The following is a 72089-nucleotide window of genomic DNA, read 5'->3' as shown; positions in this document are numbered from 1 at the left end:
TGTATGTGTACATTTCTGAAACTGGACACAGTCACCTCGGATAACAGATCACTCTAAACGGTAATGATTTTTAAAAAGTAAGGGGGAAATTTCAATATAATAAAATATATCCTGACACAATCTGTTCTCAGAGGAGGGTTTCTGACAGGAAAATGTGTTTTTTTGAAGTGATTTTACCCTCAAATCACGGTACATTCATGATTTTTAAAAAGTAAGGGGGACATTTCAATATTATAAAATATATCCTGACACAATCTGTTCACAGAGGAGGGTTTCTGACAGGAAAATGTATTTTCTGAAGTGATTTTACCCTCAAATCACGGTACATTCATGATTTTTTAAAAGTAAGGGGAACATTTCAATATAATAAAATATATCCTGACACAATCTGTTCTCAGAGGAGGGTTTCTGACAGGAAAATGTATTTTCTGAAGTGATTTTGACCTCAAATCAAGGTACATATATGCATTTGGCAGACGCTTTTATCCAAAGTGACTTACAGGGACCTTATTACAGGGACAATCCCCCTGGAGCAACATGGAGTAAAGTGCCTTGCTCAAGGACACACTGGTGGTGACCGCTGGGATCAAACCAGCAACCTTCTGCATATCAGTTCAGTGGTTTAACCCACTGGACCACCATCTCATCAATCAAGGTACATTCAGGATTTTTAAAAGGTAAGGGGGACATTTCAATATTATAAAATATATCCTGACACAATCTGTTCTCAGAGGAGGGTTTCTGACAGGAAAATGTAATTTCTGAAGTGATTTTAACCTCAAATCAAGGTATATTCATGATTTTTTAAAAGTAAGGGGGATATTTCAATATAATAAAATATATCCTGACACAATCTGTTCTCAGAGGAGGGTTTCTGACAGGAAAATGTATTTTCTGAAGTGATTTTGACCTCAAATCAAAGTACATTTATGCATTTGGCAGACGCTTTTATCCAAAGTGACTTACAGGGACCTTATTACAGGGACAATCCCCCTGGAGCAACATGGAGTAAAGTGCCTTGCTCAAGGACACACTGGTGGTGACCGCTGGGATCAAACCAGCAACCTTCTGCATATCAGTGCCATGGTTTAACCCACTGGACCACCATCTCACCAATCAAGGTACATTCATGATTTTTAAAAGGTAAGGGGGACATTTCAATATTATAAAATATATCCTGACACAATCTGTTCTCAGAGGAGGGTTTCTGACAGGAAAATGTATTTTCTGAAGCGATTTTACCCTCAAATCACGGTACATTCATGATTTTTTAAAAGTAAGGGGGACATTTCAATATAATAAAATATATCCTGACACAATCTGTTCACAGAGGAGGGTTTCTGACAGGAAAATGTATTTTCTGAAGTGATTTTGACCTCAAATCATTTACATTTATGCATTTGGCAGACGCTTTTATCTAAAGTGACTTACAGGGACCTTATTACAGGGACAATCCCCCTGGAGATTTTCTAGACATAAATTTATTTTTTTGTCTATAAATCCCCAATTTAATATTTTCTGTAAAGACTTTTATCTGGATATGTAGGCTACCTTCAGCAACTCCAAAGCTTTAAAATCCATAACACATGCATTATATATATCTTTGTGGTTTTTATATACGGCCTATATATATTATATATTAAAACCCGCAGACACTTAAATTATATTTGTAGATTGGAGATACACGTATGTCTATTATTTTATATGTAATTTCTATCTATGAGGTCACGCTATCCCATGCCATTCGACTGGAGAGATTAGTGAATGCACAAGTGAGGAAGTGGCTGGGACTGCCGAGATGCCTTACCAGCATTGGCCTGTATGGCAATGGAGCCCTCTCTCTGCCAATCTCGAGCCTGGTGGAGGAGTACAAATGTGCCAAATCAAGGCTGGAAATGACTCTCACAGAATCCCGGGATCCAGTCGTTAGAGGTGCTGCTCCTACCCTAGTAATGGGGAGGAAATGGAAGCCGTCGGCAGCGGTTGCGGCGGCAAAGGCTGCCCTCAAACACCGGGATATAGTGGGGCAGGTCCAACATGGCAGAGGGGGCCTTGGATTGGAAGCAGCAACACCAACATGGCAAAAGGCTACTCCAACCGAACGGCGGCACATGGGGGTGGAGGAGGTGCGCCACCAGGAGGAAGCAGCCAGGTGTGCCAAGGCTGTCTCCCAAGCCCAGCAAGGTCGCTGGATGAAGTGGGATGGCGTGGAGAGGAGGAAAATCACATGGAGTGAGATGTGGGGTATGGAGGCTAATAGACTAAGGTTCATCATCAGGGCCACATACGCAGAGCCGATCAGCCCTATACGTTCACTACGCAAGCTGCATAGGGCCCCGCAAATTACTCAAGGCCCCGCCTCCTCCCGTGTCATAGCGCGTCACGTCACCGTCAATTAATGTTTACAACATCCATGACAAAATGAAGCGAAACTATCCTTCTGGTCATGAAAAGAGGAAAAAAAAAAAAAACATGAAAGTGAACTGCGGGAACAACAATCAGGTAAACTTGTCTTCTCTCTAAGTTTGATGTCAGCAAAGTAAAGTTTATGTGCATTTCTGTTGTGTTTTTTCGGTCTTGCTAACCTAGCTGTACAGGCAGGCAGTGCATCTCTTGCATCACTTTGTGCCTGACAAAAGTGAGAGTAAAATACAATTATTTATTACGTTTGTTTTTGATAAACGACAAAGTGCAACGGTGTTTGTTTACTGCAGCTCGGAAAAGATAACCGCGTCGCGTGTGTTATCATGCGTTCATTCATATGCACGAAATGAAATGCACATTTTTCAAGCAGAAATATATGTGGAGACCAGACAGACTGTACAATATATGGGCGTGAATGATGGCACTCCTCATCAAAAGTGCACATTATACATACATACTTTTAAAACAAGACACTGATTATCTAGTCTCAGTCAATGTGTAGTTAAAAACTCTTTACAACTGCACTGCACTAATTATGCAAGATGGAAAGCAATGTATTGATAATTTGACAGTGATTGACTTGATTTATAGGCTATATTGAATTTAAAATGTTGATTAGCTGGACATACTGGTCAATGTGTGGATGCACATCCCTCAGTTAATAATAACCATAAATCAAGAATTGCTTCACCATATGTATTACAAAAATAAAAAAAAACTTTAACATGCTATGGCAAGCCATTTTAGCTTTTATTCATTCACAGTTTATGCATTTTTGATATCAAGCATTAAATTTTTTTACTATTTGCAATGTGAATTCTTGATTATTTTTTACTAATAGTTAGTCAATAATAGCTAATACTAATAATATTAAATAAAATAGACTGGTGTTGCCCATACTGATGCCGAAAATGCCCAGGCTGTAGAGAGAACCTAAGTTAATCCCAAAAGCCAAAGCTTAGAGTTATAATTTATTATTTTCTTCTTATTTATGTTTACGTTAATATTCACTTACTTAATATTCACTTGTTATCTTAATATTCTATAGGAAATACTCTATTCAATAAATATTGTTTGTTTGAACCTCATTCTGTATTGCGACTGTTTTGTTTAAAGGAGGGAGGATTGTATTGGGATCACTGAAGTGTCAGGTGTGACTGTGTGGCAATGGCAAATGGTTTACATAGCTCACAGCGTCACGGGTCAGTTAGAGGGCCCCTTAGCAGAATTTTGCTTAGGGCCCCAGGGAGGTCAGGATCGGCACTGCACATACGACGTCCTGCCCTCCCCAACCAACCTACATCTTTGGTATGGAGGGGACCCAGCCTGTCCCCTGTGTGCAGGTGCATCCCCAGCAACCCTCAAACACATTCTGGTGGGTTGTAAGACAAGCCTAACTCAAGGAAGGTACACCTGGCGCCACAACCAAGTGCTGAGGTGTTTGGCTGCCGAAATTGAGAACAAGAGGATAACCACGAACGCCGCGCCTCTAAATGCCCAAAGTATCATCCCGCGGAGAACAACCTTCATGCGGGAAGGGGAAAAACAGAGGACTAAGCCATCACTCCCAGAATCTGGCCCAATGAACGCAGCCCGGGATTGGGAAATGCGGGTAGACCTTTACCAGAGGCTCACCTTCCCACCCGAAATTGCAGCAACCAACCTGCGCCCAGACCTTGTCCTTTGGTCCAAGTCCTGCCGGCGTGTCTTCATCGTTGAAATTACTGTCCCATGGGAGGATGCCATTGACGAGGCATTTGAGCGGAAGAGGCTGCGATATGCCAATTTAGCAGCTGAAGCAGAGGGGCGGGGCTGGAACGTGAAGGTGTGGCCAGTGGAGGTGGGATGCAGAGGTTTTGTAGCCAGTTCTACCACAAGGCTCTTGAAGGAAGTAGGGATCAGAGGGCAGTCCCAACGGAGGGCAATCAAAGAACTTGCCACTGCAGCGGAACGGAGCAGTCACTGGCTGTGGCTGAAACGTATGGACGCAACATGGGCTGCCAAATGATTGCATGGTGCCACTACCGTGCGACACACACCAGGGTCTGATCAACTTGTGGTGGGCCAATCCCGGCAGAGGGTGTCTTGTGATAAGTGGCCGAAACACCCAATGAGGTCGGGCACACAACTGAAGATGTGTCGCACGGGTGGCACCACGAGATCTGTGCAAATTTCACCCCACACAAGATTACATCCCCGTTCAATTGTTGTGCTGAAAGTTAGGGATCTTTAACAACTAGTCATATTAAAAATCCTATGCTTAATGTATTTTTATTTATTTTTGACTGCTATTTGCACTTTAGGCTATTTTTGCCAGGATCATTAATAAATTAATTATCAGCTCGCTATTAATGTTATCTGTAGAATATGATCACGTGTATTAACAATATTACTTTTTACTTTTATACACAGCTTTTACTGCTGTGGTTCTTACAGGGAGTGCAGAATTATTAGGCAAATGAGTATTTTGACCACATCATCCTCGTTATGCATGTTGTCTTACTCCAAGCTGTATAGGCTGGAAAGCCTACTACCAATTAAGCATATTAGGTGATGTGCATCTCTGTAATGAGAAGGGGTGTGGTCTAATGACATCAACACCCTATATCAGGTGTGCATAATTATTAGGCAACTTCCTTTCCTTTGGCAAAATGGGTCAAAAGAAGGACTTGACAGGCTCAGAAAAGTCAAAAATAGTGAGATATATTGCAGAGGGATGCAGCAGTCTTAAAATAGCCAAGCTTCTGAAGCGTGATCATCGAACAATCAAGCGTTTCATTCAAAATAGTCAACAGGGTCGCAAGAGGCGTGTGGAAAAACCAAGGCGCAAAATAACTGCCCGTGAACTGAGAAAAGTCAAGCGTGCAGCTAACAAGATGCCACTTGCCACCAGTTTGGCCATATTTCAGAGCTGCAACATCACTGGAGTGCCCAAAAGCACAAGGTGTGCAATACTCAGAGACATGGCCAAGGTAAGAAAGGCAGAAAGTCGACCACCACTGAACAAGACACACAAGCTGAAACGTCAAGACTGGGCCAAGAAATATCTCAAGACTGATTTTTCTAAGGTTTTATGGACTGATGAAATGAGAGTGAGTCTTGATGGGCCAGATGGATGGGCCCGTGGCTGGATTGGTAAAGGGCAGAGAGCTCCAGTCCGACTCAGACGCCAGCAAGGTGGAGGTGGAGTACTGGTTTGGGCTGGTATCATCAAAGATGAGCTTGTGGGGCCTTTTCGGGTTGAGGATGGAGTCAAGCTCAACTCCCAGTCCTACTGCCAGTTTCTGGAAGACACCTTCTTCAAGCAGTGGTACAGGAAGAAGTCTGCATCCTTCAAGAAAAACATGATTTTCATGCAGGACAATGCTCCATCACACGCGTCCAAGTACTCCACAGCGTGGCTGGCAAGAATGGGTATAAAAGAAGAAAATCTAATGATATGGCCTCCTTGTTCACCTGATCTGAACCCCATTGAGAACCTGTGGTCCATCATCAAATGTGCGATTTACAAGGAGGGAAAACCTCTCTGAACAGTGTCTGGGAGGCTGTGGTTGCTGCTGCACGCAATGTTGATGGTGAACAGATCAAAACACTGACAGAATCCATGGATGGCAGGCTTTTGAGTGTCCTTGCAAAGAAAGGTGGCTATATTGGTCACTGATTTGTTTTTGTTTGGTTTTTGAATGTCAGAAATGTATATTTGTGAATGTTGAGATGTTATATTGGTCACTGGTAAAAATAAATAATTGAAATGGGTATAAATTTGTTTTTTGTTAAGTTGCCTACTAATTATGCACAGTAATAGTCACCTGCACACACAGATATCCCCCTAAAATAGCTAAAACTAAAAACTACTTCCAAAAATATTCAGCTTTGATATTAATGAGTTTGTGTTCATTGACAACATGGTTGTTTAATTATTAATGTTGTAAAATTAATCCTCAAAAATACAACTTGCCTAATAATTCTGCACTCCCTGTATGTTAAGAGCTCGCTCAAGTATTGGGGAGCTAAACCATTTAGTGCTTTGTAAGTAATAAGCAAGATTTTAAAATGTATGCAATGTTTTATAGGTAGCCAGTGCAATGTTGACAGAACTGGGCTAATATGGTCATACTTCCTGGTTCTAGTAAGTACTCGAGCTGCTGCGTTTTGGACCAGCTGGAGTTTATTTATTAAGCGAGCAGGGCAACCACCCAGTAGAGCATTACAATAATCTAGCCTTGAGCTCATGAACGCATGAACTAACTGTTCAGCATTCAGTGTTTCCCCTAGGTTTACAGCTTTGGGGGGGGGGCCTCCCGAAACTACTAGTGTCACGGAGCGGGAGTGTTACGGATACGTGGTGTTGCCATAGACAATTAATTAATTTGGTAAATAAATATAAACAACATTTATTTATACATCACACAACTATTTACAACACAACAGAGGTTGGCTTTGCTTGAGTTGTTGCTCTGGATTTTGTTGCTTTTAAGAAAAAAAACCCTAATTTTTGCCTGTTTAGGTTCGTCACCTTCTCCATTGCATTTTTACATTTTTACCATTAAAGTTCTACACGCAAATCCGTGTTTTTGTGTTTGTTGTTTTTTTGGGGGGAATATATTTCAGGGCTCAGAATTTTCACTGACCCCACCACAAAAAAAAACGACAGATAAAATAAAATAGGCCTAGTATTGTTTTTGAGCCATATAAGCTTAATAAATAAGGTTATGACTCTAAAAACTAATATCCTAACTCATTATATATATATTTTTATATTGTTAAAGACCGTCAGTAATAAAATAAGAACAAATAATCAAATTATGAGCAAAAGCACATATAAATACAGCAGAACAAACATATACAAATGATATAAACAGTTATTTTCATGTAGGTCTAAACTAGATTGTCAGGTACAAAAATAGTAATCAAATGTAAAATATCACTGCATAGTCTGCATAAAAGTATATGCCACTGCATATAAATACAGATTAACCCTTATTAAAAGTTATTCAGTCAAGAGCAGTGAGTGATTTTTTTTTTGTCTTTTGTTATCTCAATATTTAGATAGCCAATGACGATATTTTCCGGCTTTCCATGTTTTCACTGTTATACGGTAGGGGGCGCTGTAGCGCATTTCCTGCACGAGAACAGAATCTCCTGATCAAAACACAGCCGAAGAAGCAGGAACGTGCGCTATCATAAGCAGATGCATTATGTAAAATAACGCGATCATCACCATTAAACAGCATATAAATCACAACTGTCTAATGCTATTGAATGAAATGTCAACCCAGGACGAGTTATAGGACTGTGAGGCTTCGGAGTGTTGATGGACTCCATCTACAACATCTGTGTTTTGTTCATCGTTCGGACGTAACGTTAGTCTTTTACAAAAACGTGATTTCTTCAGCTTTATGCTCAAAATGTTGTTTTTTCATGAAACTTGCAACATTCAAGTGTTGATTAAAAAAATAATGTATGAAGCTGGAATAAAACAGTGGGTCTGTTCTTTCTTTTGATATATTGCATGTTTAGATTCTGTGGACCATTAAAACTTGTGAAAATGACCATAAATGCTGGCGGTGACTGGCAAATTTCATGTTTACGTTCATTTAAAAGACCTAACCGACTATGTTTATGATGATACTCAACAAGACAGTCATTTTGATATAATTTTGTGTGATTATTCGCGTGCTGTGAGACGCGTGGCCGTGCGTGTGTGTGTGTGCGTGCGTGTGTGTGTGTTGTTGCTGCCCTTCGCGAGTGAGCGCTTGAATATTTAAATTGGCAAGGCTTAAAAATGCGCAAATGATCAGTTTCCGTGAAGATGCAGCTTTGGCCCGAGTGTCTTTCACGCTGGCACTGAACCATCAGGCAATTTTTATTGTCGCCCGTAATGACAAATATTTTTTGTCATTCATTCAGGGGGGGCGGGGGTCGTTTTGGGAGGGCGGGGCGCCCCCCCAAAACAATGGTAGGGGAAACACTGGCATTTTGCATTGAGAGCATGTGCCGTAATTTAGATATATTTTTAAGATGGTAGAATGCAGTTTTACAGATGCTAGAAACGTGGCTTTCAAACGAAAGATTGGTATCAAAGAGCACACCCAGGTTCCTCACTGACGACGAAGACTTGACAGAGCAGCCATCAAGTGTTAGACGGTATTCTAGGTTACTACTTGTGGAGCTTTTTTGTCCAATAATTAAAAATTAAAAATTCAGTTTTTTCTGAATTGAGTTGCAGGAAATTACTGGTCATCCAATGTTTTATGTCAGCTATGCATTCCGTTAATCTTGTGAATTGGTAAGTTTCTTCAGGGCGTGAAGAAATATAGAGCTGAGTATCGTCAGCATAACAATGAAAACTAACGCCATGCTTCCTAATAATATCTCCCAGTGGTAGCATGTACAGGGTGAAGAGTAGCGGTGCTACAAACTGATAACGGTCGCATAGGTATGATTTAAACCATGATAAAGCAATTCCACTAATACCTACATAATTTTCGAGTCTATTCAAAAGAATGTTGTGGTCGATGGTATCAAATGCAGCGCTAAGATCGAGTAACACTAATAGAGAGATACAGCCACGATCGGATGATAAGAGTAAATCATTTGTAACTCTGATGAGAGCAGTCTCAGTACTGTGATACGGTCTAAATCCTGACTGGAAATCGTCACAGATACCATTTCTTTCTAAAAAGGAACATCATTGTGAAGACACTGCCTTTTCAAGTATTTTTGACAGAAAGGGTAGATTTGAGATTGGTCTATAAGTGGTTTATAGCCAACTTAAAAGTTTTCGGTACATATCCTAATGACAAAGATGAATTAATGATATTAAGAAGAGGATCTATGACCTCTGGTAGCATCTCTTTTAATAGCCTAGTCGGTACAGGGTCAAGCATACATGTTGTTGATTTTGATGATTTAACGAGTTTAGCCAATTTCTTCTTCTCCTATAGCAGTGAATGATTGTAATTTTTCCTCAGTGACACTACAATGCTCTGTCTGATGTGATACTGTAGTAGACGGCTGCATGGTTAAAATTTTCTTCCTAATATTATCAATTTTACATGTGAAGAAGTTCATAAAGTCATTACTGCTGTGCTGTTTACAATCATCAGAAGTTGAAGCTTTATTTTTGGTTAATTTAGCCACTGTATCGAATAAATACCTAGGGTTGTGTTTGTTTTCTTCCAAGAGAGTTGAGAAATAAGCAGATCTAGCAGTTCTTAAGGCCTTTCTGTATGTGATCATGTACTCTTTCCATGAATTACGAAATACCTCTAGTTTTGTTTTCTTCCAGCTGCGCTCCATTTTTCTGGCTGCTGTTTTAAGGGCCCGGGTGTGCTCGTTGTACCACGGCGTTGGACTATTTTCTTTTATCTTCTTTAAGCGCAGAGGAGCAACTATGTCTAAAGTACTGGAAAAGAGAGAGTCAATAGTTTCTGTTGCAACATCGAGTTCTTCTATGCTATCTGGGATGCTGAGGAGATGATACTGATAAGGAAGATTATTTATAAAGCAATCTTTAGTAGCGGCAGTGATTGTCCTGCCATTTTTTAAGCGAGGGGGCGGCTTTGCAACCTTAGCTAAATTAAGTATACAAGATACTAAGTAATGATCTGAGATGTTATCGCTCTGCTGCAGAATTTCAACGGTATCAACATTTATTCCATGTGACAATATTAGGTCTAAAGGATGATTATGGCAATGAGTGGATCCTGACACGTGTTGCCTAACTCCAATAGAGTTTAGTGTATCTTTAAATGCTAATCCCAATACGTCTTTTTCGTTGTCTACATGGATATTAAAATCACCAACAATTAGTACTTTATCTACGGCCAGTACTAACTCTGATGGAAAGTCAGCAAATGTTTTGATAAAATCGGTATTATGCCCTGGTGGCCTGTATACAGTAGCTGACACCAATGTTGAACAGGTTTTGTCATGTACACTACATAGCGCTACATAAAGCACCAAAACTTCGAAGGAATTATATTTGAAACTAGACTTCTGAGTAATACTGAAGATTTTATTATAAATTACAGCAACCCCTCCCCCTTTACCTTTCAGACGCATGTTTATAACAATAATCTTGGGGGGGTGGACTCATTTAAGGTAATGTAGTCGTCAGGTTTTTGCCAGGTTTCTGTCAAACAGAGCACATCTAGATTATTATCTTTAATAATATCATTAACAATAAGCGCTTTTGGGGAAAGGGATCTAATATTCAGCAACCCAAGCTTTATCAATTGTTCATCTGTATTATATCTTTTGTTTATTTGTTGGACATCAATTAAATTTTTACTGTTGAATGGTTTTGATGTTTTTTTGTATTTACTAATTCGGGGAACAGACACAGTCTCTATATGATAATATCTAGGTGAAAGAGTCTCTATGTGCTGGGATTTATCTGACTCCGGTGACGTGAGACAGCTAGCAGATGGTCGGTTTAGCCAGTTTGTCTGCTTCCTGACCTGGGCCCTAGTGAGTCAAGGTTTAGCTCTAAGACTATGTGCCAAATTACTAATTACTAGAGAGAAGAGCGGCACCACCCCAGGAGGGATGGATGCCATCCTTCTTCAACAGGTCAGGTCTGCCCCAAAAACTTTTCCAATTGTCTATGAACCCTATGTTATCACTCCTTCTAACGGGGAGCGGTCCAGAACAATAAACAGCCTCTGACATCGTATTAGCGAGTTCACACACCTCTTTAATGTTAATTTTGGTGATCTCCGACTGGCGAAGTCGAACATCATTAGTGCCGACGTGAATAATAATCTTGGAGAATTTACGATTAGCTTTAGCCAGCACTTTTAAATTAGCTTTGATGTCAGGCGCTCTGGCTCCCGGTAAACAAGTGAAAATATATAATTTTACAATATTCTGCATAATTATAAAAGTTTGAATAGCATTGCATTATAAATATAATATATTATGAAAACACAACAGATTGAAATAATAACACTTCTCTGTATAGAAATTTGACACAGACATATGAGAATCTATCAATATTTCTCCTCATCTGCACACTTTTGAACTAAAAGCCCTGAGGGATGTTGTTTTGTTTTGAGTGTTTTATGAATGAGATCAGCTGACGCTCAAATTACAATCAAAGGTACCAACGCGGTTTTCATATTCATAACTCCTGACACATATTAACAAATTACGGTCACTATATGACTAAACAGAGAATATATATGAGAATAAAACAGAGGTCAAAAATGGAAGCTTGAGTCTTAGATCTTTTAAATGATGTATAGTTTGTCAAGGTAATTACTTACATCTGACAGTAATTTTGAGCTGATTTAAACAAAGAAAGCTTCAGTTGCGTCCTCGCGCAAGTTTTTGCGTTTGATATTCACAGATGCTTACAGAGTAAACTTAGCCTACTTACACACAGCGGTGGAATCTGTTTCTTTCAGAAATGAACAGCTTTTCATGGATAATTATTCCAGGATTATTAAACGTGTCTCAAAACGATGTAGTTGAAGTAGGAATGCAGTACTTGATGTGTTTTTTTGAGATGATGTGATGTGTGAGCGTTGCCTCCGGAGCTTCAGTATTTGAATCTCAATTCATAGTTTTCAGTCACATGACTGCTGCGGAGCCTTGGAGAGCAAAACCGCCATAGAACTCCATAGAACTACAGCACAAGCCTGTCAAATTTCCATCTTAAAACAATAATATCTGACCAAGATGCACGTTTTGGGCACTTATGATCCATGTACAGCACCTGCTGCGGTATTTCAATCACTGAAAACAGCGGGACGTTTTTAAAACGCTTAACGTGAAAAACACTATAGGGTGAGCTTCACCAATAAGGATTAAATTAAGCAAAGTTTAAAGGATTTGTTGATATGGGTTTTATTTTAAATCGAGTTGCTGCACCACTTAATTTTAAACACAGATTAATTACGCAGTAAAACCGTTATAGAGCTGATCAAGCAGCAGGCGGAGGGTGAACTGAAGACAGGCTAAAGAATCCTTAGTACAACCCACCCTTAAAGTGCCGTAATGTACTAAAACAGTGATATTAAAAGATTAAAATCAGTTTACACCTTTTTGATGATGCATACTATATACAGGCAAGTAGATGAGGCAAGAATATGAACGCAACGTGTTTTCTTTATAATGGGTTTCGATGGGGAAAACACCTAACGAGAAACCTTGTGTTGCACTAATATTCTGTGTTCGTCTGCTTTCCTGTACAAAGTATACAACATCAATAAGGTGTATATTGAATTTGGTATTTTAATATCACTGTCTTACCGCATTAATACTGACTACAAACCTGGTAAAAATGACTGGCGGGCAATGGAGGAGAGCCTTGTTTTGCCCTCCAGGTGGGCGTTCCTATAAGCATGTTAGGACACGTGAAAACAATGAATAGAACGTGCTCTCCGTGGGCGTGGTCGCATTAGTTTATAATGAGCAGCTCAGGAACGACTAACATCTCTCTGCTTTCAACCAGATTACATAAACACAGAATATTTGTTTTTGATTTGGTTTACAGTGTTTAAAACCTGACATTTCAGCGTTTCTTTAGACATATGTCTCATGTTTGTGAGACAAGTATTCACTAAGCTAGAGGTCATTTTCTGAAGACTATCTGAACGAACGTCTTTGAGAGAGAGGCTGCAGATCACGCATTAAGTTTGTTTTCTTTATTTTGCAAAAAGCACTAAAATTTGTTTTTATTGTGACTGTACACGAAAAAAAGAAACTTAACAGATTATAATGATATATAACACTTGCCTGAATGATGAAAAAGTTATTTGAGTCTCTTTGGTAGTGATAAGAAAAAAAGTGAGCTGATCGCACCAGATGGTTAAGCAAAAACTCAATACATTTAGATTTTTTCCCACTTAAATTTTTACTTATCTAGTAAATGAATCTTGATTGGAAACAAGAAAAAATACTAAAAAAGAAGAGCATTTTTTGCAGTGTAGTCAAATCTTTTGATAATTTAAAATATAATAGGCCTTTGTTGAATATATTTCCTTTGTCCTGTTGCTCTCTCAGTCACATACCTTAAGCTCATTCATTATGCAGGTCATTATGCGTTCTTTTGTTATCTCAGGTGATTCACAGCATTATTTATGAGTCGTTCACGCCTCCTCGCATACTGTCTCCGTAAAGGAAAAGTATTTTACCAAATGTAAATGAATATATTGTTGTATGTGTCGGCTAAATGATTCTCACATCAGTTTGACTCTAGGCAAATACACCCATTAGTCTAAGGTCTTGTGAACACATATCTATTGTTTGTTTTGTGGCCTTAATTTTAAAACAAAAAAATGTTTTTTTCAGAAAACATCCATAAACATTATTCTCTCAAAATACAAGCATGTACATGTTGCTCACATATTATTGCAGCCCAGTTTGTGCCGAATACAGAGTAATTACACTTTTGCCATTAATGTGTTTATAAGCAACTGAAAAAAACACAAATGTCAGAGCATGTCAAAACTTCTAAAGGGGCCCAAAACAGCTCAGACTCCTAGGGGTTAATCAGATTCACATGTTCATATATCACTTGTTGACGCTTTCACCCCGGAATCAGGCACGTCGTGACCTTCCAGGTCTGGAGCAGGTGCCAGCTTGCCCAGAACAACAAGTCAACCCATCTCTTAGGATGCCCGTAATCCACCTCCAATACTGATCTGTAACATGGAATACTGTGCACATACACAGATACACAGTCTCTCCAAGGTTGGAGTAGGTGAGCTCTGGTACTGACAAGAAAAAGTTTCCCAAAACATACAGATAGCATGTGCTTTCTCTCAGTGAGAAGTACAGACAATAGTACAGGCAATATTCATACAATTATTTAGGGTTTTAGTAAAAGGAAATATAAAGTGAAATAACATAAAAATGAAATGAAAGACCAAACCATATTTCATCTCTGGAAGCCGGGCTAAGTGAGCAAGCACTGTTACTGCACTCCTATCAGGTTAGGGATGTGTGATGCCTCCAAAATCCAAACACACGACAACATGTTCTGAAATCAAGCGTTTAGCGACACGTCACACATCCCTAGGACAGACCCTCAGTCACCACTCAGAGACCAAATACAAACTTTAGAAAATATAAAGGAAGAAACAAACAATCAGTGGTTCTCTTGATTAAGCAAAATTGCATCGTCCATTGTCCAAATATGTAATAGACTTTTTAATTAACTTGGGGTTTTGTAAAATGTTTTTTTTTACTACATATTTCAGTAAGAGACATAATTTATGTTATATTAAGCCATACAAGTCTTAACACCAGGGAATCCCTTTAAGATTATCGTTAAATCTGAAACCCTTTCCACAATGATAACATATGAATGGCTTCTCTCCAGTGTGAATTCTCATGTGGACTTTGAGATCTCCTTTATTTCTCCTTTATTTCTCATGTGGACGTTAAGGTTTCCTTTATGAGTGAAACCCTTTCCACACTGAGGCCAGGTGTAAGGCTTCTCTCCAGTGTGAATTCTCATGTGGACTTTAATATGTCCTTTATCTCTAAAACTCTTTCCACACTGTTGGCATGTGTAAGGCTTCTCTCCAGTGTGAATTCTCATGTGGACTTCAAGTTTTCCTTTTTCACTGAAGCTCTTTCCACAAGTTTGGCAGGTGAACGGCTTCTCTCCAGTGTGAACTATCATGTGCCTGTTAAGGTTTCCTTTTCTGTTGAAACTCTTTCCACACTGTTGGCAGGTGTAAAGGCTCTCTCCAGTGTGAACAAGCATGTGGACTTTAAGATCTCCTTTACTTCTGGAACTCTTTCCACACTGTTGGCAGGTGTAAGGCTTCTCTCCAGTGTGAACTCTCATGTGGACTTTAAGATCTCCTTTACTCCTGCAACTCTTTCCACACTGTTGGCAGGTGTAAGGCTTCTCTCCAGTGTGAATTCTCATGTGGACGTTAAGGTCTCCTTTATCTCTGTAACTCTTTCCACACTGTTGGCAGGTGTAAGGCTTCTCTCCAGTATGAATTCTCATGTGGATGTTAAGGTTTCCTTTAACTCCGAAACTCTTTCCACACTGTTGGCAGGTGTAAGGCTTCTCTCCAGTGTGAACTCTCATGTGGACTTTAAGGTGTCCTTTATTCCTGCAACTCATTCCACACTGTTGGCAGGTGTGAGGCTTCTCTTCATTGTGAATTCTCATGTGGATGTTAAGGTTTCCTTTATCTCTGTAACTCTTTCCACACTGTTGGCAGGTGTAAGGTTTCTCTCCAGTGTGAATTCTCATGTGGACGTTAAGGTGTCATTTATCTCTGTAACTCTTTCCACACTGTTGGCAGGTGTGAGGCTTCTCTCCAGTGTGAATTCTCATGTGGACGTTAAGGTGTCCTTTACTCCTGCAACTCATTCCACACTGTTGGCAGGTGTACGGCTTCTCTCCAGTGTGAATTCTCATGTGGACTTTAAGGTTTTCTTTATCGCTGCAACTCATTCCACACTGTTGGCAGGTGAAATAACTTTTAGCGCCTGTCTTTTTAGCCTGTGTTGATCTTTCTCCAGTCATGAAGTCATGATGTTTAAGTTCATGACTTGCCTCTTTCAATGCCATGAGATCTAGGGCAAAAACATACATAAAACAGTTTAGACATTTAAGCATATATGTTTATATATAGCATATATATTTAAGCAATATGATATATAACCCATCCTATCCTAGGGACCAGGGGTGGGCAGCTTTGGTCTTGAAGGGCCACTGTCTTGCAGAGTTAAGCACGTTCTCCCATCTGTCTTCCAATGAAGTCCACTCTGAAATGCCAACTGTCCTGTATTAGCTCCGACGTCCTGTATATTGGGCCTAAATGTCCTGTAGGTGACTTTCCTTGACCCATTTATTGAGTGCTACGCTGATCTAACCACTGACCAAGGGGTCGTTTACTCAAGTTTGTTATTTTAAATGTAGACACTAAATAGAACAAAATAGAGCAATGCTGTTGTGATGCTCATGCGTTTGTGGGTTCATTTAAAGTCCTTAATGCGTTAAAATAATTTAATGCAAATAAATTACGGAAGTATTTGAAGCTCCGTCATTAACGTAATTTCCATCACCCAGTTAGAAGATCCTAACGTCAGGAGTTTATCACAATCACACCGCACCTGAAACCCTGATAGGAAGACATCTCCATTCTAACTAACTCCATTCTAACCCGATTCTGCTTCTCTGTTTGTGATAATGCTATTTTAAGCCGTTAAACACAAGCTCTGTCGTATTCTGTGATTGTTTCTGAATAACACAATTTTTACATAAAAATGTCAAATGAAACAAGAGAATTAAAAAGAACAATCTCGTTATTGTTGCTCTGCACCCATACTATACACTGTGAACTCTGTAGTTTATGTACATTTTTGTTCATAGCTTGAATATGCTTAGGTGTGTATAAATATATTATATAATATAGAAGTATATGGACTCCTTATATTTGGTGTCATTGGTGTCCAATGAACCTTGAACATTGGACATTTGATCATTGGACATTTAGTGTTATATCACAGTTTTTATATAACCTAACAATTTAGAAACTATTATAATGTGCTCTTGTATAATGGCCTTTCAGCATCACGGTCAAACTTCTGCAATTGATCCAGAATGCTGCAGCAAGAGTAGTCTTTACTGAGCCACAGTGCGCATGTCACACCTCTCCACTGCATAGCCAGAAGCTTGCAGTGAACAACGCCTTATGGTGCAATTCCAAAGAGGCACAAAATCATTTTCAGCAATCTTAGCTTGACTGTTCCCTGCTGGTGGAATTTTCAAGAAACTTCTGAAGACATATCTTTTTCTGCAACATGTGACCCATTAATATTAACAAGTCACTTTGTAAGTCACATTTCTAAGTCACTTTGGATAAATTATTAAATGTAAATTTAAAGGACACTTTTACATTTACTTTTACATGGTGTTTGCACATAAATGTGTGTTGGGCCAACACACATTTATGTGCAAACATGCCTGTCTAGCAGCTCTAACCTCAGCATCCTTTTACCGATATATTCACTCTCCCTCCTCTGAACATGTCCAAACCATCTCAACCTGGCCTCTCTTAACTTTGTCTCCAAAACATCTCACATGTACTCTGATGTACTCATTCCTGATCCTGTCCATCCTCGTCACTCCCAAAGAGAACCTCAACATCTTCAGCTCTGCTACCTCTAGCTCTTCCTCCTGTCTTTTCCTCCATACCCACTCTTTTTTTAATCCCCTTAAATCATAAGCAGTGGCCCAGAACAAGCCGTTTGCAGAATCCCGATAATGCCCCACTCATGAGTCCTGTGGCATTGAGTGACATTGCCGTATCAGGAAAGACCCCGCTCTCAGAGAGCTGTACACATTCCGCCATGTTTATCTCCTCCCCAGAGAAATGTGTTCTTAAAACTACTAAAGTTCATTCATTCAAGAGCAGTGAGTGATTTTCTGTTTATCTTTTGTTTGATTCGTATTAACAGCAGATATAGCAGGAGGTACTAGCAGTAAGTACATTACACTGCTTTCACTTTAGTAACGTTACACAGATCTAGAGTTTAGATTCCCTGCCCGAGCGCAAGCCCGAACTTGACCCGAGATTTCCCGGCACTATCCTCGGGCCGGGTCGGGCCGGGCCCTTGATCGTTTGTGTTTTTTTAATCATTACTTTATTAGTCTAATTGGGTGGGCAGAAAGCTATGCCATAATTAGAAATAATATATATTTTTAGCAAAGTAATACTACAACTAAGAAACAAATGTGTACAAAGTTGCACAAGTCAGGATTAGTCTAAAAATGCGTGTTAAACTCACAGCACACGCAGTGATGAAGCGCAGCATTCAGAAACGCTCTGAGACGCCAGTCATGAGCTGCTCGCGTTAACACTGCGCATTGCTTAACTAGTCTATTTCTTTTCTTAACTAGAAGTTAAAGAAAAGTCGACATTTCAATCTTTCTATTCACATATTTCTCATGTCTGTGAGGCAAGTAGCCTTCTGAGTTACGTTTATTTATGAGACGCACTCCAGCTATTACTCTATTTGCTTGTTATTTATTAAATCCAAGCAATTGGCTGACGAAACCTTGATTAAAATTAAGATGCAATTTATACAAAATGAAATCAATTTTAAAGAAGGGCTTCATACAAAATAAAACCTAGTATTAAACAAAATATAATAACCACCGAAATAATTTCTGACCCACTCGCATCTTTGCATTTTTCATTATCAGATGAAATTTAAAAATAACATTATAATATTTAAACTTAAATTTTAAATTTTTTTAAACTTAAAACTTAAATATTAAACAAAATACATTGTTTAATGGCTACAACAAGTAGGCCTTTAGTACAGATGCATCTCATGTCTGAGCGGGATTTGAGCGAGCGTGGTTTTACCAGTGAACGGTTCATGAGCGCGCCTGCATGGAGAGGATTATTGAGCTGAGCGTCACACCCGTCCGCTTCGCTCATTACAGGCTTGTTCTCAGAACGCCCACGTATAAAAAAATGGTCGGGTTTAAATTGGGCTTGCACTCATAATTACAGTTAATGTGTCAGGCCGGGCTCGGACACAACGAACATGGGCTCAGACTTGATTTTTTGAGCCCGATCTAAGCTCTACACAGATCTAATATACACACAGGATTTCTGTACTAGCTGCATTCATGAACAAACATAACCAACTGTTTTCATGTGAACTGTGTTCTGTGTTTCTGACATAACTGTATGTGTACATTTCACAGTTTAATCGCAATAATACTATAATGCGTTACTTTTGTAACGCGTTACTCCCAACACTGCACATGTGCACGTCACAAGCAAGTCTCAAGTCAGTCAATTTTTGTGACAATTAGGCACATTGTGTGAGATATGTTCTCTTTGTATTATTTGAAAGTTCTTTCTCCTGCTTGTCCTGTAGAGTGTGAGCAGGTGATTGATAATATGACAAATTAACTCAGACTGTGTTTGTGGCTCACACCCAAGCTCATTAGCTGCAACACGTAGGTGTGCAGTAATTGTCACCCGTTTTTAAATTATTAAAGCCATGATGAAATAAAGGCTTTTTATATTATTTCAATAATCGAGTGCCTTGGATTCTTGATTTTTTTCAACTCTTAACATGTCTAAACCGGGCATAGCCATCATTTCAAAAGCGAGGGGGACAGAATGTCAAGTGTGATACCAGTTTTGTTTTGAAGTTTGTCTAATTGATGGTTCTATTTTTAATCTTCAATTTCTTCAATTTCAATTTCTTCAATTTCAATTTCTAAAGTAGTACATGTCTATATTAAAAGGCATATTTTCTGTTGCAAACACTTAACGGTCGGTGGCAGGTTTAACAGTTGGATTTAGTCATGTTGCAAATGTGAATAAAGCATTTTAAATCGCTGGGGAAAACAACTGTTGGTACTAGGGGAATGTCCATGCTGCGCCTGCGCAGTGGCGTCCTTTTCCAACCGAAGCTTGGCCAGCCGTCAGAAATGAGCCCTGCGTCGGTCTGCCTAAGGTGAGTTAATTTAATTAAACGTGTAAAATAGTAAATATTTCTCCCCTAACATGTGAATGATTTGTGTTAATTTTCCAGGAAACATAATTTGTTTGTTTTAAACCGCTGTTATGCCGTTTCCATGTTCTGTAGCCGAATGTTTAGTATGTTTAGTGTGTTGTGGTTAAGCATCAATAGGCCAGCGAGCTCTCACATTTTGCAATGGTGTTTAGGAACTAATTGTTTTTAAAGGTCCCATTCCGCATGATCCCATTTTTCAAACTTTAGTTAGTGTGTAATGTTGCTGTTAGAGCATAAATAATACCTGTAAAATTATAAAGCTCAAAGTTCAATGCCAAGCGAGATATTTTATTTAACAGAAGTTCCCTTTCAAAGCCTACAGCGAACGGCCGGCTTGAACTACATCCTGGTACTTCCTTCTATAATTACGTCAGTGTAGAACAGTAGAACAGACTAACCTAGCCCACAAAGAATACGCGAAAAAGGGGGCACGGTCTTGTTGCTGTCCCACGTGGAGAAGCGGACGGTCGCGTGGAGTAGAGGAAGTGTTGCGTTGAGTGTGTTTATCGCCATGTCGTCGAGACGCTGTTATTTTCATCCAGGAGTCAAATCACCTTTGTTTGGCTTTCCCAGGGACGCTGTAGAGATTATTGAACGCATACATCTCTCCGTTAAGAGGCGTGACCTTTCCAACGTGCGCTAAGCTGCTGTCGAATCACAACACAGGAATCGCTGGCCCAATCAGAACTCGTTACGTATTTCTGAAGGAGGGACTTCATAGAACAGGAACTCACCAGCCGTTTTTGGGACAGTGGAAACAGCGGTATACAGATAAGTAAATTGTGTGAAAAATACTGTTTTTTTTACACGCGAAACATGAACACATGTTATATTGCACACTGTAAACACAATCAAAGCTTCAAAAAAACACGAAGAACGGGACCTTTAATAATAAATGAAGGTGCCATGCATATAAGGTTAATATGCATGGCACCTTAAGTTTGAACTCGTAATAGTCCTTTTACCAAATCCTATGCGGTAGGTTAAACCACGTTTGTGCCATCTGGTTTTTTAAAATTGTATTGATCATGGGATGAATACATTTAACATTTAAATTTTCTCATTGTATTAAATTATAACTCTTATGATCACGGCATTATAATATGGTGTTATTATATGGTTTATCTCACGGCTGTCTTCATAGACATGCCAGCCATGGCAATATATTTTTTAACAAAGCTGCTAAGCACTTTACACGAAGGTTGCTTCATAATTTGTTAATATTAATATTTAATTGTTTCTGTTTTATGCACTGCAGGAGGACATTGAATTTTCCAAGATGACAGGTGGGAAAGAAGACATGTTTAACAAGAAATGGGAAGGGAAACAGAGCATGTATATCTGTCCAAAATGCTTTCAAAATATTGTTGTCAAATTTCAAACTATATGAGTGTGATGATTATTTCTTATTTGAAGTTCATTAATAGATTGTTCAGTGTAGATTTGACAGTAGTTTTACAGTACCTAACAGATATGAGTTGTATAATATTTGATACAAGTTGTCATCTAAAGTGTCATTTAAAAAAACAGAAAAAAATGCTAAATCAACAGTATGTGAACAGTATTTAATATTTTGGTGTGATTTCATGATAAGTGTACATATTTTATTCTGATCCAGATTTTTCAATAATCTTATATAGTAAAAAAAATAGAGATTCCGTCACTCACAGTTGAAGAGTATCTATGATAAGAAATGACAGACCTCTACATGCTTTGTAAGGCAAAATCAGCAGTGTATCAAATACTTGTTCTCCTCACTGTAAATAAGCTACCATTGTACACACAGTATGAAATTAACACCCGCCATCTCGCTGTAATTTGAGGGTATTACGCAGTGGCTGAATTATTCAGCTTTTAAGAATAAGCCGAAGATATGCAGATTCTCCGGTAATGGGCGGAATTAATGCACAAACGCCAATGTCATTGGCTGGCACTCTATTCTATTACTGTTCGTTTTGATTTCAGCAAATCAGTTCGAGCGAAATCAGACAACGTGATTAACCCTTGTGCGACCGTATCGTGCATATGTCACATAATTCCACTGGAGGCAAGTTGAAGGACCCATGTGCAGTTCTTTATTTACAAACATAAAACCTTGCCTTGACTTGACTTGACTTGACTTGACTTGACTTGACTTGACTTGACTTGACTTGACTTGACTTGACTTGACTTGACTTGACTTGACTTGACTTGACTTGACTTGACTTGGAACCACTCACCTACAGCGGGTAACAACATCAATAACAGACAAGGACACACGGCAAACATGAGGGCTTAAATACACTGACTAAATGACAAGACAAGTGACACCTGTGAACAGTGATTAAACAATGAACCAATGACAGGACAACACATGAGGGCATGGGAATCACATGACAAAACCAGGAAACTGAAAGGACAAGACAAACTAGAAACATGACAGTAAACTTGATGAACTAAACACATGAAACATGAACCAACACCAAAACACCATGTGACAGCATAAGCTTTGCTTGTTATAATGAAAGGATCAAACGTGTAGACTTGACCAATGCCAAGTTTACTTCAACCAGCAGGATTGAGGACATTCACAAGACATTCTTCAAAAATATCCTTCATTTCTATAGAGCTGGAGATTTTAATAATGATCAAATGAGTGAGTTCAGCTTTGAGAATGAAACCAACCTGTTTGTTCCGCGGTTTCTTCAATCTTCATGTCTTCACTCTCCTCTTTCTCTGTTTGTTCCTCAGTTTCTTCATGTTTCACTCTCAATGTTTCTTCAATCTTCACGTCTTCACTCTCCTCTTTCTCTGTTTGTTCCTCAGTTTCTTCATGTTTCACTCTCAATGTTTCTTCAATCTTCACTCTCCTCTTTCTCTGTTTGTTCCTCAGTTTCTTCATGTTTCACTCTCAATGTTTCTTCAATCTTCACGTCTTCTCTCTCCTCTTTCTCTGTTTGTTCCTCAGTTTCTTCATGTTTCAAACTGAATACACTTTCAATCTTCAGGTCTCCATTCTCCTCTTTAATAAACAGCATTTTTATAGTAGTGTCATGTGGATCTCAATCACTTCTCCAGGGGTTTTTCCTGTGTTTGTCCTGTTTAAGATGAGAATAATTAACAGAAAGAAAAAGAGTGAGTCTCAATCAGCTCTAGTTCAGCATCAGTGCAGTCTCAGTAAACCTAAAAACTAGCACTACAAACTAATAATGACTACAAAACTAGCACTACAAACTAATAACTAATAATGCTTCAAAACGTCCACCATTGTTCCTGTACCGAAGCAGTCAAAAAACACCTGCTTGAACGACTGGCGTCCTGTTGCTCTGTCCCCCATCATCAGCAAATGCTTTGAGAGACTAGTCAAAAACCACATCTGCTCTGTTCTCCCCCCCTCACTGGACCCACTGCAGTTTGCATACCGCAAAAACCGCTCCACTGATGATGCCATTTCATCCACTATACACACTGCTCTCTCCCACCTGGAAAAGAGGAACGCATATGTGAGAATGCTGTTTGAAGACTACAGCTCAGCATTCAACACCATTGTGCCCTCCATACTTGACATTAAACTCCGGGCTCTCGGCTTAAACAGCCTGTTATGCAGCTGGATCCTGGACTTCCTGTCAAACAGACGCCAGGTGGTCAGAATGGGCAGTAACATCTCCTCATCACTGACTCTCAACACTGGAGCCCCTCAGGGCTGTGTTCTCAGCCCACTCCTGTACTCCTTGTACACACATGACTGTTTTTTTTCACCTACTGTTGCACTGGTGTAGGCATGTGCCGGTATCAAATTTTCATGTTGCGATTAATTGCTGAAGCTTTTATCACGGTATCCGGTATTATCACGATATTTTTAAAAAAAAGTTGCAAAAAAAGTGTTGTCATACTATAACAGGTTTAAAAACTTTCTTATAACAAAAGAACCAAACATTTACATACAATAAAGCAATACACAAAAATTTATAAAGTAAACAAATATTTGAAACAGATTAAAGTGCTAAAGAATTATAAAGAACAATAGGTAACACTTTACAATAATGTCTCACCAGTTAATGCATTAACATTAACAAAGAGCAAATAGCTACATTTTTACAGAAGTTATTCTTCTTTGATAATGTTAGTTTAAAAAAGCATCTGTTAGTTAGTTAGCTCAGGTCCATTAAATAATACAGTTACAACTTTTGATTTTAATAATGTGTTATTAAATGCTGAAATGTACATTTAACTAAGATTAATACATGCTTTAGAAGTGTTTTTCATTGTCAGTTTGCTAATGAATGAACTAATGTTAAATAATGGAGCCATATTGTAAAGTGTGTGATTGAACAACAGTCAGAACATATTCAAACAATATCTAGGGCATGTAATTTGAACTTAAAAAAAAAAATTTAAGTTTGAAAATGACTAAGTCTTTAAGTATTAGGTTATGTGATGACGATGACCGGATTGTGGTTACTGGGGAAACGGCTGTATTTCTGCTGTTCCATCAGCGCCCTCTGCTGTCTGAAAGTGAATGTGCACTTCAGTGCGTCTTCCGCCATGTGCTCGGCTCATGAACGGTCTGTTTACATCAGTGCGCGTTCCTCTTTGACGCGTTGTTCATTTTAAACGGTTGATGGGTAAAGTATTCTTAAAATACATTCTAAAAATCTGAATAATTCGTAATAAATAATTATTCACGGTATTTTGAAGTGCCCACGATAACAATATTGTGCATGTTCATTATTGCGGTATATCGTATTACCGTTTACCGGCACATGTCTACACTGGTGTATATGGTAGAGTGACAATAAAAGTGATTTGATTTGATGAACATAAATTAAACAGACACTATATACATACAGGGCTCTAGAGGGATTTGTAAGGGTGCAACTACAAATTTTCTTTGCCCCTAATATCCTCTCATCCGCTGCCTCTCCACGAACGAAGCCGCAGCATTTGTTCTCCTTTGACAGAACTCTCACTTATGGTTGGATCATATCGTGGTCTAAACCAGGGGTTTTCAAACTTTATGATGCCAAGGACCCCAAAATATGATGAAGCTTTATGAGGGACCCCCTTCCTAAAATCTATTTTTATGTACGAAAAAACATTTAAACTGTTAGATAAATAGTAAGTGTGACATTATAAATAAAACATATTGTTTCCCAACTTAAATTGGCTATTAATGTTGGATGTATAAACCCGAAGAAGAATATTTTCAATAAAAAATTATTTGTATAAGCACCTTTCACGATAAATGTATGCAAGCAGCGTACGTACTGTGTTAAGAATATCTTACAACCCCAGTGAGCAGATAAAGGGGACTATAGTGAGAAAAACTTACTAGAAAGATACAAAGCAAACATATACAACATATATTCTGGAATGTATACGGCAAGAAAGGTTAGAAACATTTAGAAATGGAACCGTTAGAATATTCAGTAGACTTTATCCATATTTGCTTTGTATTTTTATTCTCTGATTTTATTTTTATTTTATTTTATTTTATTAATTTTTATTTTATTCACCTGCCTGCATTCTTCTGGGGACCCCTTAGAACCTTCTGGAGGACCCCTGGGGGTCCCCGGTCCCCAGTTTGAAAACCCCTGGTCTAAACCAATCAGAGACAGAGATGGGCGGGTCTATGCCTCGGATTGGCTGTGGTCCAGATATTCCTGTAGACCTACACTGCTCAGTGCTGTGTGAATTGAAATTGAGCCCTGAGCAGCAGATAATCAGTTAAGGCAATCAGCATCAGCACGAAGAACAATGAAAAGAAATAGACCCATAGAGAGTTTTTTCATAAAGAAAAGTAGGCCTGTTCCCCCCCAACACTCTCCTTGGTCAATGCTCCTACAACAGCCCAGACATGGAGCTACTTCAGCCACCATTCTCCCCTAGGGATGGGTACCAAAACCCGGTATTAAAATCTTCTTTTTATAATCCTTGGAAGTAATCCTCAAAAAATTATATTAATATCACAGCTGTATAGTGTAAACTTTTGTTTAGTTCTCTTGGCCATCGTCACTCATTAAACTGTGATTGTTGTGTTGTGCTCGCCGTAGATCTCTCTGTCTCTGTCTCTGTCTCTCTCTCTCTCTCTCTCTCTCTCTCGTGCGCATGTGCGGAGTGATTGTGGGAAGCGTGTGAACGGGGAGTGTGTGGGAAACTGAGTAAGTTTCAAACTTTTCCTTTTCTAATTATATTACATCGGATATTGTTGTGGATTAGGAGTAGAAGTTGTAGTGCTGATTTATCAGCGTAGCTGGTAAAATGTCTTCAAATTCGGACGGTTTCTCTAATTTGTCTGCTCGACATGCGTGTAAGTGCATGCCGGCAGATGACTCGATATCTGTTGAGAGTGTTTTGGTCGTTATTGGCAGGGAAATAGGTGCACAAAACATCATGTCTGCCTCTAGAATGAACAAGGCAATTGTTGTATTTCTCAAAGAAGTGGAAATGGTTAATCATTTAGTGGAGTGTGGTTTGACTGTTCAGAATGTGTTTGTTCCGGTTTTACCGTTGTCGAATCTCTCTAAAAAAGTGATGCTGTCAAATGTGCCTCCGTTTATTTCCGATAAAGCGCTTGAATCTATTTTAGCTCGCTATGGAAAATTGATTGGGTCTATTAAAATGATTCCACTGGGATTGAAAGCTCCAGAGTTGAAGCATGTCATGTCATTCAGACGTCAGGCCCTGATGATATTAAATGCTGAATTCTCAATGCTGGATGTTTCTGTTAAATTGTCAGTGCTTGGTAAAGATTACACGATCTTTATCAGCACTGACACCATGAAATGTTTTGTTTGCGGAAAACACGGGCACATTAAAACAGCTTGTCCTATGGCTAGAGAGGCTCAAAATGCAAACAGTGTTTCAGAATCTAATTCAGTACAAATCTCAAATGCTCCGGAGAATAATGATTCGGTCCGGCTGACTCATGAAAGCACAGCAGGTGTTTTGAACGCTGAGGTTCCCATGAGGACTGAAAATGAAGAGCATTTGAATCAAGGCTGTAGTGTTGAGATTACAGATGCTAAAATACCTGATATCACACATAGTGAAGTGAATAATACTGTAGAGACTGATGGTGAGCTGGAGCCAGTTGGAGAACAAGATGGGTCCAAAGTCAGTGATGTCTCGCAGGCATCAAGCAGTAATGTGAGTTACAACGATATTGATTTGTCCGTTGAAAAAACTATATCTCAGGTTACTGAAAGTGATTTAGAGAGTGAGTGTTCAGACCTAATCACTGATGACTTGGCTGAATTAAATTCTCAAGAAAGCGTAGTTGGGAGATTCACAAAGATTCGGTATTATACTGTAGAACAGTTAAATGAATTTTTGAACGATACAAAAAATCAGAAAAGACCAAAGGTTGAAATGTTCTTTCCTGATTTAAGGCTTTTTATTGAATCCTCACTAGTTGCTATGAAGAAAGCAACAATTGAGGAATTGGATCAGCCTAAGCGTTATCGGTTAAAGAAGTTTGTGAGTGCTGTTAGAAAAAGAGTAAAGAAAAGCTCTTAAAGAATTATCATGTACTGGAAATTACATCAATATTGGATTTTATTCTTTCTCTCTCTATCCATCCTGATGGTGTCTTTTAACATCGGATCTTTAAATATAAATGGATGCAGGGATGTACAAAAGAGAGTCATGTTATTTAAATACTTGCAACTTAAAAAAGCAGATGTAACTTTGTTACAGGAAACTCATACTGACGCCTTCAATCAAGCAGATTGGATAAATGAATGGGAGGGCAGTATTAGTCTTAGCCATGGCACAAATCTCAGTGCTGGTGTTGCTTTTTTGATCTTAAAGCGAGTTAAAGATACGGCTGTTTTTTCAGAAATAATACCTGGACGGCTTCTGCGTGCAGATATAATAATAGATGATGATAAATTTTCTTTTTATAATGTTTATGCTCCTAATATAGGAAGTGAGCGTAGTGATTTTTTTCTAAGGCTTTCTGAAGAACTGTTGAAGTGTCCTGGAGATAGGATGGTTGTGATAGGTGGTGATTTTAATTGTACTGTGGACTATACGTTGGATAGGAATCATAAAGAACCTCATTTTGGTTCAGCAGGTGTTTTTAAATCCTTAATTTGCAGACATAATCTGACAGATTTGTGGAGGGATGCTTATCCTCATGTTAGACAGTATACTTGGTTGAAAGTTAATTCAAACAATGTATCTGCAGCAAGACTAGATCGTTTTTATACTGAGGAATGTAATAAGGGAAGATTTTTTGGTAGTTGTATCTCACCTACAGCTATGTCAGATCATCATTATATTTTTATGTCTATGTCTGTTCTGTCATCTAAACCCTATCAGTCACACTGGCACTTTAATAACAGATTACTTCAAGATCACATTTTTGTGCACTCTTTTGGTGTTTTTTGGAAGTCTTGGAGAGAGGAGAGAGCTAGTTATTCATCCCTAAATCAGTGATGGGATTTGGGAAAAGTGCAGCTAAAGGCTTTTTGTCAACAATATACAGCAAATAATACTGAAAACTTGAAAACTAAGATGAAGATAATAGAACAAGGAATTCTTCAGCAAAGCATCCATAAAGAGGGAGGTGGATTATCATCAGCTGACATCATCAATGAGAACAAATGCCTTTTGAAGGATTTATTGCTGGAACAGGAGAAAGAAACTCTTGTCAGAATGAGATACTTAAAGTGCAATGAAATGGATGCTCCAACTGCCTTTTTTTTTGGACGGGAAAGGAAGTCAAAAGAGCAGAAATTTTTTCACAAATTAAGACTTTCTAATGGCAAAGAAACAACTAATCAAGGAGAAATTATATCTTTTTATGAGGAACTTTATCATTCTGAACTCTGTGATGAAGCACCAGCGGAAGAGTTTCTTCATGAACTTCCACAATTGTCTAAAGAAGAGGCGAAGGAACTGGAAGGATTCTTGACTTTCTCTGAGTTTTCAAGTGCTGTGAAGGGACTGAACAGTGGAAAATCTCCTGGGCTGGATGGTCTCTCTGCAGATTTTTTAAAAAGCTTTTGGGATGTGCTTGGAAATGATCTGTATGATGTTTTTCTAGAGTCATTTAAACAAGGTATTTTACCCCTAAGCTGTCGAAGAGCAGTGCTGACATTAATTCCCAAGAAAGGAGACCTTGGACTTTTAAAGAATTGGCGTCCTGTGTCATTGCTGTGTACTGATTTCAAAATCTTGTCAAAAGCTATAACTAACAGGTTGAAGAGCTATATGGCAACTATAGTTCATGAGGATCAGTCATACTGTGTTCCTAAACGGACGATTTTTAACAACCTGTTTTTGATAAGAGACATTATTGAAGTTGCCAAGAAACATCAAATTGATATTGGACTCTTTTCGCTAGATCAAGAGAAAGCTTTTGACAGAGTGGACCATGTATATTTACTAAAGACTCTGAAGGCTTTTGGCTTTGGTCCGCAATTTGTCTCTTGCATTAAACTGCTGTACAGTGAAACATCTACACTCTAAAAACTCCTGGGTTATTTCTTCAACCCATTTTCTGGGTTATTTGTGTTGGGTTAAAATTATGGGTTATTTTTTCAGACAGTACCCATTTTCTGGGTTATGGGGCTAAAATTTTGACCCAATTCCTGGGTTGTTTGGGTTTCTGGGTTATTTTTCAAAGAGTAACCCATGTTCTGGGTTGCACCCCGCCCCCCGTTGTTCTGGAATTTTCTCACGACAACAGTCAACCGTCACTTCACACTTGATCCGTTTTGGCCAGAGCTTCTTCGGTGCAACTTCGTCGTGTATTCAAGGTAAGCAAGTATTTTTAGTGTCGATGTAACGTAAACTTTTCTGTGTCCATGTCCTCGTTGCTAGTTTAGCACCATTTGCTGAAAAAATGAGCCTTGGTAATTCTGTGGTTGGCATATAGCCGCCCGCGGCTATCGCGACAACATCTTACTAGTTTAAACTGTGCTGTAACGTGCTTATCTCCTTTTTATAATACCAGTAATAATACGATAAGTATTATGAATACAATAATTAGTACAGTGCAGATAGTGGCAACTTCGTGCCGCGTTAAGGTGGTCGAACACCGGACGAGAAGCGCCGCGTCTGGCACAACTCGAGGTATCGGGCACTTTCTCAGTTTATGGCCAGCAATATTGTTATGTTTAAGGACATAATGGAATTAAGATAATGTCAGTACTATGTTATGAATGTACTGTATAATTAATGACAATCGTTACTGAGTCTGCTCTGCAGTCTGAACACTTTAAGTTACCTCAGAGTGTCCGTTAACTGAATGAATTGAGAATATCACCTGAAAATTCATAACATCAGCAATTTTCATTCAAGCAGCTGATTTCTGTAAATTAATGTAATACTAAATGTATATTGCAGCACATTGTGAAGTCAGTATATACATTAACGACGATTTGAGACGAATAAGTGTACATTTAATATAAAACTATGTACATGACGCTCTGTGGCGCTGCAGGATCTTGAAGGTCCCGAGTCATTGCTTGGCGCCGTGTACAGACGCCGAATTTTAAATACGCTTCTTGTCCGGTGTGCAACCCCGCGACGAGGCAACACAATAGCTGAGTTATGTTTACCAGCTGCGCCGTGCTTATCATATTATACAGTGCTCTACTGGCTGAAGAGAGTTAAATAAGTGTTACAAATTGTTGTTAACCTCTTATGTTTTTTTCCAGGTCATTTTAAATGGACAGCTTTGCTGAAAGGCTAACTGAGTGGCGGCTGTCTGAGCTGATAGAGAATTTTAGAGGTGAGCTTTTTACTCTTACTGCCCTCATATCATCCTTCTATACCTAAACATTATTTTAATAGGGCTTATAGTTAAAATATATTTGTGCCTTGTCTATAAGCTGTTATGCATAATTATGTGCCAGATATTCACCTTTGCATTAATGTCATTTGTTAATGAAAGAAAAGATGGACAGTATAGACTGTTATTCACACAAAATGGGTAATGCTGCAAAATAACCACATTAGTTAACTAGCAAATTGGGCCACGTTTTAAAAAAACAAAACAACAGCATTCCCCTAAAAGTGATTATAAGGAGCGAATATCACATTTTTCCTTTTTCTCCTGTGGTGTTTTTAGATTGCGCAGGACTTCCAGGTGTTGCATGGTGAGGCTGCACCTAAATTATTTGAGACCAGGATCTCTGAATATACTGAAAAGGTCCTGTACTTGGCCAAGCAGGACAATAAACTCACTTCACTTAATGTTGAGGACATGACACTGGGTAAGTTAAAACTGACCTTTTGTGTTTTCTATGGCAAGGGTCCTGTTATCCCTTTCCTTTTGGTCACATTTGTTGTTTTTGTACATTTACATATTTCTATACAGTCATATTATTTTCCACACACATACTGATACCTAGAATATTGTTAACCTACAGATGCTAAAGGGGAACTAGCTCTAACACTGCTACCCACCATGGTGCCACAGGCCGTCTACAGGGTTGGGAAGAAGACTATCCGGCACTCCACTGAAGAGTCCTGGACAGCGTTCATACACCAAATGCCTGTACGTACAATGGACTGGTTTCTTAGCACTACTCTGAGATAGAATATTCTTAATTCTAACTATACTGTACAGGTGAAAGAAGGCAATCGAAGTGACATGTTTTATGTGAAAGCAAAAGGGTGAATCCTGATTTTAAAAAACAACAACTCCAAGGTTCCTCGCAGTTGTATTTCAGTTTTGGGCGATGCCATCTAATGCCAAGTTCAGACTGCACGATTTTCAAAGTAGTCAGATCACTGCTCTTTTCACACTGCATGACTATCTGGGCCAGCATTCAGTCACTGCTGTGTTCACACTGACCGGTGGATCGGCGACAAGGTTTCACACTGCATGACTATACAAGAGAAAGAATCAGCGACAGCTCTGTCCCATCCACAAATTACGTTTCACAACAAAACACACGCGAGAAGTGAGAAGGAAACACTGTAAGATCACACGTGTGTCAGACTGGAATTCTCGCGCAGGACTGGAATTGTTATTAAAAATATGCAGTGTAGAAACTTGCGGTCCAAGCTGATTTGTAGCAAAAGGGAGAAAAAGAAAAAAGATTATGTAGAAGGAAATGGTTGGGGAGACACAGGGAGCAATGATTGTGTACTGCAAAGAGAGTTTGAGGTAAATAAATAATTTTGCAGTGTGCTGCTGTTGCTGCTGGTCAAGCAAATGTTTGTGCTTTGTTTCTGTTTGGTAGAATTATAAAAATATCTATTCAAATACTGATATTCTGGTCTATAACTCCTCCCCGAACCTCCCGCTGCCCTGTATCTCGCTTTCTCATTGGCTGTTGGTCATCACGATGTCATTTTCAGTCAGAACACATTTCACACAGCAGGAGTTTGAATCGCGGACAGGTCCAGATATTGGGCATGCCTAATATCTCACGGGCGTCGGCGACTCATCGTGTCTTTGATAATTCACACTGCGTGATTGTCACTCAAGTGCATGAGCACTGATTTGCCTATGATCTCGGGCATTTTGTCTGTGATTTCGCAAAACCTGTCGGCGAGTCAAAATCAGGGCTTAAATCGGGCAGTCTGAACTAGACATAAGGTAGCAATCTGACTAGAAAGTTAAAGATGCTAAGTTTTATTACTCAGTGGTTCTCAACCCACATTTTCTAGTACACATTCATGACCCACTCAAAATGAACACACCAATTAAGAACCACAGCTCATTTGGCTTCCTTGTATCAGTTAGTATCAGCATTACAACACAAACTGGGTCTATTATCTTGCTTACAATTCACCTTCTACACAATATTCATTTTCTTTTGTCTATCTTTCTGTCTCTGTCTGTTTTAGGTTGGAACAAGTATGGTGGAATACCTCCAGCAATTAAAGCCATTCCCCTCTGTCCTGGCGCTGGGAAATCCCCAGCAATGTGCTTCTCAGGCATTAGTGATATTAGCTCCCTCAGAGAAACACTGCTTGGGGCAGTTGACGTGTGCTTCAAGGCATTTTATGTTCTTGATATCAACTACCCCAAGCAGTGTGCTCCCGCATGGGAGTTTCTGCAGCAAGTTGTGTATTAGATTGAGGGACCTGAATCAAATCCTGTCAAATTTCTTAAGACTGCCTTACTTAATTGCAGAACTGTTTAATTGTGTGCAGTAAATGACACAAACAATGTTTGAAGACTTTAAGCCTCAAGTTCAATCCAGTTATTCAATGTTGTCAAATGTTTGAGAGTTGTTTATTTTTCTATTTTTTTCTTTCTAATGCTATTACAATGTGACCTAAAATAAATAGGTCCAGTTGTGTGTTTTTATATAGAAATGAATTGAATGCAATAAAAATGTAAAAGAATTTGAAGTGTGTAAGTGCCTGAAGTTTTATTTTCTGAAATAAGGCATAGTAACCTAAGTTTCATATCAACCCAGATATTGGGGTTGTTCTTTTGACCCAGAAGTTGGGTTATATTAACTACAATGTTGGGTTATTTTAACCCAAAATTTGGGTCAGGTATTTAACCCAGAAATTGGGTCAAAAAGAATAACCCATTTTTCTGGGTTGAAATAACCCAGAAATTAGTTGGTCCCTTTTTAACCCAGGATTTGGGTCAAAAATAACCCATTATGGGTTATTTTTGACCCAGGAGTTTTTAGTGTGTAGTATGCTCAGGATTAATGGTTGTCTAACCAGACCGTTTGCAGTTACAAGAGGCATACGGCAAGGATGCCCTCTTTCTGGACTCTTATATTCAATTTCCATTGAGCCTTTGTTGTGTTACTTAAGGAAACGTTTATGTGGTTTTGGTGTTCCTGGTCCTTCAGAAATCCAACCTGTTAAACTTACAGCTTATGCTGATGACATAACTGTGTTCATTAGAAGCACTGAGGATATGAATGCCTTGACTTCTAGTCTGAAAACATTTCAAAGAGCCACATCTGCTAAAATTAACTGGGAGAAGTGCACATCCCTGCTACTAGGCGAGTGGCGAAACATGGACCCTCCTTGTCTTCCAGAACAATGTGAATGGATTAGAAATGGTTTAAAAGTTCTTGGAATATATTTTGGAACTGATTTTTATATGAAAAAGAATTGGGAAGGCCTAGTTGACAAAGTTGTGGGGAGACTACAGAAATGGAGATGGATCCTCCCAAAGTTATCTTATAGAGGGAGATGTTTAATTGTTAATAATTTAGCAGCTTCAATGTTGTGGCACAGATTTACTGTGTTAGATCCTCCTGAAGAGCTGCTGATTGTGATTCAAAAGGCCTTTGTTAATTTTTTTTGGGATGGCTATCATTGGCTTCCTCCTGGAGTTTTATATATTCCAGTGACAGAAGGAGGACAAGGTTTAATACATTTGGAAGCAAGGGTTAAGACAATGAGGCTTCAAACACTTCAGAAGTTATTGTACTGTTCAGACAAAATACCTTGGATTGCATTCGGGTTGTCTGTTCTACAAAATATTGGGGGAATCGGTTTAAATAAGCAGTTGTTCTTGATTGAGAAATCTTTTGTTTTAAAAGCTAATGTTTCTTTTTTTCCTTTTTATGTATCTGTTTTTAAAGCTTGGCAACTGTTGAAAAAGCTTAGGATGGATGATGAACATTATGGTGTTTTAGAACCATTATTCTTTAATCCTCTTTTTAAAACCAGCTCTCCAATCTCAAGTTCAGTGATTGATCGGTTTTTAAGAACAGGAATAGCTACTGTAAAAGACCTAATTGATTTGACAAAGGGTCAATGGCATGTAGCTAAATCAATAGCTGATAAAGTTGGGTTCAGATCAGAGAGATATGTTGAAGAGTTAATTGAGAATCTTAACCCTCTATGGCATAGTGTTGCCCTCAGGCAACAAACCACCTTTTTGGACGTCACACCGCCCCTTTAACTTTTTTTAATATTTTTTTTTTAATACATAATATCACCTGACATGTCTGTTCAATGAAATGAGGGTCTGAAGTGGGTGTGACTTTCTGTTTGGGGGTGGAGCAGTCCTTTCATGAAGCAAAGCCACATGGGACACAGTGCCATCAATTGGTTGGATAAATATCACTTTTTAACATGTTTAAATTGAAATACATTTATTAAAAAAAATATATGCATGTGCATCAGCATGTAAAAAAGTATGTTTGATTGTTTAAATATTTCTTTTGTTTTTATATATATACTAAAACTGTGTTTTTTTGTTTGTTGCCTCAGGGCAACACTATGCAGTTAGACCACTTTTGTTCAGGCAATATCATAGTATTAGTACCATATGGTGCATTCAAGTCTTCCTGGGAAGTTTGTTTTTACACGTTCAGAAAACTCAAAGAATGTGCATTATGAGTATCATTTATGTTTTTTATTATTATTATTAACACCGATCAGGCATAACATTATGACCTAATATTGTGTTGGTCCCCCTTTTGCTGCCAAAACAGCCCTGAGCCATCGAGGCATGGACTCCACTAGACCCCTGAAGGTGTGCTGTGGTATCTGGCACCAAGATGTTAGCAGCAGATTCTTTAAGTCCTGTAAGTTGTGAGGTGGGGCCTCCATGGATTAGACTTGTTTGTTCAGCTCATCCCACAGATGCTCGATTGGATTGAGATCTGGGGAATTTGGAGGCCAAGTCAACACCTCAAACTCGTTGTGCTCCTCAAACCATTCCTGAATTATTTGTGCTTTGTGGAAGTGTGAAAGAGTTAAAGAGGCTACAGCCACCAGGGAACACTGTTTCCATGAAAGGGTGTACATGTACTGCAACAATGCTTAGGTAGGTGGTGCATATCAAATTTACATCCACATGGATGGAGGACCCAAGGTTCCCCAGCAGAACATTGCCCAAAGCATCACTGCCTCCGCCGCCACACCTTCTTCCCATAGTGCACCTGGTGCCATGTGTTCCCCAGGTTAGCCACACACATGCACCCGGCCATCCACGTGATGTAGAAGAACACGTGATCATCAGACCAGACCACCTTCTTCCATTGCTCCGTGGTCCAGTTCTGATGCTCACGTGCCACTGTTGGTGCTTTGGGCGGGGTCAGGGGTCAGCATGGGCACCCTGATGGGTCTCAATGAGTCTTAGCCGCCCATGACCCTGTTGCTGGTTCACCACTGTTCCTTCCTTGGAGCACTTTTGATAGATACTGACCACTGCAGACCAGGAACACCCCACAAGAGCTGCAATCTTGGAGATGCTCTGACCCAGTCGTCTAGCCATCACATTTTGGCCCTTGTCAAACTCGCTCAAATCCTTACGCTTGCCCATTTTTCCTGCTTCTAACACATCAACTTTGGGGACAAAATGTTCACTTGCTGCCCAATATATCCCACAGGGGCCGTGATGAAGAGATCATCAGTGTTATTCACTTCACCTGTCAATGGTCATAATGTTATGCCTAATTGGTGTATGAATATAATACATGAGGTGTTAGTTGTAATTATTAGTAGTGTTTTTGTATTGTTTTATGTTTTTCAAAATATAATTTTATCTAATGCACATATTGCTTGTTTTCCCTATTGAAAATCTATGTAGAAAACCTTGGAGTTTTAGTACCCTTATGGCACAGTGTTGCCCTGAGGCAACAAACCCATATCTGGTTCAGGGGTGGGGGGGGCGACACTTTTTATGATGGATATATTATCTGAGACCCCCAAGCTCCCAAAAAATGGGGTGAAATATTTTTTTCCCCAAAAAATAAAAAGTCATGCCATAGAGGGTTAAAAAATATTTTCCTCAAAATTTTTTGACTTATGTAAATCATTTTATTGGTAATGGTGAAATGTTTTTGTCATTTCCGGATCTTAGAGTTAACATAAGTTCTGATGTGGATAAAGATCTAAATAATACTTTATTGAAAGTGTTTGAAGATGTTATTTTTCACAATGCTGATAAGAAGATGTTATATTGTATGTGTGTGGAATCCTTGTTTTGCAATCAATTGAAAAAACGAATTGATACCAAATGGAGAGAGTATTTATCAGTTGCTTCAGAAATAGCTCCATCATGGAGATGTTTGTATAAGCCCCCCATTCCTAAGAGGTCTGGAGATCTCCAGTGGAGGGTACTCCATTGTGCTGTGGCAACAAATAGTTTTGTGTCAAAATTTAATGGAATGGTTCAATCTGCATGTCCTTTTTGTGATATTCTTGATACTGTTTTTCATTTGTTTTGTGATTGTTTTAGATTAGCTCCTTTGTTTGATTTGTTGGATAAAATATTTACTACGCTTGGCTTGATATTTACAAAAAATATGTTTATTTTGGGTGTGAAGTATAAAAAAGAATGGAAGGCACAGTGTACACTTGGTAATTTTTTAGTGGGACAGGCAAAGCTGGCCATTTTAAAATCCCACAAATGTAAAAATGATGGACAAAATACTGATTTGCTTGGAATGTTTAAATCCTTGGTAAAGTACAGAGTTGCTGTGGATTATGCATACTGTAAACTAACAAATAATATGTACTTCTTTGATGTGAGGTGGAGTGTGAAAAATGCTCTTGTGGTAAGAGATGAATCTGGAGAGTTATGGTTTAACTGGTAATTATTTATTTTATTTTTTGTTGTGTTCTTTTTATTGCAAACTGTAAAAATATTGCTTTTTTAAGACTAGTTGTTTGATTAAAAGAGTTTTAAAAGTCAAAAAAAGTCTCTCTCTCTCTCTCTCTCTCAATTTAGCACCAGGGCTCATTTAAAACTATTATAAACTAGCCGTGTTCCGTCGAGGGCAACTTCCTTCCCTTCACAGCAGCGACCTGTCATTTCTCCCTAAACTCAATGGCAGAATCAGTGATTGTTGTAAAAGCCAGTGTCTACTGTTGCTAAAATGCAGGACATGTTTGGTGATACAAAGAGCTATTAAATGCACAATAATCCACGGAAGAGACGCTGTTTCCAACTTCAAGGCGGCTTGTGTGTGTGTGTGTGTGTGTGTGTGTGTGTGTGTGTGTGTGTGTGTGTGCGTGCACTGTAAAACAGACCAACTTACAATTAAATACACAACAAGTAGAATATGGATTGTAGAGAGTAGTCAATTAAACACAATTTATGTCTTAAATGGTTGTAAATAGTTTGGAGAAATGGGAGAATATGATATTATTAGAGCTGCATTCGGTCTTAAAGGGGCAGCGTCTAATAAACCTGCTGACGATTGAGCCATTAATGTGAATCAAACAACAAAAGGCAAAGAGAAAATATGCACAGCTCTATCAATTCTACAATGAAAACTATGGAGCGTTATTTTACATTTCATAACTTTATTAGATTTCTTTGTAGGCCATATTATTTAATGTTAGTAGACCTTCCTGAAATTAAAGTACTGTTGTTTTTTTGTTAATTTGTGTCTTTGTTTTATTGTGTGTTTATTTAAAATTTGTTTGGACTTTGTTTCATTGTTCTTATATTGTATTTTGTAGTGTTGTCACGATACTGGAACTTCTAACTTCGATACGATACCTAAAAAAGTATCGATATTCGATACCATTTTCGATACCACGGGGAAAAATGCTGCATATACTGTCAAATAGATATTTTTAAAGGTCCCGTTCTTCGTGTTTTTTTTAAGCTTTGATTGTGTTTACAGTGTGCAATATAACATGTGTTCATGTTTCGCATGTAAAAAAACACAGTATTTTTAACACAATTTACTTATCTGTATACCGCTGTTTTCACTCTCCTAAAAACGGCTGGTGATTTCCTTGTGCTATGAAGTCCCTCCTTCAGAAATACGTAACGAGTTCTGATTGTGCCAGCGGTTCCTGTGTTGTGATTCGACCACAGCTTCGCGCACGTGCCAGCAGTTCCTGTGTTGTGATTTGACAGCAGCTTAGCGCACGTTGGAAAGGTCACACCTCTTAACGGAGAGATGTATGCGTTCCATAATCTCTACAGCGTCCCTGAGAAAGCCAAACAAAGGTGATTTGACTCCTGGATGAAAATAACAGCGTCTCGATGACATGGCGATAAACACACTCAACGCAACAGTTCCTTTTCTCCACGCGACCGTCCGCTTCTCCACGTGGGACAGCAACAAGACCGCGCCCCCTTTTTCGCGTTTCTTTGTGGGCGGAGGTTAGTCTGTTCTACTGTTCTATACTGATGTAATTATAGAAGGAAGTACCAGGATGTAGTCCAAGCCAGCCGTTCGCTGTAGGCTTTGAAAGGGAACTTCTGTTAAATAAAATATCTCGCTTGGCATTGAACTTTGAGCTTTATAATTTTACAGGTATTATTTATGCTCTAACAGCAACATTACACACTAACTAAAGTTTGAACAATGGAATCGCGAAGAAGGGGACCTTTAAAATCATTTATTTTTTTGTCTGTCTATTGAAAGTCTAGGCAATTAATTTTCTTCTGAAGAGATCACGTTATATGATAAAGCTTTTAAGCTTTTTCCTCATATATGAACGTTGATCAATTACCATTACAAGGATCTCACAAAGATTTGCTAACTAATTGTGTTGCAATAGCTTACATACAGCACAATTAAGCTTGATTTCAAATTGAAAGATGAGTAAACAGTAATAAAATAAGAACAAATAAACAAATGACTAACAATAGCACAAATAAATACAATAGAATAAAGATACAAATTAAATAGACTGCTTTTTTTTCAGGTAAGTCTAACAGTATTCAGGTAAATAAACTGAATTAAAAAACAAACAAACAAAGTAATCAAATTTAAAATAACATTGGATAATCTTCATTATAAAAAATTAAATACAGATGAATCCATAAGATGAATCAGTCAAGAGCAGCAGTGAGTGATCGTTTGTCTTTTTGTAGTTTGAATAATAAATAACTGCTGTCCCTTTAAGACCCGACGCACGCATGGATCCCAAACACTGTTCCTCCTACACATTCTTCCTGAACTGTTTACAACTGTGTTTACGTTAATACTCACCCATATGGACATTGAGATATTTTTTGAGTGTATTTGATCATTAATAAGCTGGTAGAATGAGCTAATTTTTGCACTTGTATGTCAGAGGCGGCTTTATTACGGTATGTGTGGGTGCTAGGGATGGGCGATATGGACTTAAAAATGTATCCCGATATTTTCTAGTATTTATTGCGATAACGATATCAATGACGATAAATGTAGTATCATTCCCCATGTTTTTGGATACAAGTGAAAGCTGCATGCATTCAAAAACAAACAATCATCTAAAGTAAAACGTACATGTCATCAAATAGGCTCCTATAATACATACAAAAAAATAAATAAAAAATTATATTTATATATATATATATATATATATATATAATTAATTAATTATTTTTTTATGTAAAATTCCACACCAGCCTTTTCAGAAATGGAAAACTTGCAGATATAATTGTCTTCTGTAAAAGTGCAGGTAATGTTTAAATCAGGGGCGAGGCTACATAAGGGCCAGGGTGGCACTGGCCCACTCAGATTGACGGCTGGCCCACCCAATCAGAACAGACAAAAAAAAACAAAAAAAAAATTGGGATAGCAGAAAAGAATATGCCTATGTCACCACACTAATCACTTAAACACGTACAAACAATTTTAATTAAAAAATAATTACTGTAGAGCGAAAACATTTTCAGAACACTTCGTGGTCACAAAGAGCAGTGTTTCCCCTACAATGTATTCACAGCGCCGCTGCAAAATCTTCACATGATCATTCACTTACACAGTGTAAAAGAGAGCGAGAGATTGATGATTGCCAGAGAACTAAACAAAAATGTAGTCTGCTTACACTTTAGGGCGGTGATATTAATCTTATTTAAGCTTTATTTTTATTTTCCCCAAGGATTATGAAAAGAAGATGAGGTAAAACTATTATAAACTATTCAATTCAATTCAATTCAAATTTATTTGTATAGCGCTTTTCACAATACACATTGTTTCAAAGCAGCTTCACAGAAAGTGCATTTCATAAATGTACATTGAAAAATGTTAGAAAAGAGAATGTTAAAGAAAAAATGTTAGGATAAGTTAATCAATCATGTATTAATTTAGGCCATAACAACGCTGGCGTTGAGTCGTCTCTTCACAGGCGTCGAGTCGTCTCATCACAGGTGTCGGGGCATCTGAAGTCTCCATGAGAGGCTGGATACAAACTGGAGCTGACGAACTAGTTACCTCGGGACTAGTGTCCCGAGATAACAACAGAAAAGCAGATGGGAAATAATTAGCATAGCTGCTGTTCAGAATATTAATGCTGTTGGTGCGATTTAACTGTAGTATAAAACTTAATTATAATGTGAATGCTTGGCTAAAGAGATGCGTCTTTAATCTAGTTTTAAACTGGGACAGCGTGTCTGAACCTCGAACAATATCCGGAAGACTATTCCAGAGTTTAGGAGCTAAATGTGAAAAAGCCCTCCCTCCTTTAGTGGACTTAGATATCCTAGGAATGACCAGAAGCCTCGAGTTTAGTGATCTTAAAGAGCGCGATGGATTGTAGGGCGATAAAAGATCAGTTAAATACACTGGAGCTAACCCATTTAGGGCTTTATAGGTCAGTAGCAATACTTTGTAATTGATACGGAACTTAATAGGTAACCAGTGTAGGGATGATAAAATTGGTGTTATATGATCATATTTTCTTGACCTAGTAAGCACTCTAGCAGCTGCGTTTTGGACTAACTGCAGTTTGTTTATCGATGATGCAGGACAACCAGCTAATAAAGCATTACAGTAATCTAGTCTCGAGGTCATGAATGCATGAACTAACTTTTCTGCATCAGAAATAGATAGCATGTTACTTAGCTTGGCAATGTTTCTAAGGTGGAAAAATGCCGTTTTTGTAACATATGAAATATGACTTTCGAAAGATAAGTTGCGGTCTAATATAACACCCAGGTCTCTTACTGTAGTGGATAAAGCGACAGGACATCCTTCCAAGTTAAAGTTGTATTGTGAGAGGTTTTGTGGGCAATTTTTTGGACCAATAAGTAACGCCTCCGTTTTATCTGAATTTAATAGCAGAAAATTACACGTCATCCAGTGTTTAATATCATCAACACACGCTGTCAGTTTAGATAATTTAGCGTTTTCATCTGGTCGTGATGAAATATATAATTGAGTGTCATCAGCATAACAGTGGAAATTAATTCCATGTTTTCTTATAATATTACCAAGTGGCAGCATATATATTGAGAATAGCAGAGGGCCTAGCACGGATCCTTGCGGCACCCCATAGTCTACTGACGTCATCTTTGATTTTTCCCCATTTAGACAGACAAAATGGTAGCGGTCTGATAAATACGATCTAAACCAGTTTAATGCCTGTCCCTGAACACCAGTGTAATTTTGAAGTCGATCTAATAGTATTTTATGATCTATAGTATCGAACGCAGCACTAAGATCAAGTAGAACTAGTATTGAGATACAGCCTTGGTCAGAAGCTAGAAGTAAATCATTTGTGATTTTAACGAGTGCAGTTTCTGTGCTATGATGCTGCCTGAATCCTGATTGAAATTTTTCATAGATATCATTTTCTTGCAAGAAAGAGCACAATTGAGCGGACACAACTTTTTCTAGTATTTTAGACATGAATGGAAGATTTGATATTGGTCTGTAATTTGCTAGGTTATTATGATCTAATTGTGGCTTCTTAATGAGAGGCTTTATGACTGCCAACTTGAATATTCTTGGAACATGACCTAAAGATAAAGATGAGTTAATAATATTGAGAAGAGGCTCTTCCACTACAGGTAACAACTCTTTCAGTAGTTTAGTGGGTATTGGATCTAATAAACATGTTGTTGGTTTAGATGCAATGATAAGTTTATTTAGCTCTTCCTGTCCTATGGTTGTAAAGCGGTGTAGTAGTTCTTGAGGGGCGATAATTGCGGTTGAATCATAAGACATCATTAATGATTGTACATTTACAATTTTGTTTCTGATGCTTTCTATTTTGTCAGCGAAGAAGTTCATAAAATCATTACTACTAAACTGTAACGGAATATTTTGTTCAGGCGATGCTTGTTTATTTGTTAGTCTAGCCACAGTGTTAAATAAAAACCTTGGGTTATTTTGGTTATTTTCTATTAGTTTGCGGAGATGCTCAGCCCTGGCTGCTTTTAGGGCCTTTTTATAACGTGACATACTTTCTTTCCATGCGATTCTAAAGACCTCTAAATTAGTATGTTTCCATTTACGCTCTAAGTTACGAGTTTCTCTCTTGATAACATGTGTAGCACTGTTGTACCATGGTGCTTTAGTTTTCTCTCTAACCTTTTTTAATCTAATTGGTGCTACAATTTCTAATGTACTAGAGAAAATGGTGCTCATACTGCTAGTCATTTCCTCTAGTTCATCTGTTTGTTTGGGTTCACTTAGCAGCTGAGCCAGATCAGGTAAGGTGTTTGAGAATCTATCTATAGTGGTTGGAAGGATTGTTCTGCCTGGTCGATAACGTGGCGCAACATGACAGATTTCAGCAGTACGCAGTATGCAAGTTACCATGTAATGGTCAGTGACATCATCACTTTGTGGTATAATATCTATATCGGTTGGGTTGGTTCCATGTGATATAATTAAATCTAGTGTGTGATTAAGACGATGAGTGGGACCAGTGACGTTTTGCTTGACCCCAAAGGAATTTAATAGATCTGTAAACGCAGCCCCTAACGCGTCATTTGTGTTATCTACGTGTATGTTAAAATCTCCAACAATTAATGCTTTATCGACGTTGACCAATAGATCTGAAAGAAAGTTTGCAAAATCTTTTAGGAAAGCAGCATAGGGCCCTGGAGGTCTATATACAGTAGCTAAGGCTAGAGATAATACAGATTTCTTTCTTACATCTAATAGCGTGACATTTAGCACTAGTACTTCAAATGAATTAAACCTGTGACCTGTTTTCTGGGTAACATTAAGAATATCTCTATATATTGTTGCAACACCGCCGCCACGACCAATCAGACGGGGCTCATGCTTATAACAGTATCCTGGCGGAGTAGACTCATTTAGACCGAAATAATCATTTGGCTTAAGCCAGGTTTCAGTAAGGCAAAGTACATCGAAACTATTATCTGTGACCATTTCATTTACAATAACCGCCTTAGGTGTGAGCGATCTAATGTTTAGAAGACCTAGTTTTAGAAATTGTTTTTGTTCACTAATATTGAGATTTTCTGGTTTAATCACAATTAGATTTTTCCTAGATCCTACAGTAGATTTAATGTTTGACCTCACTAAACGAGGAATAGACACAGTTTCTATATAATGTTCTACATTGGTACTTATGTCAATTAAGTTAGTACAAAATTGGTTTTGTTCACTAATATTGAGATTTTCTGGTTTAATCACAATTAGATTTTTCCTAGATCTTACAGTAGATGTAATGTTTGACCTCACTAAACGAGGAATAGACACAGTTTCTATATAATGTTCTACACAGTTATGTTCAGACACAGTTTCTATATAATGTTCTACATTGGTACTTATGTCAATTAAGTTAGGACAGCAAATACTGTTATTTGGACTTTGACTTACTAGTCATTTGATGGTGTGCAGCGCTCTGGAGATGTTGTCCGACAGAAGAGCCGCTCCGATTCTGCTGGGGTGAAGGCCATCAGGACGGAAGAGCCTAGGTCGCTCCCAAAACAGATTCCAATTATTTACAAAGAGCAGCTTCTGTTCATTACACCATGACATTAACCATTCATTTAGAGCAAATAATCTACTGAACTTTTCATGTCCTAGTCGGTACGTGGGAAGCGGTCCGGACACGATGATCGCTGCTTCAGGCGATGTTCTGCGCACCGTCTCGATCAGGCTCCTGTAGTCCCTCTTCAGAACCTCCGTCTGCCGCAGCCTGGTGTCGTTCGTCCCCGCGTGCAGCACGACAGCTCCGATGCGCTCGTCACCGTTCAGGATCTCGGGAACCTGCGCAGCGACATCGAGAACTCGAGCACCAGGAAAGCAGTGAGTGATAACCTTGCCTTTACCTGAGGTAGCGTGGACATGCCGGACGATGGAAGTACCGATGACCACAGCGTCGCGTTCCGTCTCGCGAAGAGGGGAGAAGCGGTTCCGGGTGGAGATCTCGAAGACCGGGAGGGGCGGAGAGGTCCTCGCTCTGGTCCTGGCTCGCGTCTTCCGCTGTGGAAACACCCAGGGTCCATGGCGCTGTGTCGGTGCCGGAGTGAACGAAACCAGGGATGATGATCGCGTCCTGGGTGCTTGGGTCCTGTGCAGAGAAACACGCGGAGTAGACGAGGTCGGAGTCAAAATGTTAGTATCCACTGACTTGTGCGCATCGGCGCGTGATGTTTCAAGCGCCGTTCGCCGCTCTCTCAGCACAGCTTGTCTGTCTAGAAGGCCGCGAATCTGACTCGCCAACGACTCCAACTCCAACTGCACCGAATGCAGCTCGAACGTGTCCTCACCTGCACTCAAAGGTAACATTAGACACACATCCGAGTTATTCGCCATTGTAGCAGAAGTGCTACGATGGCGAATTGTAGCTATCAGTGTTTACCGGGTGTAACGTTAAACAAGTTACCACGCGTGCAAGGCTAGCGGGCTACCGGTGTAAACAAGTTACCACGCGTGCAAGGCTAGCGGGCTACCGGTGTAAACAAGTTACCACGCGTGCAAGGCTAGCGGGCTACGGCTAGTAGCGGAAGTTCGGATATAAGTAGCGATATCAAAGCAATCCGATTGTTTTTTATAGAGAATCGTATCGGAGATATGTTCACACGCTGTAAATAATAGAAAGTATTCGTTTGTAAGCGAGTATTAAGAAGAAAATCAAGGATTTATGAATCAATTTGACGGAGCTCAAACACAAACAACGCGCTCACAACCCGCGCATGCGCCGTCCTCTATAAACTATACTACTAAACTAAACTATACCCGCGTTCCGTCTAGCGCAACTTCCTTCCCTTCACAGCGCGCGCTGTCATATCTCCCCAAACATGCATTAAACGTCAGATTCAGCACTCACAATCCGTGATTGGTGTCAAATGCTCTCTCCACTATGGCTAAATTGCAGGACGTGTTTGATAAAATTAAAAGAACAATAAAGCCACGTTTCCACCGCAGGAACTTTACCCCGGAACCAGGAACTTTGGGGGGGAACTCGGTGTGTTTCGACCGCAGGAACCAGGGTCTAAATGAAGTTCCGGGTAAATATTTCCCCCTCCAAACGGCCCTGCTTGCGAGGTGGGACTTTTCAAAAGTTCGCGAACTTTCGGGGGTGGGACTTGGGCGCTGAACATGCTGATTGGTTGAGCTCTCGCAGCTATTTTTTTTTTCCACTGCCATATTTACAAGTCTTTTGCGAGGTGGGTTCCGTGGGTTTTGCGTTCAGTAAATATTTTTTTTGCAACAATGGAGTTCAACAAAAAATTCGACCGATGGACCGACGACGAGGCTCAGGCTTTATTGAGCATATATGCGGAGGAGGACATCCAGCGGGAACTGGAAACGGCGACCCGTAATGAAAAGGGATACCTGAAGATATCGACTCGGTTCCAGTCACACTGGAAAACAGTGCAGAGAGAAGTTGAAGAAATTAAGACAAGATTACAAGAAATTAAAGGATCATAACAACCGGAGCGGTTCCGACCGGCGTATCAACAAGTGGTATGACCGCCTGGACGCGTTGCTGGGACACAGACCGTCCTTTTCTAGGGCAGCGGTAACGAAAGACTCGGCTAGTGTGTTGTTGGAAACCATCCAGGAATCCGAGTGGGTTGAAGGTAAATATCTCATCTTGGTATCATCTATTAAACTCGTTGCAGTGTTTAAACACGTTGCAGTAACTTTTTTCAACGTGCTTTTCCAGACGTAACGAGTGGCCCTGATGAATCGCAGGCAACGGAGACCAGCGTGTTTTCCCCCGCGGTCACCAGTACGTTATAAAGCTGACAAAAATGTGTATATATTTAAAAACTGATGTGTAATCCTTAATGGTTTTGTTGTTTTTAATTGTAAACTTAAATTGCCCATGATAAAAATTGCACACTGGGCATTGTTCAAGCTGGGCAAACAATTGTTCATTATTTGTAGTGAAAACACTTTAAATAATTAATTGATGGTTTCTATTGTTTCATGGTTGCCTTGTGTGTTAATTTCCATGTGTTTCTGTGCAATTTTTCTACTTAGGGAAAAGGAAAAGGGACTGACTTTTCTTGATGCACTGAGGGACATGGAGGATGCTTACCGGGCCGTCCTGCAGCATGGACAAGAACAGCGAGACCAAATATTCAGCTGTTACTGGAGAGCCAGGCCGAGGAGAGATGAGGAGGCAAGAGTTGGCATTCCACCAGTCAGAAGCGGAAGAAAGCAGAGGGACTTTCAGACCGGGTTTCTGTCTGTTCTTGGACAGTTTGTCCAGTCGTTCAAGAAGTAGCCACAATGACCAGCCGCTTGAATGAAGCATTTGCACTACCACATTTGTACTTTATATATTGTACGTGTTGGCACAGCTCTTGGACAGGTTACTGAAAAATACACTTTTTTTATATTGTTGTTTTCACATTTTATATTTTCATTTTATTGTTCTAGTAATTTATTTGTCTTTGCACACTTATTTTAATTTTGTAAGAACTAATCTGTCTAAAATAAAGTCAAATGTGTAAAATGTCACTGTGTCTTTAATTTCCACATTCTAACTATATAACCACATTCTAATTGTATTCATATAGTGTAGGAAGCAAATAAAAGGGCTGCTGCTCGCAAGTCTTTCTGAATATGCACATAAACATATCTAGAAAACCCAAATATTATATTTTTAAATGTATAACTATGTGAATGTAGTATAATAACTTATAACCACAACTTAAGTGAAGCCATAAGTGTGGTCCTGCTTCATTTCAAATTTGAGGAAGAAGTCTCTAAAATTATGCATTTAATGAAGCATATTGTAATACTAGTCATGTGATTTTTTTTTTTTTTGTGAATGTTAAGAGATGTTATTGTGATAAAAAATAAAATACTTGCAGTCTAGTACCTAATCTTTCAACTGCTTAATTCAGTCTATTGTTTTCATTCAATTAACTTTTCACACATCTGTCATGACTGAAACCTCATTATCCTTTTATAGAAAATGTTTTGTTTTGGAATTGAGCTATTACAACACATTCAGATTTTGGATTGCCCATCATCCCATTTTGCATTAAAATGGTCAAACCAGGTGAAAGTGCACGTTTAAATAAACAGTGTTGGTAATGTGTGTACATAATCAGCAAAAGCAGCGCTGCTTGCATCACCTACACTTGTTATTGTTGCAGACAGTAAGTGATTACTGCATTACAAAAGTGATTACTGTCCGTCCGTAACTGGGAGAAGCAGCCGCGCGCATTCCCACGTCACCAGACTAATTTGCCTAATCTCCCCGGTACTTTAGACCGCGGTGGAAACGCAGATTGTAGCAGGTCTGGGGGAGAAAAAGTTCCTGGGAAAAAAGTTCCTGGTACAAATAGTTCCGGGTAATTTCGGTGGAAACGCGGCTTAATCCGCGCAATAAGCCGCGTTTCCACCGCAGGAACTTTACCCCGGAACCAGGAACTTTGGGGGGGAACTCGGTGTGTTTCGACCGCAGGAACCAGGGTCTAAATGAAGTTCCGGGTAAATATTTCCCCCTCCAAACGGCCCTGCTTGCGAGGTGGGACTTTTCAAAAGTTCCCGAACTTTCGGGGGTGGGACTTGGGCGCTGAACATGCTGATTGGTTGAGCTCTCGCAGCTATTTTTTTTTTTCCACCGCCATATTTACAAGTCTTTTGCGAGGTTCGTTCCGTGGGTTTTGCGTTCAGTAAATATTTTTTTTGCAACAATGGAGTTCAACAAAAAATTCGACCGATGGACCGACGACGAGGTTCAGGCTTTATTGAGCATATAAGCGGAGGAGGACATCCAGCGGGAACTGGAAACGGCGACCCGCAATGAAAAGGTATAACTGAAGATATCGACTCGGTTCCAGTCACACTGGAAAACAGTGCAGAGAGAAGTTGAAGAAATTAGACAAGATTACAAGAAATTAAAGGATCATAACAACCGGAGCGGTTCCGACCGGCGTACCAACAAGTGGCATGACCGCCTGGACGCGTTGCTGGGACACAGACCGTCCTTTTCTGGCGCAGCGGTAACGAAAGACTCGGCTAGTGCGTTGTTGGAAACCATCCAGGAATCCGAGTGGGTTGAAGGTAAATATATCATCTTGGTATCATCTATTAAACTCGTTGCAGTGTTTAAACACGTTGCAGTAACTTTTTTCAACGTGCTTTTCCAGACGTAACGAGTGGCCCTGATGAATCGCAGGCAACGGAGACCAGCGTGTTTTCCCCCGCGGTCACCAGTACGTTATAAAGCTGACAAAAATGTGTATATATTTTAAAACTGATGTGTAATCCTTAATGGTTTTGTTGTTTTTAATTGTAAACTTAAATTGCCCATGATAAAAATTGCACACTGGGCATTGTTCAAGCTGGGCAAACAATTGTTCATTATTTGTAGTGAAAACACTTTAAATAATTAATTGATGGTTTCTATTGTTTCATGGTTGCCTTGTGTATTAATTTCCATGTGTTTCTGTGTAATTTTCTACTTAGGGAAAAGGAAAAGGGACTGTGACTTTCTTGATGCACTGAGGGACATGGATCGGATGCTAACCGGGCTGTCCTGCAGCATGGACAAGAACAGCCTGACCAATATATGCAGCTGTTACTGGATAGCCAGGCCGAGGAGAGATGAGGAGGCAAGAGCTGGCATTCCACCAGTCAGAAGCGGAAGAAAGCAGACGGCAGCAGAGGGACAGTTTGTCCAGTTGTTCAAGAAGTAGCCACAATGACCAGCCGCTTGAATGAAGCATTTGCACTACCACATTTGTACTTTATATATTGTACGTGTTGGCACAGCTCTTGGAAAGGTTACTGAAAAATACACTTTTTTTATATTGTTGTTTTCACATTTTATATTTTCATTTTATTGTTCTAGTAATTTATTTGTCTTTGCACACTTTTATTTTAATTTTGTAAGAACTAATCTGTCTAAAATAAAGTCAAATGTGTAAAATGTCACTGTGTCTTTAATTTCCACATTTTAACTATATAACCACATTCTAATTGTATTCATATAGTGTAGGAAGCAAATAAAAGGGCTGCTGCTCGCAAGTCTTTCTGAATATGCACATAAACATATCTAGAAAACCCAAATATTATATTTTTAAATGTATAACTATGTGAATGTAGTATAATAACTTATAACCACAACTTAAGTGAAGCCATAAGTGTGGTCCTGCTTCATTTCAAATTTGAGGAAGAAGTCTCTAAAATTATGCATTTAATGAAGCATATTGTAATACTAGTCATGTGGTTTATTTATTTTTTTGTGAATGTTAAGAGATGTTATTGTGATAAAAAAATAAAATACTTGCAGTCTAGTACCTAATCTTTCAACTGCTTAATTCAGTCTATTGTTTTCATTCAATTAACTTTTCACACATCTGTCATGAATGACTGAAACCTCATTATCCTTTTATAGAAAATGTTTTGTTTTGGAATTGAGCTATTACAACACATTCAGATTTTGGATTGCCCATCATCCCATTTTGCATTAAAATGGTCAAACCAGGTGAAAGTGCACGTTTAAATAAGCAGTGTTGGTAATGTGTGTACATAATCAGCAAAAGCAGCGCTGCTTGCATCACCTACACTTGTTATTGTTGCAGACAGCTTCGCGCAAAAGTGATTACTGTCCGTCGGTGACTGGGAGGAGCAGCCGCGCGCATTCCCACGTCACCGGACTAATTTGCCTAATCTCCCCGGTACTTTAGACCGCGGTGGAAACGCAGATTGTAGCAGATCTGGGGGAGAAAAAGTTCCTGGGAAAAAAGTTCCTGGTACAAATAGTTCCGGGTAATTTCGGTGGAAACGCGGCTATAGACGCCGTTTCCAAGTTCAAGGCGGGGGTATGTGTGTGGAGTAGCATCTGCCTGCACAAACAGAGGCTGCATTTTCAGGAACGCAGTCCTAGGAACGCATTTCTAGGACCCTAGGTTTTTATTGTCAACGCCACCTAGCGAATTAGAGGACCAGCAAAGATGGATGACGATCAGAGTGTGAGTATCACATGTGAATCAGTTTTTATTTTAACATTAAAAACAATCGTGATGCATTTCATTGGAAAGTTAACATAGCCGAAGTGATCGTGATTTGCTAAATAGTCTTGAATGCATAGCTATCATACGTATATTAGATAGTGCTGTAAATGAATTGTTAACATTCGTTTAACTAAACTTGCATGCAAGCTTGTGTTGACTTAGTGACAGCACAATTGTGTCTTAAGACAACTGTATTACGTTCGTTGTGAAAGCTTGTTAGTTACTCGTTGTTTTTTTCTTCATTTTAAGTAAGTTAAAATAATCGTAATATTTTAGCTGTCACGTGCTCACAGTCAGCCTGTTTAACGTTACCACACAATACATGACATGTTATGAGTACGTCTCTTCATTTTGGCATGATTTTTTAATGTTGATTGAGACATATGACGTTTTTATAGTCAGGCATAACAGAGGCCATCATAATAATTGACTGTTAAAATACCACGTGTTAGATTGTGTCATGTATTGTGTATTGTACGCATGGGCGTCAGTTTGGTTTGAAATGTGCTGGGGACAGAGACGCATTCAGAAGTGCATTTTCAGAAGTGCTGGGTACATTTTTTTTTCTCTTTCGCGCAGGTCATGTTTTGAAAGACTATGTCCTGCAGCTTACTAATGTAAATAAATAAAAATGTCAGATGAGACATATTGCGGGTCTTATAGCCTATCTTACTCATGCTGACGAAAGCGCCCCGCGAATTCTTTAATATTTTTCATTTTTGCAATTTTTTTTACCACTTCATTATCAGAGTCCCACTGGAGCCCGTGTTTTTTTTATGCTCCCTATTACACATTAGTTACAGCCATTAAAATAGTTCAGTTTTGTTTTTAATGTCAAAGTAGATATATTTCGTTTTGTTTCTTTATTAAGTTAATTTAGAAAAATGTTTAAAGCATTTAATGTTTGTTAAACTAAAGTTTTTGCTTTTTAAAGTGACGACCAAGCGGCCAGCGGCCGACATGAGTTAACCCAACACTTTAGCCTCTGAAATCAACACTTGACTTGTCTTGCTTATTAAATCCATAAAAAACACTTAAAGCATGGTTTAAACGTTTAGCCTATTATCACCACCATCACAGTAAAAAGGCATTTTTGACAAGATGAGGCAGGCAGATCGCAACGGCGCGCGCAAACAAAACGGGCTACACAATCTAAACAAATAATTAAAAATAAAAAACATGCTGGTTGTCTTACCTTAGGCTACACCTCTCCGCGAAATGAATATATATCCGATCTTCAATTCCCGTGCTATATGCACATTTAACGGAGTTCATGTCAACGAAATCAACCGATATGAGTATTTTATTCATCAGCTCTTTTCAACATCAAAGACCGCATTATGAGAACGAGCGACCTAAACACTGGTAAGAGCCTTTAGTCTCATTAATTTTAATGAAGATGATTGTGCTTTTGAGCATCTAAAACGTAGCTTATTTTCAGTTTCACTTGTGGCAGTTTGCGTGTTGGCTTGCTTTACTCATTTGCGGCGATGCGTGTTGCATAGCGCCGTCCTATAGCCTAAAAAAGCCCGAAGCCCGGCCCGCGTCTGAGGTAGGCTATGACTGGAAAATTGGCCCGAAGCCCGGCCCTAGGGCGTAAAAAAGTCGGGGCCCGTCGGGCTCGGGCAGAAATGTAGGGCTCTACTTTGAGTAAGGCTGAAAGCGTCTTTCTTTTTAATACATTTCTTGAATGTCTCAATTACAGTAGGCCTAGCCTATAGATAATTATGATATTTGTGGCTGCACCGGGGTCCGTCATTACGCTAAATCATGAGCAGTCCATGGCACCTGCTACCCATGGCTGTTAAGAACTGTATAGGCTACATCAATCCATTACAACAATTTCGTGTTATGGGCACTGCCACTGATACAGGCAGCGGAAGAGCCTATTTTACGGAGCTTGCTTCTGCTTTTCAAACGTTTTTACAACAAAAGATGTCGTTAAAACGACATAAGATCTCGTATCATCCACAAAGTAAGTGATTTTTTTTTTACACGATTCTTACCCACAAACTTAAAAAAAAGAGTCTAAAGAGTTTATAACTACACAAAATATTTTGATTTTGGCCGTCAGCGTCCTGATCCATCATTGCACATCACACTCATCTACCTAATCTCCTTGAAGTTTACTTCCCGCTACTTTTTCCCTCTTCCTCCCGCCCGCGTCTTCTTCTTCTTCGATAGTAGCCTAAGCCAGTGTTTCCCAACCTTTTTTCAGTCATTTTATCATACGTTACGCTAGGGGTATAACGGTACAGATTGCTCACGGTTCGGTTTGTATCACGGTTTAAGGTTCACCGTTTCGGTACGGTTCAGTATTTGCTATGTTCAGGGAAAAAAGGACTACAGTCAAATAAAAAAAAAGAAAATAATAAGAACAAATCATTTATATACAAACAGCAGCACAAATAAATACTATCGAGCAAAGATACTAATAAAATAAACTATGCTTTTCAGGTTTTTCAGGTACGTCTAACATTAGTTTTCAGGTAGGCCTACAGAAATTGATCAAATGTAAAATAACATTGATTATTTGACTGTACAAATTAAAGATTAATGCTTTTAAACTTACAAAAGCTATTCAATCAAGAGCAGTGAGTGATGCCCTTGTCTTTTGTTTGACATTAAACAGACAGCAGTAAAGGCTACTGCCCCTTTAAGACCTCGGATATGCGTCGTCTTTTCTGGACTGTATAAAGTTTACTTAAGCCATAAACAGACTATGTCTGCTAGAATACTCATCAATATGGACATGTTGACATACTTTTTGCGTGAGTTTGTCCGTTCAAGAGCAAGACTTGAAAGAGAACTCAATATTTGCGCGCTGAGAGACGTGTGCGCGCTCTAGGATAAGTGCACAGACACATTTTCTCACAGTGCGCGCGACTTCTCATTCGCGTCTTCTGGCACTAAACCAGATAGTTGCGTGTTCTGAGTTAACACAATCAGAACGTAAAAATACGGGATATTTTACGGGAAAATACTAAAACGGTAAGACAGCGGGAAAAGAGCTAAAATACGTGAGAAACCCGGAAAAAACGGTAGGGTTGACAGCTATGAATTGAGTGGAAAAAATAATGTGTGTGTCAGCAATGCTTCACCGCAAAATTGAACTCGAGGTTTAAAAAAAAAAAAAAAAAGTGGTGGGTACAAAAGGACTCATGACGAAATCTGGTGGGTACGCGTCCCCCCCGTCCCCCCCGAAATCGACGCCTATGATTGTACTCTATATGAAGTGCTTTCAAGGACACAGCTCAGGACAGGCAGAAGTATGACAAAAGATGAAGTAATTGGTCAAGTCCTAGACTTAGCCCTAATTTATGTCTATTTATTTATATAAAATTAACTTAAAATTAACTGAAAAGAGGGGAGAGAATTCAGTTGGTAGGTAGAGCTGCTGCATACATCACAATGTGTGCTTTAAATATCTAAAGGACAGGAAAAGTCATATTATTGTAGAAATAACATGTCATTTCTATTCAAATTTCTTGCATCTCTCTCTATTATTATTTTTTTTCTCGGTTCAGATGAGCTTTATTGACATGAATGTTTCAAGTTCACCCAAATCTTTGAACATTATGCAATAACAGTAATATGAACATTATTTGGTATGAAGATTGATATAATTTTGTATTGTATATAATGTGTGTGCTCTGTGGTGACTAAGATTTGAAAAATTAAAATTGAACAAGCTCAACTCAATGTTCCTTATTTCATTCACTTCTCTCTTAGGAGTCAGTGCAGACGTTGTCCATGAAGTTCTTCCGATGTGGTTCACGTCATGAACAAATTGGTTTTTGTGTGTGTTCAAATTCAACTGTTGCAATATATTATTTTATAAAATATACACAATCTTAAATCTTGAGTCATCCTTGTGTATTCCCTCTGTACTTGAACATGTGATTGACTGAAAAGGCTATACCATTCCTTGTTTATTTTACTTGATGAGTTATTCAATTATGCAACTTGGACCCAATAATTACTCAACATTCCTAGAAACCATATTTAATTGCAATAAAGAAAGCATTATTTGGGTGTAATAAACCTTTAAAAACCTAAAAAAAATGGGTTAAAATACTGCCTTGGTGGCACTTGTTTCGTATCTCCAAAACTAGGGTCCTGGAAATGCGTTCCTGGGATTGCGGTTCTCCGATTCGGTAGGTGGCGCTGTCACAAAAAAATAGGGTCCTAGAAATGCGGTCCTAGAAATGCGGTCCTGAAAGTGCAGCCTCCGTTATTGCAGGCGGATAATGTTGTGTGTGTGTGTGTGTGTGTGTGTGTGTGTGTGTGTGTGTGTGTGTGCGCGCGCGCACGCTGCGAACCGGACCGACTTGCGCTACTAAACCATCAAATACACAACAAATAGCCTATATCTCAAAATAACCGGCATGGAGAGTATTCACTTAAACACAAATTTATCTTAAATGGCCGTAAATAGTTGGGAGAAATCAATGGGAGAATGATTAGATCTCCATTTTGGTCTTAAAGGGGAAGCATCTAATAAACCTGCTGACGATTGAGCCATTAATGTGAATCAAACAACAAAAGGCAAAGAGAAAATTACTTGCAGCTCTTGTATGTTATGTGATGCTCTTTTCTTTTTTATATTCTTTGATTAATAAAAAGTTATAAAGAACATTGTGTAATAATATTTCACAATATTTTAGGTTACTGTTTTTTTCTGTATTTTTGATTAAATAAATGCAGGCTTGATAAGCATATGAGACTTTTAGCAAAAACATAAAATAGTATCCAAACTTTACACACACACAAAACTTTTTTTTTTTTTTTTTTTACATTTGAGCCCCTGCCCCTCAGGAACTTCTGCACATCCCTGGAGGTTAGTGAAGTAAAATAGGCTATGTAAGCTATTCACCTTTTAAACTAATGAAAAGTTTCATTTGGATTTTAATGTTCAAAATGTCAATTTCTATCCACAAAACTTGCCAGAAGTCATGGTTTAAGATGTTATTTTAAAAAAAATTATTCCAGAGGTGCATTGTTGTCTTGTTACAGTGGTCATATAGCAGCACAATATCTATATTTGTCTTCCTTGCAATAGGCTTTGTAGCTGCTTGTTATAAATTAATTTTGTACATGAATTTGTTGGCAAAAAATAAATCATATATAGCTTATATTTACTGTCAAGTGATTTTATCCCATATTGTTAAATTTGTGTAATTTGAGAGTATTGAGGTCCACCCTATTCCACCAAGGTCCACTCAGTTAAAAATTTCTGGCCTCGCCACTGGTTTAAATAGTGCAACTGTGCTGAAAAACATCACACAATACAAACAATAATAATTCAAATCAATGACAAGTTTTACATGTAAACCGATTCTGTATTTTTTCATACACTCATGGTGCAAACAGTAGTAAAAATAGCAGAAACAGCAAAAGTAATTATCCCAAAAATGTCTTCAGATTACAAAAAAGTTGAAAATAATGATTTAATGAAAGAACTTCAGTAATTTGAGTTGATAAGATAATACCACGAATTCTTCTACTAATAAAAATAAACTGGACCAAGGAATAATGAGCTTCTGGGTTCATGAATATTAATCATGTTGTCAGCGCTCATTCAAACTGATTTGCTGAAATCAAAACAGGCACAGTAATAGGTGCACGCCAGCCAATGAGATTCCCGTTTGTGCATTCGTTTTTTCCTGTTCATGAAAGGCTGAATAATTCCAAATAAACGCCATTATTTTACAGGAAAATACAACAAAGGATATTGTTTACATGTAGCACGTAAATTCTGTGTGGTATAAGACTCTCTCGTTCTCTCTTTGAGTGTGTGTGAAACACTGAGCGCTCTCAGTCGCGCGCCTCACACTAGTGTTTAATGTGCGTCAAATACACTGTGCATTCATTGAGATGAACTGAAATAGTGTGCTTTACCGATCGATTGAGAAAGAGCGAATCTCTTAAGCGCTCAGTCCAAGTGCTCAGCGAGTGAAAATACATTTGTATGTACAGGTTCAGATTGCCCTCAGGTAGCCCCTCGTTTAGCTATGAACTCTTCCGCAGCTTCCGCCATGGTTGTTTTCGCTCTGCACGTGAGATGCGGATTCAGTGCCGCTGCTCCCATTGCGCGGCTCTTAGGACACCGAGTGCTGCGAGGGCACTACAAGAAAATTCTCTCTCCAACCCCCGTTCAGCTATACAAATTGACGAACGCAGCCACCGCGGCCATCATTAAGTAAACGCTTTAAGCATCAAGAGACGGCCAGCGGTGGCACGGTGCGGATGGGTCACGCCATCAACTAGGCTTTATCGTTATTATCGCGGGAAGACAAATTCTTATCGTGGGGAGAATTTTTACCGGTATATCGCAAACGATAAGATATCGCCCATCCCTAGTGGGTGCGCTTCAGATGCGAGCAAGAAATCTGCGGGAATTAGTAGAATTAACGTTATGTGCAACCCCGCGCGAAATTCAGACCGGTCACACCAATACTAACACGCAGTCATGAGGAAAAGTCCAGCAGAACCCCTGTTCGCCGTGTTCAGAGGATTAACCAGACTGAATGAGAGGAGGCGGTGCGTGTCACTCGCTGTCGGTCGGAGAGGAGAGCGCAGCTGATATCAATACTGTAGAAAATGAGTATCGTATCGTTTCAGATATTTCAGTATCGATATATAGCGAAATATCGATATATGGAAAGATCCAAGCCCTGGTCTAGAAACCTGCACTCCTTTGGGACTACCACAGGACCTGCACTCCCGCGGATCATGATCAACTGAGAGGATAGCTTTTTAGGAATTACAAAGGGAGCACACTTTGTGCGCATTCTGCCATGCCAAACCATGCACGCTTTTGCTTTTACGTTAAATTACTCGAAACTGTGTCAGAAAAAATCTATTTATACTTTTATGCAGGCGGGAGTGGGACAAAACATGAAGCGAGAAGGTATATTTAAATGTTTTAATTTGGCAGCTCAGTGAAGTAATATATTATATTCTTCTTCTCTTCAGTGGGGACTTCTCTTCTTAGCTTCTTCTCTTCAGTTCACCCCACTCATCTTCTCACGGCTCTACGCTTACAGTTTTCTTGAGGAGCACTTGTGCTTTGACACAGTCAAAAATTTAGGAGCACCTTCTGATCAATAACACACATTCCAAATATAACTTTCCCATTACAGGACGATCTTTGTCCCTTTACATTAATGTCCAGGGGCATTTTTGACATTATAAGAGCAATGTTTTCTAATCTTATTAAATGTATGCATCATCTTTTGTCAATTTCTTCAATTAAAATAGAAAAGTTTTTTTGTTAATTGTTAATTTAAACAATAAATTCAGTTAGAGCGATAAGACACAACCAGACTGTTACCAATCTAATTAAATCAGCATCAAAAGATCAATCTTAGCACTGTAGAAGTAGCACCGCAGCTCTAGCTGAAGTGGCATTAGACACATTTACATTTACAGCTCATGGGTAAATGTTGTAAATATAAGTTTTTGAATTTAGAAATAGGCTATGTACAAGTTAATGTGTACATACATATGTGTTTTCATCTGTTACTTTACTCACACAACGTTTATAAGTGTTAGATAAAGCAATGCAATGTTACATTTAATAATAAACCATTCGATCTGCATCGCCTGTACAACTTTGAAGATGATTTCTATAGTTTTAAACGCTTAAAACACAAACCTTTCTCCAGCAGAATCACAACAGATGCAGGAGCGAGGCGCAGCCTTATGACGTCACATCACCACACCAAAATAAAAGTCTCGTTCACACTCTACAGTCTACAATCACAGACGTGCACACATACAAATAATACAAGAGATTACAGAAATTCAGAGTTGAATGTATTAGTGAAATACATACTTAAATACATGTTGTTCAAGGATGAGCTGAAAATATTAGGAAACTAGACTTTGTCTAAAGGTTAAAACTGTATTGTTTAGGAGAATACCTTTTAAATAATATAAATTATATATTTATTTATATAAATGTGTGTATCAGCACTGAAATGCATAAACATGTTATGAAGTTTTTTCTCTCCTGATATTAAAAATGTTTAAAGTAATATGTACAAAATATGTTAATTAATTTGAGTCTAAAAATACCTGAAATAGGCGTACAATGTCAAACTAGAGTAAAGTTTGTAAACAAACTTTGAAGTTAACTTGATAAAGCTAGACCTGAAGTTCATTTAAAGTTTAAAGGTTTGAAGTTTACAGTTTTTCTCAATCGCTATGACAATTCTTTCAATACTTTTTAACAAATTTCCTAAACTCAAAACGCACCAACACACCTACAGAACACAATTGGCAAAACGGTTAATTTCATGCTCAAAATCACAAATCGTAAACTAAACTCCAACACTAATTTTCAAAGTACGATAATTCACTAAAACAATACACTATTGTAGTGTAAGGGATTTTCGGATCAAATATCTCTTTTGGGGGAATTGATTCACATAATCAATGAACATATGAGCACGGTAACGTTAACACGATCGACAGTTTAATGCAACAACTTATGAGCATGAAGCACAAGACACACATTTAGATGAAAAATGAATACAAGACTTATTGAGCTATTCTAAGACATACAATCTAAACTAATGAAAACACACATACTCATTCATACAGTTTGCAGGAAAAGGATGATATTTGTTTGAGGAGTTGAGTCCCAACTTTCCAGCTTTAGCAGCTATTTCTTAAACCACGACCTGAGAGAATCAAGTAATTAAACCCTAAGTGTGTCTGCTCGACACAATTTCCATCAGCTCGGCCAGAAATGAAAGCTGTACCTGCGTTTCTGACTGCTCTCTGAAGCGCGGGATCTTTTCGTCAGGGAGGGCTGCGGCGCTGATTGGCTGGCGGGCGGTCGTTGCGTTTGCTCCGCTGGGAGGTTGTCGAGGGTGGCTCCGCTGGGAGGAGCTTGTCTCGGTTTCTGGTTGCACTGAGTAAGGCTTCGTCGTTGCTATGCAACTGCTGGAGGAGCTCACTGAAGTTCGTCGGCGTGGTTCAGACGGAGTTGTTGAGTTCAGAAAGAGCTTTGGTGGCTCATAGTGCTGGTGAAACGTGCAGACAAGATGATGATGAAGATGAGTCAGCCACGGTGTGGTCACTGCAAATAGTGGCTAGACGCACAAAACAATGTCTCAAGCAAAAAGCATCAACTGTTGATCTCTGTCTTAACAGATCCATTTGGTCCGCCCCTGGAGGTGTTCCAGCCAATCAGATATTGTTGTGGGCGGGTCTCCCGCCCAGCGCTCCCGTTCTCGCATATCTTTAGCGTTTTGCCTAATGTGATCAGTGATAGCAGATTCCACTGGCTTCTGATGAGCATTTCAAATGCATCATTTTCATATTGCAAATATGGTACATTATACAGAACTGTGCTCTGGACAGAAATATGGGTCATCATTTAACTATTTCATACATACCAAACAGCACATGTTTCCCATATATGGAGGGCATGATGATAGTGATTATGATGGGGTAACTGTCTAGTTATATAACACTCCGCAGATCCTATGAGACATACATAATACATTGATACTATATTTCTTAGTGATTTCCCCGGTACTAAAACATATGTTTGAAAAGGAGAATCATGCAACAATCGGTGGCACTGAAATTGTTTGACCCTGGACAAAGTCATTGTGCGTGATTCATATAGTTCAGTTCATAGTCTGTTACATAGAAGTCTTTGTATGTGGATTACTAAAGCCGCGTTTCCACCGAAATTACCCGGAACTATTTGTACCAGGAACTTTTTTCCCAGGAACTTTTTTCCCAGGAACTTTTTCTCCCCCAGACCTGCTACAATCTGCGTTTCCACCGCGGTCTAAAGTACCGGGGAGATTAGGCAAATTAGTCCGGTGACGTGGCAATGCGCGCGGCTGCTTCTCCCAGTTACCGACGGACAGTAATCACTTTTGCGCGATACTGTCTGCAACAATAACAAGTGTAGGTGATGCAAGCAGCGCTGTTTTTGCTGATTATGTACACACATTACCAACACTGTTTATTTAAACGTGCACTTTCACCTGGTTTGACCATTTTAATGCAAAATGGGATGATGGGCAATCCAAAATCTGAATGTGTTGTAATAGCTCAATTCCAAAACAAAACATTTTCTATTAAAGGATAATGAGGTTTCAGTCATGACAGATGTGTGAAAAGTTAATTGAATGAAAACAATAGACTGAATTAAGCAGTTGAAATATTAGGTACTAGACTGCAAGTATTTTATTTTTTATCACAATAACATCTCTTAACATTCACAACAAAAAAAAAATTCACATGACTAGTATTACAATATGCTTCATTAAATGCATAATTTTAGAGACTTCTTCCTCAAATTTGAAATGAAGCAGGACCACACTTATGGCTTCACTTAAGTTGTGGTTATAAGTTATTATACTACATTCACATAGTTATACATTTAAAAATATAATATTTGGGTTTTCTAGATATGTTTATGTGCATATTCAGAAAGACTTGCGAGCAGCAGCCCTTTTATTTGCTTCCTACACTATATGAATACAATTAGAATGTGGTTATATAGTTAGAATGTGGAAATTAAAGACACAGTGACATTTTACACATTTGACTTTATTTTAGACAGATTAGTTCTTACAAAATTAAAATAAAAGTGTGCAAAGACAAATAAATTACTAGAACAATAAAATGAAAATATAAAATGTGAAAACAACAATATAAAAAAAGTGTATTTTTCAGTAACCTGTCCAAGAGCTGTGCCAACACGGCCCGCTTAGCATCCTCCATGTCCCTCAGTGCATCAAAAAAGTCACAGTCCCTTTTCCTTTTCTCTAAGTAGAAAAATTGCACAGAAACACATGGAAATTAACACACAAGGCAACCATGAAACAATAGAAACCATCAATTAATTATTTAAAGTGTTTTCACTACAAATAATGAACAATTGTTTGCCCAGCTTGAACAATGCCCAGTGTGCAATTTTTATCATGGGCAATTTAAGTTTACAATTAAAAACAACAAAACCATTAAGGATTACACATCAGTTTTTAAATATATACACATTTTTGTCAGCTTTATAACGTACTGGTGACCGCGGGGGAAAACACGCTGGTCTCCGTTGCCTGCGATTCATCAGGGCCACTCGTTACGTCTGGAAAAGCACGTTGAAAAAAGTTACTGCAACGTGTTTAAACACTGCAACGAGTTTAATAGATGATACCAAGATGAGATATTTACCTTCAACCCACTCGGATTCCTGGATGGTTTCCAACAACGCACTAGCCGAGTCTTTCGTTACCGCTGCCCTAGAAAAGGACGGTCTGTGTCCCAGCAACGCGTCCAGGCGGTCATACCACTTGTTGATACGCCGGTCGGAACCGCTCCGGTTGTTATGATCCTTTAATTTCTTGTAATCTTGTCTTTAATTTCTTCAACTTCTCTCTGCACTGTTTTCCAGTGTGACTGGAACCGAGTCGATATCTTCAGGTATAACGTTACCTTTTCATTACGGGTCGCCGTTTCCAGTTCCCGCTGGATGTCCTCCTCCGCATATATGCTCAATAAAGCCTGAACCTCGTCGTCGGTCCATCGGTCGAATTTTTTGTTGAACTCCATTGTTGCAAAAAAAATATTTACTGAACGCAAAACCCACGGAACCCACCTCGCAAAAGACTTGTAAATATGGCGGTGGAAAAAAAAAATAGCTGCGAGAGCTCAACCAATCAGCATGTTCAGCGCCCAAGTCCCACCCCCGAAAGTTCGCGAACTTTCGAAAAGTCCCACCTCGCAAGCAGGGCCGTTTGGAGGGGGAAATATTTACCCGGAACTTCATTTAGACCCTGGTTCCTGCGGTCGAAACACACCGAGTTCCCCCCCAAAGTTCCTGGTTCCAGGGTAAAGTTCCTGCGGTGGAAACGCGGCTTAAGAGGGTCTTTGAGAAATGGTCATTGTCAAAGGAGGGGGAGTGTGTTTCAACCCAGGTTTTTGGGATCTCCTGAATGCTTGCTAATGGCCCATCCAGGAAGCGTTTAGCACTCTATTGGGTCCAGGTAATTTTGTTACTTTACGGCGGGATGATAAATGGTGTCTGGTCCTTCCCGGGCCATCCACAAGTACCCACTGTTCGTGGAACAAAGGAATGTCTGTCTGTTGTTTAACGTGTCCTTGTGAATTGGGTTTGAGATGGGCCAGACATCTGGACGACCGGACTTTTGGGGGGACTAGTAAGAAGTTGGCCAACTGCCCCCAGGCTGAGTTTTGTGACTCACTCATCAGAAGATTGAGAAAGGGGGTCAGGGAGTCCCTGAAGTCGAATGTGTCTGTGAATCGATGCCTGTTCCATAGACAATCCTGCAACATTAATACAAAGTATAAAAGAGAATAAAGAAACATGAATTTAGATGTTTGTGACTGCTATCCGGATGTCACACCAAAGGTGTGTAATCCTGTAAAATACAAAGGAACAGTAAGTGTGTAATAATAATTTAACACTGTATACTGTTGCACAAATGGCAAAATATCTTCATCACTAAACAATGAGTGCTCATAAAAATATTGTTTCACTATGTAAAAAACAATCTTGATGAGGACAGTGCTAAGTGGGAGCTATTGGCCACCCAGATTATTGTTTGCAGTCATTTGTGTGATTGTAACTGAGAGAGATGTCAGTCTCTGTACCTGCAGCTAAAATACAACAAAACAAGCATCATTTCCTCTTCATATGGGACATCTGATTACCACAGCAGTTGCTTACATCTGTTAATATTAAATAAACTATCGCTTCAGCTGATCTCTAACTTAGTTTCAGTAAACACAGAAATGAACCGATCAAACTGTACATACATACCTCTGCTGCTTAGCCATGATCTCTAACTGTGGTCGAATGCTGATGACATAACACCCAGGTGGGCCAATCAGGATCTCTCTCTGGTGATTGCCACCTTATCTGTGTTTTTGGTTTTACTACTGTTACATTAAGGTGCAATGGTTTGTATTTACACCATTTATTTATTTTTCTTTACAGCTTGCCAGTTCATTAACATCAGTAATTATATGTAACTAATTCAAATTGTAATTCATAATTGTTACATGCAAACACTCAAAATTAGAGTCTAATGTGTCTGTCTAATCTGTGCCACTACTGTAGCAACAACCCTCAGAAGAATACAGCTAAGATCCCACGCCTCACCATCAACTGCATAGGCGTAATTATTGGCTTATTCTGGTCAATAAACTTTAATATCACTCAATAAGTGCCATAATTAATGAGGATAAAACTTTCACTTTAGAATAGGAGGTCAAATTGTCTTTATTACACTATTAATTGTCTTTATTACACTGTCAGCCCTCGTGGGTCGAGCTTATGCCTCCACCGGCGAGGCTGCGTCAGCTCTACAAACCATGGCCGTACTTCAGGTGTTTCAGGCCAAACTTCTCCGCTCACTGGATGAGTCTGTCCCAGACCTGGAAGCTTTTAAGGATCTCTGCAGCGCCACTGATATGGCCCTGAGAGCGACCAAAGCCACCGCCCAGGTGATCGGGAAATCCATGGCCAGTCTGTCTGTGCTTGGGCGTCATCTCTGACTGAGATGAAGGAGTCGGACAAAGCCTCCTTTTTGGATGCCCCATCTCCTCCTCCGGCCTATTTGGCCCTGTAGTAGTGGGTTTTGCAGAGCGCTTCACAGAGGCACAAAAAGCTTTGCAGGCCATGAAATATTTCGTGCCCCCCCAAAAATGTTCTGCATCTGGCCGTCAGAACAAGGGTCCGCCTCCCCAGCAGCTGAAGGCAGCACTGGCGAACACACAGCCTCTCTTTGTCTCTAGACCAAGACAGCAGTCATGCTCCGCGAGCCGCAACAGACAGCCTGAGCATTAGGGACCTCAACCTAATGGCCCGTTTCCACTGAGCAGTTCGGTACGGTATGGTACGCATTTATTTGCGTTTCCACTGTCAAAAGTTGTGACTGGTACCAAAATGCCGAACAGTACCGTACCACTTTTTTCGGTACCCTTCCGTTGGGGTACCTAGCAAGGGTACCTAGCGGTACTAAAGGGTGGAGCTAGACTCACTGCAGAACGCTGATTGGTTGACAGAGAATCGTCACTTGCGCGTGGGGGGGGGGGGGGGGTCGACAACACAAGAGGCGCCATTTTTAAATCACAAGATTGCAAAACAATGTCGGCGCGCAGCTTAACGTTACCGTGGTCGACCCAGGAGGTGCAGATCTTGCTGGGTATCCTCGGTGAAGAAAGGGTACAAAGGGAACTAGATGGCATGGTGAGGGGTTTCTAAGAGGATGGCTACCGAGGGGTTCCAGCGGACGTCCGAGCAGTGCCGCATTAAAAGTAAAAAACTGCGGTGTGACTACCGTAAGGTGAAAGACCACAACAGCCGGAGTGGTGTTCACAGAAAGAAATGGAAGTGGTTCGATATGATGGACGCCATCTACGGACACAGACCGTTGAGTTTGGGAAGAGAAGGAGGCATCGATACGGCCACCTCGTTGCTGGAGTCGATGATGGAGTCTGTCGGTAAGTTCGTATAACTAGTTGTGAAATAAAGTATACAACGATCACGGTAAAGCTTACTTTCAATGCACAACTTTTGAGCAAGCCTTTTGTTTGTTTGTTTGTTTGCAAGCCAGTGAGGTATCAACCAAGATTTGCAAGCTAGCAAGACGCTAGTTTATTAGCCAGTGGTGGACGGAGTACAAATCTAGAAACGTACTTAGTACAGATACCCTAATATATATTACTATTATTACTACTAAACATATTCTATTAAAGATATATGGGTCTAATGATAGAGCTTAATATAAGAGCTCAGTCTGAAATCATTATGCAATATCAGAGATGTGAAAATATGCCCACATTCAATGGGCTTAAACAGTACAGCAATGTTGTGGGGTAAAATGGCAATATTGTGCTTTGGAATGTAGTGAAGTAAAAGTTTCTCAAAATAGAAGTACTCTGATAAAATATAAAACTTAAAAAAATGATTATGTACAGTAACAAAGTAAAAATGCTTTTTTACTGTCCACTGCTGTAATTGGCTAAAAAAGAGGTGGGTAAACTATAAATTTTGGGTGACCGTATCGTGGTCACGGTAAGGTGGGCCACTGCCTACCGGTGTATAGCGTATCCTGATGATAGCTATTGTTCTCAGAGAGAACAAAAATATTTAAGAGAGATAGAGAGGGGAGGCTTATATCCAGGGGTTCCAATGCAATGCACTTGTACATAATGATTAGATTTGGGATTATTTTCATAGTCGATTAATCTGTTGAATATTTTCTCAAGTAATCGATTAGTTGTTTGGTCTGTCTGAAAAATGTGGATCAGTGTTTCCCAAAAGCCCAGGATGACGTCCTCAAATGTCTTGTTTTGTCCACAACTCAGTTTACTGTCACATATGAGAGAACACACTAGAACATATTCTCATTAAACAAGCTGGAACCAAAGAATTTTACTTTTGTCTTAAAAATTTGCATCAGCCAATGAGATTGCGCATTTAGAGTTTAATCACCCCTTTTACTTTCATGATTGGTTGCTGATAAAAAGGAAATGACCATATTTGGATCAGACAGCATTGAACAGAAGAGCGAGAGCTTTGTGTTGATGATGACAGGGTGCAGACAGCGATCGCTTGCGATTGCATTTAGAATGTAAACTTTTGATGAATTTATGAGAAATGTACAGACGCAAACAGGGAGGAAAACTCCCATTGATTTTTCTCCATAAGGATTTAGATTATCAGCCATAATGTCTAAAACATCTGAGGTAGACTGACCACGAGTTGTGAAACGAAAGTTTCTGCTTCTGTAGCTAGAGGTCTGTAAGAAAAATTACACTACCCACAGTCCTAAGCTTAACAGCGGCGCCTCTGATTAGTCCAACTCGCTGTTATTACCATAGAAACATTTACCGTACCCTCGCACGGCTGTAGCGATAACAATAACTAGCTAGCTGACTAGCAAAGGGAGCTTGTTGTCACAAACTTTCAGTGGTTTAAATACCAGAGAATGCATATAATTACATCCAGTTATTTATCTGATAATAATGTATCCTGAATTTTACTGGGAAAAGGAAGAGGTGACTTGTTTAGTCAGTGGCATGAATCTAACCGTGAACCAAATTAACCCCAAAAACATAAAGTTTAGTACTGTTTTCCGAGCTCACTCACTTTGGGCTTGTAGCCGAGCCCGTTTGCTGGCATTTGGAGGAGGGCTGCTGTCTTGACGGCACTTAAAAAATTGCCGGATATCCATGTTTGAATCTTTTGAACGAATCTTTGATATGACTCGGGACTACCGAGTTGTCTCAGAGAGTGATTCGTTCATTTTGTGTTGACCGCGCATGCGCATTACGCAACAAATGGGTTCTGATTCTGAATCGACAGGTGAGATCCGAGTCTTTTGTTCTTCCTGTCAGTCCCATAGACGGAAAGAGAAAAGATTCGTTCATTTTGCTGAACGAGACTCAAAGATCCGAGTCAGTAAAATGATCCGGACTTCCCACAGTTGCAGCGCAATATGAAAGACTTCGTCTAACTGTACAACAAACAACCAATGAAAATGAACAATATGAAACTAAAACGACATAAGCTTAATTTAAAATGGCTTAGGAACTGTAGGCTTTTTAGAGGTGGATAAACTCAATTTAGAGGTGGATAAACGCACTTTGGAGGTGGGTAAACGCTATTTCCGAATTTTGGGAGGTGCGTAAACGGCGTTTACGTGCGTTTAGCCTCCACTACATCCCTGGTCAGGAGGAAACAGAGGGACTTGATGAGATGTTGTCCACCCCTGAGAGCTCAAGTGCGCCTGCCAGTGTCAGGACATCGACACCGACACCACCAGAAACCACTGATCCATCTACTTCGAGTGAACCCCGGCGTATCGGTAAGACGTGAATACCAGAGTGAAAAGTCACTCACTGTTATTATTATTATAGTATTATACAGATTTTATACAGTATAATCTAGAAATTGCGTTGTAGTACTCTAGATGCCTCCCCCTTATATTGGTTTGCCAAAAGCAAAGGAAAAAATCTTTTGCTAACCAGCCAACATTCCTGTCTGTTTTGAATTTCTAGGCAAGAGGAAAAGGGGGCAACATAATGTTGTTTGCACATATTTTTTCTGTTGTTGCACAGCACTTTGTTTTTAAGCATTTGTTTGACTTTCCAAATTAAAGTACTTTTTATCACCTTGTGTGTCTTGTCATGTGTTCAATTGCCGTCTCACAGGTTTCCTATCGTATGTCATTTGATTAATATTCCTGCCATCTGGTGTCAATGATGCCAGAGTGAATGGACATTTTGTTTACTACCTTGATAAAATGGCCATTTGGGAGATTATGCTTAACTTTAACATACAAAATAGTTGTTAAAGTGTTATTTACTCAGTACTCAAATCTGATTTTTAAAGTAACCTCTTGCAAGTAAAATCTAAATTTCTTTCTACATGGTATAGCAAAGAGTAAAAAGTCCTCTCTTTTACCAAATATGAAGAGGCAGGGTAAAAGAAAAAGCTATTTATTTGTGTTCATGATATCAATCAAAACAGGTAAACAAAACAACCTAGCATTTACACAAGTGTGCCTTTGCTAAATGTATAACAGATTTAACTGTTCAACTGTACAGGCTCTGCAGTAACAGGTGTGTCCCATTCGTGCTGGTAATCCTCTCCATGACTTTCACAAAGATTGTGCAGAGCACAAGTCAACACCATAGATTTCACCAGTTCAATGTCGCTGTCATTCCTCTTCATAAGGCACCGCCACCTCCCTTTGAGTCTCCCAAAAGCATTTACCACCACCCGAGCCCTGCACACTTTCTTGTTATAGGTCAGTTGTTCTGCTGTCAGCCGGCTATTGTCAGGGAATGGTTTTAGGAGCCAATTCTGCAAAGGATAGGCAGAGTCTCCCAGCACATAATAGCCAGCAGTAACCCCACAGATGTTCCTGGTGCAAGCTGGGTAAAGGCTTCCACGCTCAACTAGCTCCCACAATGAGGACAGTCTCAGAACCCGAGCATCATGCAAACTCCCAGCCATTCCTGCATATACACTCCAAAATAGTCCTTTTCCGTCGCCTACTCCCTGCAGGATGATGGAATGCCAGCCTTTTCTGTTGAAGTAATCACAGTGGTACTCCTTTGGGGCTATTATGGGTATGTGTGACCCATCAATGGCACCAACACACTGCGGAAGTCCCCATCGGTTCTCTAAGTAGGCTGCTGTCTCTTTAAGCTTCTGCCGGTCAGGAAAACAAATCTGTTCTGGAACTAACCATATGCAAGCGGCCTCGCAGAATTCCTGGACGCACCGACACACTGTTGTTTTGCTGATTCCAAAAAGACGGCCAATACTTCTGTAGACGCTGTTGGTTGCCAGCTTCCATAGTGCGATGGCAACTCTTTTCTTTAGGGGAACACACACTCTGAAGTTTGTGTCCTGCTTTTCCATTGCTGGATGCAGCTTGGCACAAAGGAACAGAAATGTTTCTTCAGACATCCTGAAGTTGTGCACCCACTGTGTGCGTGTGAATCCTGGAACGATCACATCCCACCACTCATTTGAGCGTCTGAACGTCCAAATGGTTGGTCTGCAGCGCCAATTTCGCACCAGATTGTTTTCTTTATGTGTTTTTTTTAGATAATCAATGTTAAAACAATGTAGCAGTTTTGGACGATGTGTTAAGGTTCTTTAATTAAAAGTTAAACTATCATAGACCAGCTGAAACAATACATAGTCAACATGAAATTACAGCATTGAAAGTGTTACTCCACCAGAGAGGGCACTTTCATTGAAGCACAAAGAAACACTAGCCAACACATATAGACTAACTATTTTTGCAAAATTACAGGCAGTACAGATAATCAGTCATTCCCCACAACTAGTATTGCACTTGTAATAATAAAGGCATTATACAGATTCATGTGAGTGATTGATGATCTCAAAATGTAACCACAGTTTTTATTAATATAATGAATAGACTGTAGTTTACAGTTATCACAGTTGTATGATTTTTACAGATAAAGGACTGGTTTCACTGGCAGGGCTTATTGTACTTATTTATTCTTACTGTAGGCAGTGTTGGGGTAGTTACTCAAAAAAAGTAATTAGTTACTAGTTACATCTGTAAATTGTAATGAGATTACTTTACTAGTTACTGTATTTGAAAAGTAACTACACTACTTATTACTTTACTTTCCCATTTCTTAATTTACCGTGTAGATATATGGACAAACATCATGGCTCTATGGCAGTGTTTCCCCAAACAAACAAAAAGGACTACTGTCAAATAAAGATAAAGAAAATAATAAGAACAAATAATTTAAATACAAGCAGCAGCACAAATAAATACTATTGAGCAAAGACACTAATAAAATAAACAATGCTTTTCAGGTTTTTCAGGTACGTCTAACATTAGTTTTCAGGTACAGAAATCAAATGTAAAATAACATTGCATATTTGACTGTATAAATTAAACATTAATCCTATTAAATTTACAAAATCTATTCAATCAAGAGCAGTGAGTGATGCCCTTTTCTTTTGTTGTTTGACATTAAACAGACAGCAGGAAAGGCTACTGCCCCTTTAAGACCTAATAAAACTGCCCCTTTAAGACCTAATAATACTGCCCCTTTAAGACCTAATGCTCGGATATGCGTCGTTTTAATGCTGCCTTCACGTGCTATCGGAATTATCGTAAATACGAGTTTCCTAGGTAAAAATTGTACATGAACGCCCTCTGATGTCGTGTTTACCACTGGGAAGTTCGGAAATAATTTTGATACCCCAATTCCCGAGATGGGCGTGTCATAAGCTTTAAACATGGTGGCGGAGAGAACTACTGCTGTGGCAGGTGTGGTTTTATTGTTTTTTTTTTCCAAAACAGCTTGGTTGTCTTGTCTTGACATTAATGTAGTATATATTTACATAGTAATCATATGAAGTGTATTGTATGTTTGGTACACAGCGAAAATAGCCTGCATTTGACTGAAATTACAGAATCAGCAGAAAGCGGACTATCTGGAATGTTTAGGTTGTCGGTGCATGGGAGACTACAAATGATGATGGTTTTAATAAGATTTTCCCAATAAATAGGCAAGAATAACCTGGTGTCCACCATGATTCCTGTTCACTCCGACAACAAAGCACTTGAATGCAACAAGCTCGTAATCACGACTTCTAAAGTGGGAATTAGGAAATTTCCGATAGCACGTGAAGGCAGCATATACAGACTATGTCTGCTAGGATACTCATCAAGATGGGCATGTTGACATAGTTTTGTGTGAGTTTGTCCGTTCAAGAGCCAAACTTGAAAGAGAACTCAATATTTGTGCACTGTGAGACGTGTGCGCGCTTTCGGATGAGTGCACATAGACAAAATATTCTCACAGCGCGCGCAACTTCTCATTTGTGATGACGGCGAAAATGACTGGTATTCGAACATTCTGCAGCACTATATGCATTGAACAAAGTTTACAAAGAGAGAATTTGAAGGACTTTTACACGGCATCCATGCTCTTGTCAGACGGCACCTCGGTTGGGAAACACTGTTCTATGGCAACGGTGCACGCAGCACTTAAACATATCAGATCTTTACACACAGGCAAACGCGGCTTGAGTAACGCAGGAAAGCGCGTTCCTATAGTCTAGTAAAGTAGTGTAGTTACCAATATTTTTAGTGTAATGCGTTACTTTACTTCGTTACCCAAAAAAGTAATATCGTTACTGTAATCCGTTATTTTGTAACTCGTTACCCCCAACACTGACTGTAGGGTTATTTAATTTATAAGAATATTTGTTAGTTAGCACATGACAGTACATGAGACGGAATACTTTGTAATACACAACATAAAAAAGTTAGCTAGTTTAAGCTTACCCTCCTGCACCGTCGTTTTTGTCTTGCCTTGCGCGGTTGTCCGTCTCGTCCCAGCTCCTTAACATTTCCCGAATTTCCCTCTATTTTCTGGCTGTGTTTTTCCTTGCAGACTGCAGCCTTTTATCAAACAAAGCTTGTCTCCTCCTTGTTATAAACAGCCACATGCCGAGAAACAAGAACAAGATCTGCTGTAAGGTCTCCATCGTTCTTCTTCGCGCGCACGAATGACGTCAACCGATGCTTTCCGTCATACACCA

At 39.3% G+C, this 72089-nt stretch overlaps 2 protein-coding genes across 2 annotated transcripts; both read right to left on the bottom strand.

The window, feature by feature from the left end:
- Nucleotides 1-40627: 40627 nt before the first annotated feature.
- LOC307139479 (uncharacterized protein) lies at nucleotides 40628-47087 on the bottom strand. Its single transcript, XM_079838478.1, has 2 exons — nucleotides 44358-47087; nucleotides 40628-41001 (listed from the first exon to the last, which is right to left on the bottom strand). Exon 1 carries the CDS (start codon nucleotides 45297-45299, stop codon nucleotides 44361-44363), a length of 939 nt encoding a protein of 312 aa, XP_079694604.1. The 5' UTR covers nucleotides 45300-47087; the 3' UTR covers nucleotides 40628-41001; nucleotides 44358-44360.
- A 21477-nt stretch (nucleotides 47088-68564) lies between these two features.
- On the bottom strand, nucleotides 68565-69455 carry LOC307139794 (uncharacterized protein; the record flags this gene model as incomplete). Its single annotated transcript, XM_079838893.1, has 1 exon — nucleotides 68565-69455. The coding sequence occupies one exon, from the start codon at nucleotides 69453-69455 to the stop codon at nucleotides 68565-68567; it is 891 nt and encodes a 296-aa protein (XP_079695019.1).
- Nucleotides 69456-72089: the final 2634 nt, after the last annotated feature.

Source organism: Gobio gobio, assembly GCF_949357685.1.
Source record: "Gobio gobio genome assembly, chromosome: 2".
NCBI lineage: Eukaryota > Metazoa > Chordata > Actinopteri > Cypriniformes > Gobionidae > Gobio > Gobio gobio.
This window is presented reverse-complemented; position numbering and strand designations above follow the sequence as displayed.

Coding starts and splice junctions, on each gene's coding strand:
- LOC307139479 (XM_079838478.1), bottom strand. CDS start 45,299: ATGGCGAATAACTCGGATGTGTGTCTAATGTTACCTTTGAGTGCAGGT.